General features: G+C 34.6%; 6 protein-coding genes across 6 annotated transcripts; 5 read left to right on the top strand and 1 right to left on the bottom strand.

Moving 5' to 3' along the window:
- The first annotated feature begins 16,470 nt into the window (after nt 1-16,470).
- Nucleotides 16,471-18,452, top strand: LOC132275331 (uncharacterized). Its single transcript, XM_059776796.1, has one exon. It carries the CDS (start codon nt 16,807-16,809, stop codon nt 18,004-18,006), a length of 1,200 nt encoding a protein of 399 aa, XP_059632779.1. The 5' UTR covers nt 16,471-16,806; the 3' UTR covers nt 18,007-18,452.
- Nucleotides 18,453-18,955: 503 nt separating this feature from the next.
- Nucleotides 18,956-21,704, top strand: LOC132273173 (uncharacterized). The gene is made up of 2 exons (XM_059774193.1): nt 18,956-19,187; nt 20,602-21,704. The coding sequence occupies exons 1-2, from the start codon at nt 18,956-18,958 to the stop codon at nt 21,702-21,704; spliced, it is 1,335 nt and encodes a 444-aa protein (XP_059630176.1).
- Nucleotides 21,705-34,923: 13,219 nt separating this feature from the next.
- Nucleotides 34,924-36,544, top strand: LOC132273171 (serpin-ZXA-like). The gene is made up of 2 exons (XM_059774192.1): nt 34,924-35,062; nt 35,760-36,544. Exons 1-2 carry the CDS (start codon nt 34,924-34,926, stop codon nt 36,542-36,544), a joined length of 924 nt encoding a protein of 307 aa, XP_059630175.1.
- A 1,387-nt stretch (nt 36,545-37,931) lies between these two features.
- LOC132273170 (COBRA-like protein 7) lies at nt 37,932-39,248 on the top strand. The gene has a single exon (XM_059774191.1). It carries the CDS (start codon nt 37,932-37,934, stop codon nt 39,246-39,248), a length of 1,317 nt encoding a protein of 438 aa, XP_059630174.1.
- An 8,256-nt stretch (nt 39,249-47,504) lies between these two features.
- On the top strand, nt 47,505-52,555 carry LOC132275330 (COBRA-like protein 7). The gene is made up of 2 exons (XM_059776795.1): nt 47,505-48,332; nt 50,790-52,555. Exons 1-2 carry the CDS (start codon nt 47,801-47,803, stop codon nt 52,205-52,207), a joined length of 1,950 nt encoding a protein of 649 aa, XP_059632778.1. The 5' UTR covers nt 47,505-47,800; the 3' UTR covers nt 52,208-52,555.
- Nucleotides 52,556-53,632: 1,077 nt separating this feature from the next.
- On the bottom strand, nt 53,633-58,651 carry LOC132275329 (two-component response regulator ARR2-like). Its single transcript, XM_059776794.1, has 6 exons — nt 58,142-58,651; nt 57,375-57,527; nt 56,883-57,260; nt 55,784-55,860; nt 54,435-55,613; nt 53,633-54,309 (listed from the first exon to the last, which is right to left on the bottom strand). Exons 1-6 carry the CDS (start codon nt 58,317-58,319, stop codon nt 54,238-54,240), a joined length of 2,037 nt encoding a protein of 678 aa, XP_059632777.1. The 5' UTR covers nt 58,320-58,651; the 3' UTR covers nt 53,633-54,237.
- Nucleotides 58,652-61,779: the final 3,128 nt, after the last annotated feature.

Raw genomic sequence — 61,779 nt, 5'->3', positions numbered from 1 at the left:
TTGTCACTGCAACAAGCACAATAATTAATCGAGAGTAATTTAATTAGTAAAAATCGGTCACACTTGTGAGTGGTAGACTGGTTAGCATCATTCAATGCATTTCAAGGTAAGCTTTTTCGAACAATACGATACATGAATTTTTTTTTATATAGTTTGAAAATACATTGTCCTGATTAATCACAACATAATACGTAAGTAAAAACATAAATGAACCTAACATATTTTTTTGCATGTCAAAGTTAGAATTGATTGACACTATGTAAGCCCAGAACATATTAGCTGTCAAGACTGCTAATATACCTTCTCAACATTCAGCATCCTAATACATGAAGATGTGTCTCGCTTATTTTTTTTGACGCTGTAGGTTTTGATGTTGATATGAAAGATTAATAATGTGTTATTACGCATTAAGCAAAATCTCTCACCAGCATTGCACAAGGGGTGTAATTTGGGCTGGGCAACTCAAACCTAATTTTAGTTTAGCTTGATTTTTTACAAGTTTTGGTAACCATGTTTTTAATTAGGGTTAGGATTGAGTTAAAATATCTCAACTAGAGTTTAAAAATAGAAGGATGCATTAGGCTCGGGTTGAACGTCAGATTAGAATTAGATATTTCATATATGGGTTGGACTCAACCTTTTTATACATTCAACTCACCCGAGTTGCAGTATGACACAAGGGTCAAATTAACTCTTATATTAGTAGCTTAATACAAAACATAGTCATCGCTTGAAAGAATTTTTTTTTAAAAAAAATGATACATAGAGATATAAAATGATTTTCAAAAATTAAATATGAGAGGAGATGTGGCTTATGATATATAAAAAAAGAAGAAGAAGAGTGAATTAAAAAGTAAGGCAATATAAAAAATGTGACAATTTTTTTGTCTCCATATTTCTTTAAGAACACATAAATTCAAAATTTTATTTTTGGGAATATATAATATTCATATTATACACAATGTTTTTTTTTTTTTTTTTTACCTACAGGACTAGATAAATTCCTGTTACAAAATTATTACTCCGTATTAATATAAAAGATATTAGATTTTATTCACTAATGATTAGAAATCTCTCACTCTCTAACTCTGAATATGACCAGAACTTTTTAGAAAAAACAAACAGCGTATGTTAACGAGGAATTGATGGAAGATTAATGTTTTATAAGCCAAAGGTTTTTATAATAATATATTATTATTGATTGGTAATTGTGTATATATACTTTATATCTTGTCCTTTTTAATTAATTTCTTAATACATAAATATTTGCTATAAAAATTCAATTTTGTGATACAAAGCAGAAAACATTAATTATATTTATTTCAATTCATTATCTTTGGTCCAGTGTGGGGTGGAAATGTCATTTTATATCGGAAACAACGAAAAGTCACAAGGGTAACAATGTCATTTTACATACAAAAAGTGTTCTGACACTACCAAAAAATAATTTTTGAGGTGTGATTGAAAAACGGATCAAACATTTATAATGTGAGTGATAGTAATTTTTGAAAGGCGTTTCAATATGATATTTGGCCAAATTTAAGTAAGGTGTCAGTGAAATGATATTTGGCCAAATTTAAGTAGGGAGTCAGTGAAATTAACCCTATGATATGATCTCCGTAAATATTTACCATCAATGCCCTAAACATGTTGACTAAGCTTACCGAGGGCCAGAAATAAGATACTAGCATTTTGGGTAAGAATAAATTAGTTCACAAAACAACTTGAAGTGAAATGCATTAAGTTGACTGCAAAGAACAACTGTTTTATTAATTTTGTTTACAATAAAAGATTACTAATTTTTTTTGATAAGTACAAAAAAGTTACTAATTTTACTGCTATCTAGCTCGACTACTCTATTTACCTTAATTAGGCAGCATCCAATTTGACCAATAGATTCCTAATGTCATGTTCTTCTGGGATGATAACCCCCATCTGAAGGCTCATATTTAAATATGAATAAAATCATAGACAACACTTCCAAATTGGGAGGTGATTTAGTTAGGGTTAAGACAAGTGCATATCAAAACTAACAAGACAAAATCATATTTTAATCATTTCAATTAACGAAGGCCTGTTGACATTTGACCTTAGATAACACATTTTATTAGCTCAGGCAAATGTTTGATTCTTTTAGAGTGGGTTATATATATATAGGATGAAAATTGATAGTTAAGAGGGTTTATTGATGTTAAGGGCACATACAAATAAATAAATAAACTCTTCTTATACCAACATAGTATCCAACTACCCAGTTATATTGAGATGAAGCTTGGAAAACCATATCATCCCAGCTTTCAATTTGTTCATCAATCTATTTCATTCACGCATCTCCTGTTCTTTTACTTGCTCTCATTTCGACCATCTGCTCCCGTACCACCACCTCTTCAAATTACATCATTATGAATAATTTTATCTTTTTTTTTTTTTTTGGATTTTAATGATCTAAATTCGATATGATAGTTATTCGATTGTGAAACAAAATGCTTGAGAGATTTTGTGCAGCATTAATATGTCTATCATTAACCATGTATGCATTTAGCTGATTAATGTATCTTTCTTCTATTTTTCGGGTGCAAAACTGACTATGCCAGATTTTCTTAATCTTTAATTTGAAGCATAGATAAACTAAATTACAGTCATGTTACCTTCTTTATCAAGCCAAGCCCTGCCCAGCCCACCTCGATCCAATATATTTATTCCTTTTCAAAAACCCAATATATGAAGCACATCACCAACTCAAACCCATCCCAAGTATTCCAGCTTAACCTAATCCCTCATATTCTCTCTCCTTTCAAACAATACAAACCCTAGGAAGGACGCTTCTCTCGGCTGCAAGCAAATGACAACCCTGCATCAACCGCAAAATTTAAGAAAAAAACTAGTACTCCCTAACTATTACTATTTGTTGGAAAAAAATTATGTATCATATACTATAGTATAATTTATTTAAATATTATTTGTAAATAATATAATAATCTATATATATATTTATATAGTTTAATATCAAGAAAATAAAACTATAAAAGAACCTGATAAAGTCCTGATAAAGTCGAGGCTATAATTTAATTCTATAACCTTAAGACAGATACGCCCCGCTACGGTGCTAACGGACTCTTCGGCGTCTATTTCCCAGGATACAACGACTTTTCTTCCTTTGGTAGTAGCACTTCAAACCAATGGAATAGGCGAACCGGCTCGGTGTAGTACTCTCTGTTGAACTCAGACTCGGAGACCAGGATTGAACCTTAACTCGGAGACCAAGATTGAACCGAAACTTGGAAACCAAGATTGAACCGAAACTTGGAAACCAAGGTTCGAACCCAATCCAAACCAGTTTAGGTTGAACACAAACCAGTGGCTGAACCGAACAAAGAAGAATTAGAAGAAGAAATTCAGAAGAAGAGAAGAAGATTTCTGAACTTGGTGTGTTTTGAAATGAAGACAATGATGGGTATTTATAGGCTTGTTGGTGCCTATTCTGAATGGGTGCACCCATAATCCGAATGGGTGCAACCATTGTTGACCAATCAGAATTAAAAAACTGTTGGTGGTTTTTTAATTTTTAAAGGGTGCAACTCTTGGTTCAAATTCTGATCCAGCCCATTCCAACTTTGGGTAAAAAGTTAAACCCATTTCACAATCAAGCCTTGCCCCGGACCGGGCGGGCGGCGCGCGCGTGTGGTAGTTGGTTCGGATCCAGGCTAGCCTAGGTCCTCCCCCTCTTAAAAACTTGGGTGCCCTTGGGCCCAAACCCAAATCCCATACTAGACATATTTATACTCAAGGTTGCTTTGCTACTTTTTCGATGCGGGACAAGCATTTCTCACTTTATTCACACCCATTTAGGCTTTATAAATCACTTACTTTGGAGCCAATTTCTCATTCACCCGGAAACGGATTTGAGAAAATAAATATACCGCGTTCATCTCCTCGCAGAGAAGAACGCGCTCATCAATAGATTCGCAAAAAATTCTTAACGGAATCTTTTTAAAAATCCTTCCAAAGTTTGCGTTTTCTAATGCCGTTTCCAACACTATTGTTTTTAAGCTTTGCTCCAGCCAAAGTGAAATCATCATCATCATCACGACCCTCCTAGAGAAGGAGATTGGTTATGGTGGTTCAAGAGCACCTAAGTTAACCATCAGGGTTCAGGTGACTTCTTCGTAACACCGTCTATCGCCTTTCATTGACAATGATTTATAAAACACTAGTACTTCGTTTTAGATGCTCTTATCTTTTACATTCAACAGTCCATCATAACTTGTTTGTCCTTCAAACACATCCACTGTCTTCATCTCTCAAAACCATCTCCACTTCCACAAATCATCACTCTTTTACAGTCAATTACCTCATCAATTCTTGTGGGTTGAGTCCAGAAAATGCTATTTCAGCTTCCAAAAAAGTCAATTTTAAAACCCTAGACAAACCAGATTCAGTTCTCAACTTCTTCAAGAACCATGGATTCAGCAATACCCAGATCTCATCTCTCATCAGAAAAATCCCAAGACTTCTCACATCGGATCCCAAGAATATCCTTTTGCCCAAATTCGACTTCTTTTACTCCACTGGCATTTCTAGGACTGACCTCGCGAAGACAGTATCCACATGCCCACATATATTGAAATATAGCTTGAAGAACCAAATCATCCCATCTTTCAATTTGTTGAAGAATTTTCTTCATTCAGATGATAAGTTAATGGCCGCCTTCAAACGCTATCCTGAGATTTTAGGTCGCAATGCTATTTTATTTCACAACATTGAAATTTTGAGACAACATGGCGTCCCAGATTCCAACATTATGGTCTTTCTTACTTCTCAACCTAGGTCATTCTTGATTAATCATGATAGATTTAAGGAGATAGTGGAGGATGTTAAGAAAATGGGTTTCAACCCTTCACAAATCCATTTTGTTGATGCGGTTCAGGCATTGTTGGCAATAAGCAAATCAACATGGAAAAGGAAGATGGAGGTTTATGAGAAGTGGGGTTGGTCCAATGAAGAAACAATGTTGGCCTTTAGAAGAAGTCCGGGTTGTATGATGGCATCCGAGGAGAAGATAATGGCGATGTTTAATTTTTATGTCAACACAATGGGTTGTCAGTCTTCTGTAATTGCCCATCGTCCAAAATTAATGAATTTGAGCTTGGGTAAGAGGATAATTCCCAGGTGTTCAGTACTTCAAGTTTTGTTGGCCAAAGGTTTGATTAAGAAACCCATTAGCTTAAAGGCATTGTTGGAGTCCACAGAGAGTATGTTCCTCCACAAGTTTGTTACCTGTTATGAGGAAGCTCCTCAGTTGTTGAAACTATATTAAGAAAAATTGGTCCTTTCCAAATGATACGGTGATGATGATTATGAAGGTAAGACTGGAACAGATCAGTTGTAGAAAAATCTACTTCCTAACTGAAGTGACTTGCACATCCTTGTTCTTTTATGAACAATTTTTTTGTTTTGTATGATCTTAATTTGTAATTTTTGTAAGTATTTATTTAATTTCGATACAAAATGCTTAGAGGTTTTGTGCAGCACTAATATATCTTTCTTTGATCATGCACATAATTAGTTGAATAATTTATTATTTTTTGTGCAACTCTAACACTGCAATAACTTCTTAAACTGTAAACTAAATTACAGTCATGTTACTGGAAGATTGTTAATTTAATTCAGTTGTACTTGGACATAACATTTTATTCCAATTCCCTAAGCAGCTTCTGTATGTGGATTTTCATAATACCTACTATTCATGTTCATGTTTATTGGCCTCTAGAGATGCATGATAATACAGTTTGATTTGCTTCTTCCCGCTCTTTTGGCTGGCTGGCTGGCTGGCTGGCTGGACCAATGTAGTCCCCAATCAGCTGCCAATTCCACTCATTCTGACTGATTTAGACCCTGATAAACGAGGATCGTCTCCTCTTTATCTTAAGTAAGAAAACTACCCTCCTCTCCTCTCCCTTTCGTTATCTTTCCCCAGCATCCATCAAATTTCGGTCTCAACCATGATCTTTGGCGCTGTGCTGTTTTTTGTTGTTGGCGTAGAAATCTGCTCTCTGATGGACAACCATTTGCAAATTCTAAAGCAAATCACTCCCTCAACTTGCCTACTATGCTGGTCTGGTGTAGCATCTCCCATTGCAATGGAATCAAACTCGATATTCAACCACCGCGTCATATGTTTCCATGGTAAATGCATTGTTTTTGTTCATTAGATTACCAGAACCAACAAAATACTAGTAGTTCTGTCTCAACTCCCAAGACTAAATTATACACATATATCACATCACCATATAGTAGCTGTATTGAGTATCCAACAGCTACTGTACATTTCGGGCTGTGCTTTTCATTGGAGTTGTACTCAAAATCGTCTCTTGGAAGATTGAGGTGCTAATTTTCAAAGCGAATGTCCAAAATTATAATAGTTGTTTAGGGTTTCGCTATCTGTCTTAATTTAATCTAATGATTATTTTTCGTTGGACTGTTTTGCTACGTGTATATATATAAATCGTAAATGTCTATATATAGGGGCGGGTTTAGTTTACTTTAGTATAGTCGTGAAAATGCATTGTCATAGTATAAAATTTAGATGAAGAGAGAGGTGAGAAGCAAATAAAAGGAACAAATATATATGTGGGAACTCCGTATCAAAAGCAAGTAAGAAACCAAAGAAGATTGCAATTAAAGAGTAAATCTAAGAATAAATCTGAACAATAGAATTGTCAGATTCAAATTATACTCGCAGTGTATTTGCTTTTAATTATAGCCATTTTATTAGATTGCACAATAATAAATTAATCAATTCTTCCTTTCCCTTGATTACTCAAAGAATTTGGAAGATGAGTTAAGGTTTCATCAAAATTTTAATTTTAGCCATCTCCATTGTCATAATGTTTTTTTAATCATATTCAGAAAATTCTTTGTTAAGAATTTAAGCAATCAGAAAATTGTATAAAAAAAAATTTCACTAGAGAAAACATGACAACAGGATTTACCAGGGACAAAAAAGAAGAAAAGAACATGAAAATTTTAGAAATCAGAAACACTGAGTAGTTTTATAATTTCAATACATACAAAATGAAAATATAAAAAGAATTAAGGGGCAGTGTAAAATTTTTGGTGTTTGGGATATTATGACTCTTTACGATATTTTGTTTGGTTTGGGGTCTAGTTGGGCTTCTTTTTAGTTCCCTATAACGATAGACTTGGGATTTCCACGTTTTGTGTAAATCATGCGTTATCCCTCGTATTTTGTGACCAGCAGTGGTCCAACGTATTTTTGGCCGAAGATACATAGCAGAATGTACATTGTTCACATAACAATAACATCACAATGTTGAAGAATTGGCTGCAAAAATTATTTATAAATATACCTGAGAGTCGGAGGGTAGCGGTTATTTAATTTATTGCAGTTAAAAAATATAATATATATTTGAATTATACGTAGTAGTCCATTAAATATTAATTCATTTAATCTTATTTATTAAGCCCTGCCCAACCCAACCCAACCCAACCCAACCCAATTTAATTTAATTAATTTTTTCTTTTCAAAAACTCATTACTACCTCAAGCCCATCATATATATGCCATGATTTCCATCCAATCTAATCGGAATCAAATCGGAAGGAATGGAATGCTTTTCTTTTTATTATTGTGTTTGGTATAGGCTATTAAAAGTGGAATTATCATTCTCCACAATTCTTGGAGAATGGTTATATCACCAAAATCATTCCTTCTCTTTACCAATGGAATGGGCATTTCATTCCCACATGGAATATGATTAAAAAAACATTATGACAAAAAAAAACCTACTTATCACCCCGTTCTAAACCAAACCCATCGACATCTTCCGTCGTCTCCCTCCGTTGTCTTCAGCCGCCACTAGAGATAGATTCGTCTTCCTCTCTCACTACCGCCGCCAGAGACCACAACACAACACAACACAACACAACCCAACCCAACCCAGCCGCCTCTTTCGTCTCTAAGTGCTCGTCGGTCTTCTAAGGATGATTATATATCCTTTCTAAGGAGTAGTCAAACCTGTAAGTATACGTGCATTTCTGAATGATATATAATGATGACTTATAAAGAATCAATTTTGAATACCTGATATTTGGACTGTAGGTAAGGGGTACTCGTTGTCTTTTATTAATCAATTTCCCCCAGATCTATATAGGCTCATGAAGTGGATTCAGAAAGTTCTATTTTCTATTGGACTTTCTTTCTGTGAAGCTGCAATCTCCCAGAAAACGAGAACCAATTAATCGGCCAGTTTCACCTTTGTCGTCTCCCTTCCTGTCTTCCTCCACCGCCGGAGACAGATTCGTCTTCCTCTCTCACTACCCCTTATCTCACCACCACTGCCGGAGATGCCCTCCTCGCCCTAATCTTCAAAACCTTGCTTTTCCAAATTCTTTTGCGACGTTAATTTTTTGTTAAATTTATTTTCTTTTCTTTTTTAAGTTAAAATTTCTTATTCATGATAAAGTGTAAATTAATTCCATTTCAACTTTTAAATTGTTCAATCAAACACATAAATAAGAATCATCATTCCATATCTACAGCATTCTATGTTTGTAACCAAACACTAGAATGGACCCATTCCTCATTCCCATTCTATTCTCAGCATGATTCCATTCCCACTCTATTTCATTCTTGCACACCAAACTAGGCCTTTAGGGTGTGTTTGGTAGGGTTGATTTGGAGGGATACGGAGAGAAAAGAAAAGAGAGGATAGTGTGAGAGTATGTTTGGGTAACTTAATTGGAGAGAAAAGAGAGGATAGGGAGAGATAGGGAGGGATAGCTATCCCTCCCTATCCCTTATAAGCTTTCTCTCCCATTTTGAGAAGATAGGGAGAGATAGGGAGGGATAGTAAGTTGTAAATTCTTAATACCAAAAATACCCTCCACAAATCAATACAAATAAAAGTTATTCCATTTATGTCCTAATTTTGTTTTCATCCATTATTTTTATTTTTTATTTTTTACTTTTGTTTTTACCCATTGCATTGAATTATCACAAAGAAACATTCCAAATATCCTATGTGAGATTTTGAAAATGGATAATATGTGAAGTGGTTATGAAAGGGTAGGATAGTAATTTGGTCACTATCCTTATTTTTATTTTTTATTTATTTTTTTATTTTTTTTTTCTCCTCTATTTATCCAAACACGAATTAAAATTATTACTATCCTTTATTTTCTTTTCTTTTCTATCCTAACTCATACTATCATTTTTTTTTTTCTTTTCTCCCCTGTCTATCCAAACACACCCTTAGTCTTTCCTTACGACAAACAACCCCTAGCGCCACCGCAAAATAAAAAAAAAACATGTTACGACCCTAGGAAGGAGATTGGTTTTGGTGGTTCAAGAACGACCGATCAGGTGAGTTCTTCTTCTTTTTCTTCTTAACAATGTCTATTTATTATATGTCATTTCCAATGATTTATATATATAGTAAATCACTATTATTTCATTTTAGATGCTCTTTAACAATCCATCATAACTTATTTGTTCTTCAAACATATCCATTGTCTACATCCCTCAAATCCATAACACTTCCACAAATCAACACGCTTTTATAGTTAATTACCTTATCAATTCTTGTGCGTTCAGTCCACAAAAAGCTATTTCTACTTCCAAAACAGTCAATTTTAAAACCCCAGACAAACCAGATTCAGTTTTCAACTTCTTCAAGAATCATGGATTAAGCCAAACCCAGATCTCAGAGCTTATAAGAAAACGCCCAATTCTTCTCATATATGATCCCAATAAAACCCTTTTGCCCAAATTCGGCTTCTTTTACTCCACTGGCATTTCTAGCACTGACCTCGCCAAGACAGTATCCACAAGCCCATATATATTGACATATAGCTTGAACAACCAAATCATCCCATCCTTCAATTTGTTGAAGAATTTTCTTCATTCAGATGATAAGTTAATTGCTGTCTTCAAACGACATCCTGTGATTTTAGGTCACAATGTTATTATATTTCTTAACATTGAAATTTTGAGACAAGATGGCATCCCAGATTCCAACATTGTGGTCTTACTTACTACTCGACCTAGGACACTCATTATAAAGGCTAATAGATTGAGAGAAGTAGTTGACGATGTTAAGAAAATGGGTTTTAACCCTTCAAAATCCCATTTTGTTATGGTGGTTCGAGTATTGACCCAAAGGAGCAAATTAACATGGAAAAGGAAGATGGAGGTTTCTGCGAAGTGGGGTTGGTCTCAGGAAGAAATAATCTTGGCTTTTACAAAACATTCGGGTTGTATGATGGTATCCGACAAGAAGACAATGGCAGTGCTGAATTTTTATGTGAACACAATGGGTTGGCAGCATAGTTATCAAAATCGCGATTCTGAGTTGTAGAATCGTACGATTCTAAAATCGAGTCAAATCGCAGCAAAATCGCTCAATTGGTAGAATCGGTAGAATCGTTTGTAGAATTGTACGATTCTACCGATTATACCAAAATGGGTATTTTGGGCGGGTCTTTATAGTATTTGGCCTTTGGGCCTTTATTTTGTTAGTTGTTCAACTTGTTTGGGTCAGGCTTGGCCCGGCAGTGCAGAGGCTCAGAGAAAGCAGATCGGATTCATAGTTATTTTAATTCAATATATTATTTTATTACTTTTCCTTTTTTAGCTAAGCATCTTTCTTCACTAAAAAAATAGCAAGTAAAAAGTGTTTTTTTTCTTTTCAATATATAAAATTGCTTCTTATCGTTACCTTATTTTATTTTGTTCTACATTTTTTTTTTCTTTTTTCCTTTTCTTTTATTACTTAGGTCTCAACTCTCAAGTGCCATAGGTCACCTATTGCTTATATATATAAAAAACATATATAGATAATACACTAATATGCAAACAATTAACTGATGTTACTAATTCATTCTATTCAACTTCAAATCGGATTCCATTTGCAACACATCCACTCGAAGTTTGAGGAAAAGAATAATAGATTCACTTTGACAAATAAATCTATCTATGAATATTATGACTCATAATTAAAATTTAATTTAATTAAAGTTTGGAGTTAAAGAATGATTTATGGAATGAAATTATTGCATATGTGCTATCAATCATTTAATTGTCATTGAAAAGTAGCCAATGCAGTCCCAATTCAACCTTTTTTGAGGTTTTTTATTTTTTATTTATCTATATATTTTTTGCTCCCCTAATAATAAAATGCTTCATAATAGAAATGTGAATGAGGTTTTTTAGTTGTTATTTATCTATATAATTTTTTTAAGTGTAATTTTAATTGTGCACAATTTGGGGGAGGGTAAAAAAATTTGGGGGAAGTCGTTTTACTTATTCACAGGGCAAAAAAATATTTCTTAAATGTTAAATTTTATTCCTTGATAGGCTATGCTGAGGTCAGATATAGTGGGTTGTGTGTTTTGACCTTATTTTTGTTATATTTTACACATCTTATTGTTTAAGAAGTTAGTTTCAATTATTTTTTCACAATTTGATAAAATCTTACAATTCACGATCCGATTCTACGATTCCGATTCTACGGAGACCAAAACGATTCTGTGTAGAATTCCGATTTTAACAACCTTGGTTGGCAGTCTTCCGTAATTGCCCATCGTCCACTGTTAATGTCACTGAGCTTGGGTAAGAGGATAATTCCCAGGCGTTCAATACTTGAAGTTTTGTTGTGGAAAGGTTTAATTAAGAAACCCATTAGCTTACATGCATTTTTGGAGTCCATAGAGAGTATGTTCTTTCAGAAGTTTGTGACCTGTTATGAGGAAGCTCCTCAGTTGTTGAAACTATATCAAGAAAAATTGGACCTTTCCAAATCACACGGTAATGATGATTGTAAAGGTAAGAATGGAACATATCAGTTGTATAATATCTACTCAATTGAGGTCGCTTACACATTCCTCCTCTTTTATTTGCTCTCATTTCCACCCGATACCACCTTTTCGAATTTTGTCATTATGAACAATTTTATCTTTTTTATTTTTATTTTTATTTTATTAAGTACTTGAATCATTTATGTGTTTAGCTGAATAATGTGTGTGTGTATATATATATATTTATTTTTCTGTTTTTGGTGCAAAACTGACTATGCTAGATCATCTTAATCTTTAATTTGAAGCATAGATAAAATAAGGGGTGGTGATGTTCCTATTTTTTATTTCTTGTTTCCCAAAAAATTAAAAAAAAATAAAAAAATAAAAAATAAAATAAAAACAACCTGAAATAGCCAGAATAAACATGTTCGGCAACCTTATTTAAGCTCTTTATAAAACTATTTAAAAATGTGATACATATTCAAGCTTTAGTCCATTAAATATTAATTCATTTTACCTTTTTCATAAAATTTATTTCTTCCTTTTCAAAAACCCAAAAAATGAAGAACATCACCAACTCAAGCCCATGGTCCCATCCTATGTATCCCATCTAACCTAGTCCCTCATATTGTGTATCTCCTTTCAAACAAACCCTAGGAAGGATGCTTCGCATATATATGATAGACAACTCAAACTCAAAATAAAAAGTAATAACAGTGGTATATGCTTTGCTTCTGCCGTTTTTAAGCTTTGCTTCAGCCGAAGTGAACAAATCATCACGATAGAAAAAATGATTTTTACAGTCATGTTACTGGAAGATGGCTAATTTAGGTTAGGTCAGTTCAATAACATGTTGCAATTGCAAAGCAGCTACTGTGGGATTTCATAATAATCTGTGGAAACTATTTTTGATGTTCATGTTCATGTTAATGTTAACGTTAACGTTAATGTTAACGGGCCTCTGGATATATTTGCATGATGAACTCAGTTTGATTTCAGAGTGGTTTACATGTAGATGCGATCATAAAAGTGAGACAATTAATGACTAGAAATATTGCATTTTCTTCTAGTTGTAGCACCATTGACCATCTAATGGCAACGAGGATGCAGGGGGAGAGGGACATGGGGAAGATGAAGATCATAAGTTTGAGGAGGGTGGTGGTGGTGGCAACATTAATGCTGGTTTTTGTGGAGTGCATAGACTATAGAGCCATGATTTCTCTCATTTAAGCACTATATTACGAACAAGAAGTTTAAATTATAGTCCCAAAGTAATGAGTCCTCAGTTGGTATTTACAAGTGCAAGAGTGATTGCAACCAAAAATGCACAACACCGGTATGTAAGATCACACTCCAAGCCCACCTACTACCTAACTACTATCACACTATTTCTACTGTCTTCATGCTTTTTACTTTTTCCCTCCATCTTCTCCTTACATACCGGACTCCAAGCCCACCTTCTACCTAACAACTATTACACTATTTTTACTGCCTTTATGCTTCTGATATTAATTTGAAATCCGAGCTGATATTCATCTTAGATTCCTGATCAATAAAACTAAAATCCTAGCAAGCAAACAAATACAAAATTCCCATATACATAAAGATATAACAAACACTTGAACCAACTCCGGAGTTTATGTTCGTTACATATATATCATTTGTATATATACTGACAGTTTGCCACTACTATATTTAGTAACTAATGTAAACTTAGAGCTTAATTGAGGGATGGTCATAAAAAATTTCAGGTTGCAAAAGTCATGAATCTGTAGCATTCGTTCTCCTCACACACATTCTCATCAATATTGCAGGATAGCAACTCATAAACATTACAGTCAGTCATTGTTGGAAACAATGCATATATTAAATCACTGCTATTAAACACTGATTACCATTTTTTATAAACAATGCATCAAAGCCACCTGAAACCCTGTAGTGTCCCCCTCGTGGGCATTTTATCAAACAACTATCATGCTACCACCACCATAAACCTTTCTTCACCCAAATTTCTCTGAACGCAGAACGTACTGTACTTTCACTCACTCCAAAACAGAAAAGGGCTCTTGGAAAAGCTAAAAATTCAAACAAGCATAAACTACTGTAATAGAGCAACAATCAAAAAGAAAATTAAAATCACAGTACCAATCAATCAAAAACATAGATCACATAATAGATGATGCAATATAACTGAATGAACAAGAGCGTTAATAAGTTCCACCATTATAAACCCCTAACATAGACTTCAGTTTTTAAACCAACTAAACATACATGTTCCTTCTCTGCTACCGAAGAACATAAAACCTTAATATAGAGAGATAGATAGATAGATAGATGGAAAAACTGGAACCTACGATTCCAAGAACCACTAGCTGCTGTCTTCGGCACTGAGAATCACTCGATCGGTGGCTTCCTTTCCTAAGAAAAGGGTGTGGAGTTTGAAAGTCGCCAGACATGAGGAATGAAGTAGCATCGCGTCTGTGATATTCTTCTTCTTCATCTTCTTCAAAGCTTCTGCATCCTCAGGATTTATATGAACTTCAACAACCCCCTTTGGCATTGAATCATTCACCACCACCTTCCGGTTTAGAGTGTAGATTGCCCTCGCAAGCAGGTTCATCTTCTCGACTTCTTCCATTCTCTCTCTCTCTCTCTCTCCACTCTTCCCTTTCAGATTCAGGGTGTCCCTCTGACTCTCAGTGTGTGTCTCTCTCTATATATATATGCTGATATAAAAACCAGCCAAGAATCAATCAATACGGCATCCCCTGTTTAAGTAGAATTAGAACTGATTAATCTTTAGTAGTCAATTGTCCATTGCGAAAAGGCATCTAGTATCCTATAAATACCCCCTGGATCATTTGGAAAAATACACCATTTCAGAATTATTTTACAGATTTTTGAATTCTTCCTTTCTCTCTTTTGTCGCGCGCGCAGTGTTAGTGTGTCAATTTGAGTCTAATTCAGAGAGGAGTACTACACCGAGAGCCAGTTCGCCTATTTTTCCCATTTGCAGTGCTGTTACAAAATAAAGAAATGTCGCTGTATCCTAAGATATAGAGGCCATTGAGTCCTCAGTACCGTAGCGGAGTGAATCTGTCTTACGAAGATATTATCCAATTCTAGACTTTATCAATTAACATGTTCTTTTATATAATTTTATTTTATTACATATATAACTATATTTTATTAGAAATTTATATAATATATTATTATTGTTTTATAATAATAATTATATAAATATATATATTATATTTTACATAATATTTAAATAGTACTAGTATACTATATGGTACATTTAGACCATTTTGTACAAAAATATTCATCTCAGGAAATGTGACCGAGGTGAACAGTTTCACCTCGGAAAACGTACCAAAGTGAAAAAAATATTAAATTCCGAAGAGAATCGAGCGATCACGTTACTACCTACAAATTATGGAATTTGAACTTACGTCCATGTCTTATGCCACGAGTCAAGAATAGCACTTGAGGTTTATATATATATATATATATTTGGATTCCAGAAATCTGTCACGTCTCAACAAAAATTTGTACAAGATGGGATTGAACTCACTCCCTTTCATAATGTTTGCCAGCCATAGGGAATAGTAACCCGAGATTAAAAAAAAAAATAAAAATTATACCTTGGGAACAGTATCTGAGGTACTTTTGACCTCGGAATAGTAAACCAGGTTAAAAAATAAAATAAAAAAATAAAAAAGCACTTTGATATTTCCTAGTCCGTTGGGAATAAGGAAATAGGGGTATTTGATGAGAATAAAATAATTTGAAATTGACTAACCAAAATAATTGCAGATTCTGTTTTTCAAATCCTAAAAAGCAGGAAGTAAATATGACTATGACTCTATCATTCAGTTGGTGGATGAAGATCACGATCCATCTCATTCAAATATTCCTAATCGACATCTGTGTAACCAACCTTGTCTCGAGGACGATAATAAATACATCGTGTGACAATTAAAGAGGTATGAGAATGACTTTTCTGTTATACGATTCCAAGCATTGACTTGATAGTCGGAGGGTTCTCGGTCGGCACTCCATCAGTGTCATTCGATGTGAGATAATCTCCATTATTGTGCAGATAAACACCGTCGTCGCGCAAAAATTTTTCATCAACATTTACCATTTTCAATTAATGCCCTAAACATGTTGACTGAACTTACCCAGAGCCCAGAAATAAGATAACGTTTTGGGTAAGAATAAAATCGATATATTTTTTATGGTAAGTACTTATTCGATTCTGAAACAACATTTTTAAGCGATTTTGTGCAGCACTTATATATGTCTTTCATTAACCATGTATGCATTTAGCTGAATAATGTGTATATATATATATATATATATTTTGTGCAAACTGACTATGCAAGATCTTCTTAACCTTTAATTTGAAGCATAGATAAACTAAATTACAGTCATGTTAGTGGAAGATTGCTAATTTAGTTCAGTTCTATCTACTCAATATAACATGTTAACAAAATGATGAACTGAAAAAAGTAACGGTCATGGGTGTGTGATTAGTGGTGCTCTTAAAAATGCACCACTAATTCATTTTACCTTATTTATTAAGCCCAGCCCAGCCCAGCTCAATCCAATTCATTTATTGCTTTTCAAAAACCCAATACATGAAGCACATCACCATCTCAAGCCCATCAAGTATTCCAGTTTAACCTAATCCCTCATATTCTCTCCCCCTTTCAAACAAAACAAACCCTAGGAAGGACGCTTCTCTCGGCGGCAAGCAAATGACAACTCTGTATCAACCGCAAAATTAAAAAAAAAAAAAACTAGTACTCCGTAACTATTACTATTGTTTTTAAGCTTTGCTCCGGCCAAAGTGAACTCATCATCATCATCATCATCATCATCACGACCCTCCTAGAGAAGGAGATTGGTTATGGTGGTTCAAGAGCAGCTAAGTTAACCATCAGGATTCAGGTGAGTTCTTCGTAACACTGTCTATCGCCATTCAATGACAATGATTTATAAAACACTAGTACTTCGTTTTAGATGCTCTTCTCTTTTACATTCAACAATCCATCATAACTTGTTTGTCCTTCAAACACATCCACTGTCTTCATCTCTCAAATCCATCTCCACTTCCACAAATCATCACTCTTTTACCGTCAATTACCTCATCAATTCTTGTGGGTTGAGTCCAGAAAATGCTATGTCAGCTTCCAAAAAAGTCAATTTTAAAACCCTAGACAAACCAGATTCAGTTCTCAACTTCTTCAGGAACCATGGATTCAGCAATACCCAGATCTCGGCTCTCATCAGAAAACGCCCCAGACTTCTCACATCGGATCCCAAGAATATCCTTTTGCCCAAATTCGACTTCTTTTACTCCACTGGCATTTCTAGCACTGAGCTCGCCAAGACAGTATCCAAAAGCCCAAATATATTGGAATGTAGCTTGAAGAACCAAATCATCCCATGTTTCAATTCGTTGAAGAATTTTCTTCATTCAGATGATAAGTTAATCGCCGCCTTCAAACGATATCCTGAGATTTTAGGTCGCAATGCTATTATATTTTCCAACATTGAAATTTTGAGACAACATGGCGTCCCAGATTCCAACATTATGGTCTCACTTACTACTCAACCTAGGTCATTCGTTATAAATGGTGATAGATTGAAGGAGATAGTGGAGGATGCTAAGAAAATGGGTTTCAACCCTTCACAATTCCTTTTTGTTGATGCGGTTCGGGCATTGTCGTCAATAAGCAAATCAACATGGAAAAGGAAGATGGAGGTTTATGAGAAGTGGGGTTGGTCCAAAGAAGACACAATGTTGGCTTTTACAAAACTTCCGGGTTGTATGAGGGTATCCGAGGAGAAGATAATGGCGACGCTGAATTTTTATGTGAACACAATGGGTTGGCAGGCTTCCCTAATTGCCCATCGTCCAAAATTAATGAAACTGAGTTTGGGTAAGAGGATAATTCCCAGGTGTTCAGTACTTGAAGTTTTGTTGGCCAAAGGTTTGATTAAGAAACCCATTAGCTTACATGCATTGTTGGAGTCCAGAGAGAGTATGTTCCTTCAGAAGTTTGTAACTTGTTATGAGGAAGCTCCTCAGTTGTTGAAACTATATCAAGAAAAATTGGACCTTTCCAAATCGCACGTTAATGATGATTATGAAGAGAAGAGTGGAACAGATCAGTTGTAGAATATCCCCTGTTCTTTTGCTTAATCAAGCACACATTTAGCAGAATGATTTCACAACTACTATTATAACCTTGTTGCGAAGAGATCTTGTGTGGAAGTCAACCCGGAAGGGACTGTGGCAGCAGCTTTCACTCTTTTGGGGGTATAGGATGTGCAATGAATTATCCTCCTCCAAGACCAAGTTTTGTGGCCGACCATCCTTTCTTGTTCATGACAAGGGAAGAGACATATGGGGCTGTGCTCTTCATTGGAGCTGTATTCAATTGTCTCTTGTAATTGTAAGAAAGGGAATATTGAAAATGATACTATATCTCAAAATTATACAGTAGTTTTTTAGAATTTGCAGTATATATGATTGACACATTTGTATCATCCGCTATCTCTGTTGTTCTATTATTATTATTATTTATATAAAAAGTGTAAGATTTAGTTGTATTAACAAAGCTAGCAGACACTATACAACTTAGAAGGGGCATAAAGCAGACATAATTTACAATTGTATGTGATGCTATATCTATTATACCTGCGGATATATGGACAGTCCCAAAATAGTAGCTCAAGGAAAGGCAAAAACAAAAATCATGCTATGACTATGAGTAGAATAATCAGTTCAAAGAAAGCTGATCGAGACACTTTAGTCTGCACCACCTAAGATTGCTTGATACAAATATATATTTCAGTAACAAGGAACCCTTCTAGCGCTTCTGGTAATTAACAAGTTGAGGATGAGGACCAATATCAAGAATTTAACCTTTCTGCTATGATGGGGTGTAGTGTTGGAACTGTATCAAATGATGTAGCGAAACACCTGCTAATTAAGAAAAACTCCCTGGCCTGATTGTGAGCACTGAGATCTTAAGTCATTCCTCTCCATGTTCTTAAGCAATTGTCTCTTTTGATTGAATAGTGCAGTGCTGCAATATTCGTGTCTCACCACGTACATAGAAAAAATGACAGAGACCATCGAATCCTATATGGAAAGTAATAGTGGAATATCTTTTACAGCAAAAAGCATAGTGAATTTGGCTCCATTTTTGGAGCCATTTCAGTCAATACATAGCCAAATAAAACGATTACGTGTACGATCATTGCCTACAGACCAGACCTCAAGAAATTTTTTGAGCATGAGGCCTCTAAAATTACACTTGATAGATTTGGAAATACTTCATCTTCTTCTATATGGTATGAACTTGGGTTATATATGGAAGCCAAATGGAGGAGGATCGATGAAGCAATTCTATTAGTTCACAATAAAAAGTCAAGTTCAAAGCCCAAACTAAAACGTAAATACCATACTGATATATAGCATATAAATAGTCTCGTCCTCCCCATCAATATTGCAGTTTCACAACTCATAATTAAACATTACACAGAGAATAGCTCATACTTCTGCAGGTTTTAAACCAGTTGTAAAATGCCAGTGACCTCTTGATTGAGATACGGCTTCCAAATGGTGTCGGTATGTGAGAGATCAGACTCCAAGCCACCTGGTACCCATCTACACAATGTTTACTAGTCCCTTTATGCCTATTACAAAAATGAAACCCCAAAAAGTTCTCTATTGAATAAATTATTCATTTTTTTACGACTCAAAAATAAAAAATTATCTCAATAGAATGAATTTTCTCTTTTGACAAGACCAATATATATATATATATATTCTTTCTATTGGATAAATTATCTCTTGTGATGGATAAAAAATTTTAAAAAAAGAGTATAATTCAAGGAAAAAAAAACTGAAAAAAGGAACCCAAAAAATAAGGTACATCTGTTGAATAATCCAAAGAAAAAATAATAAAGAAAATAAATAAGGTAAAAAATAAATAAATAAAGGGAGCATAATTTATACTATAAAGGTTAATTATGGTATTTTAAAATAAAAGATGGTGCATTAATAAGTTTAGAGACTTTTTTTATCATTTTATTTATGCTCCGTTGCATGAAAATGATAGATTTAAATTTATTATAAGAGAAGGAAAGATTAAATTTTAAATTATTTTACAATTATGTCTTGTAATACATATATATAATTGTAATTCGTAAAATCATATAGGATATTATTTAGTTTAAAACTTTTATAATAGTCTATTTTTTTTTCCTACCTATATATCTCTGTCGAACAAAATTAGGAAAAAAAAAATCTATATCAGACAAAGAATTTTGTTCCTTTCTTTTTTATTTTCTTTTTGCACGGCTTTCTTTTTTTCCAAAAAAAATAAATAAAAATAAAGCATTAGAAAAAACTTTAAAGAATACAAAATATATATTTAAGCTTTAATCCATTAAATATTACTCCCTAATTCATTTGACATTATTTATTAAACCTATCCAATTAATTTCTTTCTTTTCCAAAACTCAAGCCCATCCCAATGCATCCATCTTAACCTAATCCCTCGTATTCTGTCCTTACAGCAAACTAAAACCCTACCAGTTCTCTCGGCGGCGGTTACCCTTCTGGCTGGCTCAAGAGATTAACGATCTGGTGAGTTCTTGTTAACAGTGTCTATCTATCACCTTTCTTTACCAATGATTTATATATACAGTAAATCACTATTATTAGTAGTTCGTTTTAGATGCTCTTCTCTTTTACATTCAGCAATCCATCATAACTCGTTTGTTCTTCAAACACATCCATTGTCTTCATCGCTCAAATCCATCTCAACTTCCACAAATCAACACTCTTTTACATTTAATTACCTCGTCAATTCTTGTGGGTTAAGTCCAGAGAAAGCTATTTCTGCTTCCAAAACAGTCAATTTGAAAACCCCAGACAAACCAGATTCAGTTATCAACTTCTTCAAGAACCATGGATTCAGTATCACCCAGATCTCAGAGCTCATAAGGAAACGCCCAATTGTTCTCATATTTGATCCCAATAAAACCCTTTTACCCAAATTCGACTTCTTTTACTCTACTGGCATTTCCAGCACTGACCTTGTCAAGACATTATCCACTAACCCAACGATATTGACTCATAGCTTGAACAACCAAATCATCCCCTCTTTCAATTTGCTGAAGAATTTCTTTCATTCAGATGATAAATTAATCGCCGCCTTCAAACGATATCCGGAGGTTTTATGTCACAATGCTATTATATTTCCCAACATTGAAATTTTGAGACAACTTGGGGTGCCAGATTCCATCATTATGGCCTTACTTACTACTCAACCTAGGTCACTCATTATAAAGGCTGATAGATTGAAGGAGGTAGTGGAGGATGTTAAGAAAATGGGTTTCAACCCTTCAAAATCCCAATTTGTTATGGCGGTTCGGGCATTGACCCAAATGAACAAATCAACATGGAAAAGGAAGATGGAGGTTTATGAGAAGTGGGGTTGGTCTCAGGAAGAAACAATCTTGGCTTTTTCAAAACATCCGTTTTGTATGACTGCATCCGAGGAGAAGATAATGGCGGTGCTGAATTTTTGTGTGAACACAATGGGTTGGCAGTCTTCCGTAATTGCCCATCGTCCAAAATTAATGACACTGAGCTTGAGTAAGAGGATAATTCCCAGGTGTTCAGTACTTCAAGTTTTGTTATCCAAAGGTTTGATTAAGAAACCCATTAGCTTACAGGTATTGTTGGAGTCCACAGAGAGAGTGTTCCTCCACAAGTTTGTGACCTGTTACGAGGAAGCTCCTCGGTTGTTGAAACTATATCAAGAAAAATTGGAGCTTTCCAAATTACATGAAGGTTAGAGTGGAACAGATCAGTTGTAGAATACCCCTTGTTCTTTTACTTGCATTTCCTTCTTCTGCTCTCACACCATCACCTTTTCGAATTAGCTCTTTATGAACACTTTTTTTCTTTCTTTCTGGAATTTGATGACCGTAATTCAAATATGTTTCCTATTTATTTGATTTTGTTATTTAGCAAAATGATTTCACAACTCTGACTTTGCGAGATCTTCTTAATGGACAAAAATTACATCCATGTTACTGGAAGATTGCATACTTAATTCAGTTGTACTTTAATATAGCATTTTGTTCCAATTCCCTAAGCAGCTTGTCTCTGTGGATTTTCATTATAATCTGCACATACTTATTCTTGATGTTCATGCTTATTGGCATTGAGACATGCATGATAATAGCATACGAAACAATTCATTTGAATCTGTAGTATTCGTTCTCCTCACACACGTTCTCACTAATATTGCAGGATACCAACTAATAAACATTAGAGTCCATGTTAGCTCGAGCTTGATGAATCAAGCAACAGATATATTGATAGTATACCAACAACAGCAAAATACTCCATGTTAGCTCGAGCTCGAGATTGATGTTATAAAATTAAATCACTAGTAATCTATTAAACACTAATTACCATTTTTTATAAACAATGCATCAAAGCCACCTGAAACCTGTAGTGTCCCCTAAACTGTTCTTTACCCAAATTTCTCTGAATGCAGAACGTGAAAACATAAAAGGGCTCTCGGAAAAGCTAAAAATTCAAACAAGCATAAACCCTAACATACTGTAATAGAGCAACAATCAAAAAGAAAAATAAAATCACAATACCAATCAATCCAAAGCATAGATCACATAATATGAACTTTAACAACCCCCTTTGGCATTGAATCATTCACCACCACCTTCCGGTTTAGAGTGTAGATTGCTTCGCAAACAGGTCCATTGTCTCGAATTCTTTCATTTTCTAGCACTTTCTCTCTCTCTCTCTCTCTCCACTCTTCCCTTTCAGATTCAGAGTGTCCGTCTGATTCTCAGTGTGTGTGGTGTCTCTCTCTCTCTCTCTCTCTCTCTCTCTCTCTCTCTATATATATATATATATATATATATATTATATGCTGATATAAATACCAGCCAAGAATCAATCAATTCGGCAACCCCCATTTAAGTAAAGATTAGAACTAAATAATCTTAGTAGTCAATTGTAAAGACCAATTAGAACTATTGAAAGCTGGTTTGCTTATGAGTTATGTATGTGTCTTTGGGCTTTGATTTGGACTGATTGTTATGGGCTTACTTTAATTTTGATTTAATTTTGAGCATCTCGAATTAAAATTCGAGATTTGATTTTATGCATTTGTGTTTCATATTTTATAAAGGTAGTAAAGTTTGACACGATCCGTCAATACAACTCGAATACGAGTTAAGCGAGTTTGTGTTAAACTTAAACGGGTCGCCACGATAACTTATTTAGTTAATCGTCTTGTATTTGGGTTGAGGGGTTCAACCTGTGTAACTCATTTATACTCGTTTAAATATACGTGTTATAAACAAATTTCTATTCAAGTTTCAAAATAACTAACTAAATTTGTGTCTTATAATTTATTCTTTTTTAGACTAGAGATTATTTAGTAATATGATAACTTTTGTTGGATTGAAACATATATTTTTCTAGTATTTATTGCTTGATTGAGTATTCTTAATAATTTGAATAATATAATATTTTATTTTAGTAAATAAGTCATTAAACAGATTACATGTATAACTCGTTTAATAAACAGGTCGGGGATTATGATCCGCGAACATGAGTCGTCACCCCTAATATTTTAGCAAACTAAATGAATTGCCAATACAAGGAAAGAATGAAGAATTACACTATGTTTTTCTCTACCTCTAATTTGCTTTTCTCTACTAATATTTTATTATTATTATATGTATATATATATAAGTATATAGATGTATGTATATATTTAAATTCTCTTCTGGAATCTATATATTTTTCAATTAGGGAATCTCCTTCAAATTTAACCTTAATCTAGAAAATACCAAAAATACATTTATAAAAAACTAAGCGAATTATGTAAATTAATATTCTTCATTCATGGTAAAAGATTGTAACTTATCGTTTTAATTATTTGACAATTTAATAGAAGGGAGTTCTTATTCACAAATCAAAATTCGTGAATTATAGCATTTTCCTTTAATTTTAATGTTCAGACGATAAAGAGTTTAAGATCTAATTACTATGAGTATTTTAATTTAATTTTAATATTTAGACGATAAAGAGTTTAAAATCTAATTACTTTGAGTATTTTAATAAGAAAAGAGTAGTGATTTAGGATGGAATTCATTACCGAAATCAAATTATGTGCGAAGATGGTGGGTCTCATCTCTGGATGACATTATATGATGAGGTCCATCACCTCACTCTAATAAACTGAATTTGGTCTATACTTACAACTCTAACTAACTGAATTTGGTCGATACTTACCGAATTCAGTATTTAAATCATTATTCATAAGAAGATAATTCGACCATGGCTATAACTAATACAGTAGCAAGCCTTTTTCATTTGTATTCTCTTGGTTAAATTAAATTCCATTCCAACTCTAATTAACTAGCTAATTCGCAATTAACGGCTCAACTTTTAGACTGGGTTCCAAGCAAAAAAGTTATTGTGGGAGTTGTTTGTGAAGAAGATAAGAAAATTAAAAATTGTAAAAAACTGACAATGTACTTTTGTTAAATACTATTATTGCTTAAAATCTTCCCCTCCAGTAGATAAATCATGTTTTTACTTGTAACCAAAACCGTTTTATTTATAACTTTCTCTGAACCAAATAAAAGATGAAAGCTATATAGAAAGGCAGCACCATGGCTGAGAGTGAAGCAAAGGCATGGCAGAGGGAGTGGGACATGGGGAATATCAGATCATAAGTTTGAGGGTGGTGGCGGCAACATTGCTGGTTTTTGTGGAGTGTATAGACAGACTATAGAGGCTTGATTTCTCTCATTTAAGCGCTATATTCTGAACAAAAGTTTGAATTTTAGTCCCAAAGTAATGAATATGAAATTTAGTACGGAACTAACATGTCACATCTTCAAGAACTCATCATGTAATGTAACTAAAAATTGAAATCGATGCGGTTGGTATTTACACGTGCAAGAGTGATTTCAACCACAAATGCACAACACCGGTATGTTAGATCACACTCCAAGCCCACCTACTACCTAACTATCACACTAATTCTACTGCCTTTATGCTTCTTACTTTTTCCCTCCATCTTCTCTTCTGCACTTGGAATGTTAGTATGGGTGTCAATGGCACTGCAGCCCCAGTTTATCCTAGTAAGTCACCCATGCCTGTAAAAACAATGAATTCACAAATGGCTATCATATTATATGTTGATTGTTGGCATTACATGTACACATTGCTCTAGCTAGCTAGTTGTCACGGGCCTAGAGATTTGGCGCAGCGGCACGGTCCGTGCGGCACCAAGGCGTTGCTTCAGCTCGCGCAAGCGCCCTGGTCAGCCACCATGACCTGTCCTCCCAAGGATACATGCTGACTGGTTTCGGCCTGCCATGGCCTTGTCAAGGGAACGGCTCCAGCTCCCGACCAGTTTGTGCAGGGATGGCCAACTCCCTTCTTCATAGTCAAGTTCAAAACCAGCGACAAGCACCTCGAACTGAACCGAGTCGACCTGCCTGAACTCTGAAGAGGTACCATCCTGTGGTCCTACACGCCCCTTCCCTGGAACCATTCCCAGTCAATGAATATTCTTAGCCAACCAGCATGCGTATCTTCTATGCTCATGGCGTTGTTAGGAATCGGATCGTGACATTCTCCCCCACCCAAATCCTGCGACGCCCTCGTCGCAGTGCGGCGCTGACTCCGCTGCGTCCAACATTCCAAAGTCTCTCTCCTCCAAGTGGTATGCTCGCCTGCCCACCATCGCTTCCTTGTACAACCCCTGGTTGCACTCGCCCAATGATAGGGTTTCGGGCTAAAGGGACGCCCACTTCTTCGGGACGCAACCCCACGTTATGCCGCCTCCGCGACACCCCGAGCAAACAAGCGCCCTCCGACTGACTTGATACCCGCCCTTCACAACGGTTTGCACGCCTCTTGAACTTGCAAGAACTTTGGTGCACGCGGCCCTCCGGCCATCCGATGCGCGCGGCCCTTCGGCCTAAAGGACGCGTCTTCATGGGGAGATGGAGGCTCTCCTCCAACAGTATTGATTACCCACCGACGTTTTAGTGCACCCACTTCATTCTCAAGACCCCCGGATCGACAAGGGGGCACCCCACTATGCTTTTCCCCAAGTCCTGCTCTGATACCATTTGTCACGGGCCTAGAGATTTGGCGCAGCGGCACGGCCCGTGCGGCACCAAGGCGTTGCTTCAGCTCGCGCAAGCGCCCTGATCAGCCACCACGACCTGCCCTCCCAAGGATACATGTTGACTGGTTTCGGTCTGCCATGGCCTCGTCAGGGGAACGGCTTCAGCTCCCGACCAGTTTGTGCAGGGATGGCCAACTCCCTTCTTCACAGTCAAGTCCAAGACTAGCGACAAGCACCTCGAACTGAACCGAGTCGACCTGCCTGAACTCTGAAGAGGTACCATCCTGTGGTCATGCACGCCCCTTCCCTGGAACCATTCCCGGTCAATGAATGTTCTTAGCCAACCAGCATGCGTATCTTCTATACTCATGGCGTCGTTAGGAATCAGATCGTGACATAGTACTCTATGTATTTAATCCCACCATATGCAAACCATGTTCTGCCTTACCATCAACTTCTGGGCTTCCAAATGGTGTCATTATGTAAGACCAGACTCCAAGCCACCTACTACCTAACTATCACACTGTTTACTAGTGCCTTTATACTTCTTACTTTTTCCATCCATCTTCCCCCTACACTGTCCACCAAATCCAACCATAATCCCAGAAAAAGAAATAAAGAAAATAAAGAAAAGAGGTTTCTGAAGCTGCAAAAGAATTTGAAATCCGAGCTGATATTCATCTTAGATTCCTGATCAATACAACTAAAATCTAAGCAAGTAAGCAAACAAATAGATTATTACAAGGCAGATATTAAATAAAAATAGCAACACAACCATTTATGGCAGCATCAAGACAAGGCAGGCTTATAGTTATCAGTACACAAGAACGAGCCAAGTTCAAAGATGTACAAAAACACCCCAAAAGTAAAAGGTAAATATAATTCTACCATAGTAATGCATACAAAACAATTCATTTGAATCTGTAGTATTCATTCTCCTCACACACATTCTCACCAATATTGCAGGATAGCAACTCATAAACATTACAGTCATTGTTGGAAACAATGCATATATTAAATCATTACTATTAAACACTGATTACCATTTTTATAAACAATGCATCAAAGCCACCTGAAACCCTATAGTGTCCCTCTCATGGGCATTTTATCAAACAACTATCATGCTACCACCACCATAAACCTTTCTTCGCCCAAATTTCTCTGAATGCAGAACGTACTGCACTCTCAACCACTCGAAAACATAAAAGGGCTCTCGGAAAAGCTAAGAATTCAAACAAGCATAAACCCTAACATACTGTAATAGAGCAACAATCAAAAAGAAAAATAAAATAACAATACGAATCAATCAAAAGCATAGATCGCATAATAGATGATGATATATAACTAAATGAACAAGAGAGTTAATAAATTCCACCATTATAAACCCCTAACATCGACTTAAGTGTTTAAACCAACTAAACATACATGTTCTTCCTCTGCTACCGAAGAACATAAAACCCTAATATAGAGAGATAGATAGATAGATGGTAAAACTAGAACCTACGATTCCAAGAACAACTAGCTGCTGTCTTCGGCATTGAGAATCACTCGATCGGTGGCTTCCTTTCCTAAGAAAAGGGTGTGGAGTTTGAAAGTCGCCAGACATGAGGAATGAAGTAGCATCGCCTCTGTGATATTCTTCTTCTTCATCTTCATCAAAACTTCTGCATCCTCAGGATTTATATGAACTTCAACAACCCCCTTTGGCATTGAATCATTCACCACCACCTTCCGGTTTAGGGTGTAGATTGCCCTCGCAAGCAGGTCCATCATTTCGAGACCTTTCATTTTCTCGCACTTTCTCTCTCTCTCTCTCTCCACTCTTCCCTTTCCGATTCAGAGTGTTCGTCTCTCACTCTCTCAATCAATACGGCATCCCCTATTTCAGTAAAATTATAACTAATTAATCTTTAGTAGTCAATTGCAAAGACCAATTAGAACTATTGAATGGCTCAATGATCTGTCCTATTTTAATTTAATCTAATTACTATTTTAATAAGAAAAAGATGTCAAAAGTATTTTTAATAACATTGAAAAAAAAATTAATTGTGATAGAAATATTAACTAGAAATAGAAGTTTATTGCATTAATAAAATATTAAGAGTCATTGGTCTTTGCATGTGAAAAATTCGCCTCATTATTAATTTTGCTTTCTATATTTGGGGCTTTACTTTTTCTCTCAGGCAAAATTGGGATTACTCTTTCACTGGAGGGTCAAAAGTATAAAAAAGCTGACTTGGAAGGGTTGAGTTAAATTCATATTTACTAATTTTTTAATATATATATAACATATCTGTTATTTAATTAATTAATTTTTAGTTCATGGTCCCAATTAGTTAAAATTTGTACATCCCAAAAAAAGAACACAACCCTAAAAAAGATTGAGAACCCAGAAAAATGATCCAAAACAGAAGGAGAACTACACAAAACGATGCATATATATAGAGAGAAATATATATATGTGTGTGTGTGTTTTATGACAAACACAACAAATCCAAATTGAACCAAGAATCACGACAAAAAATTAAACGCGCCGCACAAAGAATACAAAGATTTATACGTGATTCGCCGACAACCTATATCAACGGTTGGAATCTGACAAAAGTTTTCACTATGTGTAAAATAAGAGATTATAAGTTTTCAGTTATCGCTCTGTTTCTGTATAAATTTCAGAGTCCCCCTCTTACACCACTCCAAATCATAAAACACCCTTATATATTAGGCTACAAGAGACTAATTAGGGTCCATAACCCATGAGCAAAAAACGGATTAAAAATTTTCTCACACAAAGCTCATTCAACGGGTTGTCGAGTTATAAGCACCAAATTCGGGTGACAATATCACAATATATATTTGCTAATTTCGTTTGCCTTGATTTTTTTGGCACATATTTGTGTATATATAGGGAGAGATTTGGAAAAGGAAAATAATAAAATAAAAAAATGGACGAACACCGAATCGTAATAGCGAGAAGGAAAAAAAAAAACTGAACCTTAGCTTCTTTTTTTTTTGGTTCAATCATTCTCTTTAGAATTTAAGGTTAAGGTGTAAGATTTAATTTGTGGTGAAAGAATTAAAGTTATTCAGTCTGACTAAATCTTATGCAACCACGGTTCGAAATTTCAATTTTGAGAAAATTTGAGAATCGAGTGATTTGGATATATTTTTGAGGTAGGGGTGTGTAAACTAACCGTTATAACTCATAATTATATGATTTTTTTTTTCTTTGTAATTTTGTTTGAGTAGCATATTATGTTTACATATTTTAATTTTTGTTGAATTGTTTTAAAGTGATATTTTTTTGCATTTTAATTTTGTTTTAATTTCAGTCACTAGGTAATTTTATTTTAATTTCAGTCAAAAAGTAAATTTAAATTGTATAATATTATACTCTTTGTAATATATTGTATAAAATATAACGTATAGAGTGGTATTAGTTCGTATGGTAAAACAAAAGTAATTTTTTTTTTGACTTGCTAACTTGGTGATGACGAGGTTACGTTAGGGAGGTGGCGCTAATCACCATCATTAGATAGAGGTCTAGTGAGAGAGTAACCGGGGATGATGATTTCCTCCCCCTTCCTAAAATTGATAGTACCTTTTAATTATTAACTAATTTATCTAAAATTTTGAGCATGTTTAATTTGTTACTTAAAAAACAGTTTTTACGAATTCAGGAAAGAAAAAAAAAAAAAAAATTTATAAAAAAAGTTCTCTAAAACGACATTATTAAAATTGAGTTTTTAGAAAACTGAATGAATTGGCTTAGTTCGTAACTACGGAAACAGTCTCAGAAAACAGAAAACTGTACAAAAGACTTGCTTGGTTTGTAATTCTGAAAATAATTTTTTGTTCTCAGAAAACAGAAAACTGTATAAAAAAAACCCTGCTTGGTTCAATTTTCTGAAAACTATTGTATAGATAAATTTCATAAATTAGGGCACTTAGTGATATCTCCTCTTCTTTTTAAGGAATAGTAATCCCTCCAAAAAGTATTGTGGAAGTTCTTCATCGAGATAAAAATTAAAAATAAAAATCCTAACAAATTGTAAAAAAAAATTCTGAATACAACGTTTGCTATTTCGTGCACAATTCTAGTCATTCAACAAGACTAGCAACAATTACAATTAATATAAAAACTTTAGTAGTTCAATTATCTTCACCAATGTTCATGACGTGTGCCTAATAAGGGTATTTGGAGGATGCCTTTGTGTAAAAACTCCTTTGGGTAATGAAGGAATACAGAGTAGAGCAAAATCTTGAACTAAAGATCATACGAAAGTATTGTGGAAGTTCTTCATCGAGATAAAAATTAACAAAAAAAATCCGAACAAATTGTAAAAAAAAAAAAATTCTGAATGCAAAGTATGACTATTTCGTGCACAATTCTATTCATTCAACAAGACTAGCAACATTTACAATTAATATAAAAACTTTAGTAGTTCAATTATCTTCACCAATGTTCATGACGTGTGCCTAATAGGGGTATTTGGAGGATGCCTTTGTGTAAAAACACCTTTGGGTAATGAAGGAATACAGAGTAGAGCAAAATCTTAGACTAAAGATCATATGAAATTTCCATTTCTAAGCTATGCCATTGGCATTGGTTTTGTTAAAGAATGAAGAAACTCTTATAGTGAGGAACTTAGAGAAGTTCATTTTATACAACACAAGTCACAGCAGAAAATATACAATGTGCCGGGCACATCGTAACCGTTTGTGTTGTACGCGCGCCCACATGAACGGGTACGATGTACCCAGTGCACGAGACACATGGTATATTTTATCAAGTCAGAAATCTTGTAATTCGGGCATCCCAAATGAAACAATTTTTGATGCAGAATTGTCCATGGAGAGCCTTGTCACCCTAGCACTCAGATTGAAGAGGGTAGTAATATCAAGATTAAATGAAGTTTCCCAAAAAAAAATTCCAATTCTTTTAAAGATTCCATGGAGCCGAGGATGGTTGGTCATTATTTATATTTTTAGAGATTACGAGTATGTATATTAAATTTGAGGCTACATTCCAAATTTTACGATTTACTGTTTGCCAGTTGTTTACCTAGATGGGAGGTGACTGTAAATTATCATATTATATTTGTATTTACAAAGAGAGATATATGTGTATTTGTATTTACAAAGAGAAATATATGTATATTTGTATTTACCAAGAGAAATAGAGAAAGAAAGAGAAGGAACAAAGAGGTATATATATGTATATAACAGCAATGGAGGGAAGGAGTATAATTATCAATTGAACGATTTTAAGTATTCCAAAAGCCCACTGTTTTATGCGATGTCATCCCCCAGTTCGACCCTCAAACCTATCACAACTCCTTGTCAATTAGAAATGGCCTAATTGCGTTAGTAGGATTTGTCCGACCCCCTGACCTATCACAACTCTTCGCAGACTAACCACAAAAAAAATCACACATTCAAGATTGGAGAGGCTGCAACAGTAAGCTTCTCAGTGATTATGGATTAGATATAGCAGAACATTCATCCTCAGGAAATAGACATATTGAAGCAGCAAATTTTCCCCCCACCCACCACCCCACCCCTCTCTCTCCTCTACGCGAAATGGTAATTAACAAGTTTAGAATGCGGACCAATATCAAGAGTTTTAACCGTTCTGGTATGGGATGTAGTGCGGGAAGTGTATCAGAGGATGTAGCAAAACACCTGCAAAGAGTTCACAGAACTCCCTGCCCTGTTTGTGAACACTGAGATCCTAAGTGAAAATTGGCACTCACAAGAACCATCCCATGTTGCTAAGCAATTCTCTCTTTTACCGAATGGTGCTGCAATATTCATGTCTCAACAGAGATCAAGACAAGAAAACGACAAAGTATGAGCTACAAGACCGCCTGTGAACAAAGCACGAGACAATCAATCCTATGCCCTCTCTTTCAGGATGTGGATTTGGAAAACAACAGTGGAATATATATACCAAAATGTATAGTGAATGTCGCTGAGGAAACGCTCTAGGCAAATATGGATTCATTGGGACCTTTAGTCTTGCCATTTTTGGGGCAATTCACGTACACTCTGTCATCAGCCAAAGAAAAAGATTTCAGGAAGATCCATTGTCTACATACCAGACCTCAAGAAAGCTTTTGAGCATCTCTGCATTCATGCGGGAGGATGGTGAGGCCTCTAAATTGACTCTTCATAGATTTAGAAATAATTCCATCTTCTTCTATATGGTATGAAGTTAGTTATGTGGAAGCCAAATAGAGGATGAAGAGAGCTGATAGAGTTTGACAAATCGCCCTTGCGAGTGGGTTCAAGTGTAAAAGTGCAGTATGGACCGTATGGAAATGTGTTGATACTTGATAGTTATGGCCCAGAGATAGCCATTACATGGACTTCTAGGATTCACTAATACCTGTAGATTTACAGATATCGTGAAGATGGACCAAAGCAAAAGAAATGGTAGACACACAAAATATCATATCTCACTAATAACATTCCTTCACATCTATAGAATTTGAATTGCTAATGATCCAAGATAGATAAAAATCAAAACTGAAAAAGAAAAGAACAGGAGATGTCAGATCCTAAATATATGAACCATTAGGATAGGCAACAAGGACTTTTTTTTGTTCAACAGGGGATCATAAGCCATCAGATTATATTCATCTTAGAATTCTGATCAATACAACTAAAAGCCTAGCAAGCAAACAAATAGAAAATTACTGGGCAACACATGTCAACTAAAACCCTAATCAGGGTTAGGGAAACAAATATAGCATCAAGACAAGGCAGGGTTGTGGTTATCGGTACACAAGAAAAATTCAAGTTCAAAGAAGTATAAAAATACCCCAAATTAAAAGGTAAATATAATTCTACCATAGTGATGGTAAACGCCACCTGACACCTGCAGAGAGATCCCCTAATGGGCATTTTATCAAACAATTATCATGCAACTACCGCCATAAACCTTTCTTTGCCCAAACTTCATTAACACAAAAACCAACACACAAAAGGAAAATTAAAACCACAATACCAATCAATCAAAAGCAGAGATCACATAATAGATGATGCTATATATATGCCGAAATGATGAAGAGAGTTAATAAGTACCACCATCATAAACCCTAATATAGACAAAAGTATTCAAACCAACTCTACATGTTCCTTCTCTATTATTGAAGAACATAAAACCCAAATATATATATATATATATATATATATATATATAGAGAGAGAGAGAGAGAGAGAGAGAGAGAGAGATGGTAAAACTAGGAGAAGAACCTACGAATCCATCTGACAATGCTGCCTCCGGTGGTTTCCTTTCCAACCAATTGGGTGCTGATATCTTTCGCCATCAGTCTGGAGGTCCGAATCATCATAGTGCGAAACAATCGATCGGTGGCATCCTTTCCGTAGAAACGGGTGTGGAGCTCGGATAGCATCCGAGACTGGACCTTAATCATCATGGAATCTGTGATGTTGTTCATCTTCTTCAAATCTTCTTCATCCTCGGAGTGTATTCGAAGCTCAACAACCCCCTTTGGAATCGATTCATTCAACACCACATTCCAATTCAGAGTGTACATTGCCTTCACAAACAGCTCCACCTTCTCGGTTTCTTTCATTTTCTCGCTCTCTCTCTCCACTCTTTCCCTTTCAGGTTCAGATGTGTGTCCGTCTCACACAATTTCTCTCTCTTTCTATATATATTTACACATTACACACCCACTGATATAAAGACCCCCAAAATCTACGCTTACATAAAATTAGGACTAATTAATACCGGTAGTATTCAACTGTAAACACCAATTAGAACTAATAAAAGCTGCTGGTTTGTTTATGTATAAAGGTTTGGGCTTTGTTTTGGGCTACTCTTTATGGACTTGATCTTCCTTTTGCTGAGTCTATCCCATTTTAATATTTAGAACCTTTTTACCCATTGTAAATGTAAAAGCTAATAGAGTTTGACAAATCGTCCATGCGAGTGGGTTCAAGTGTAACAGACTAACAGTGTAGTATGGAAATGTGTTGTTAGTTATGGTCTACAGATACCTGTAACTACAACGGTACGATTTATTGTTGTGAATTATCTAATTTAAAGTTTTTAATTAGTTATTTTTACACTATACAAGTAAGTGGAGGTCTCATTTCCTTATTTACTATATAAATGAACTAATTAAAATAAATAAGTCTAGTAATTCACTGCAACAAATGGGCGTAAGAATAATTTTACTTCTAATAAATCTTAGTATTCAATTGTAGGCAGTAATTAGAAATTTAAAACTATTTTAATGTTTATATATTGTTTTTCTTTTTCAGAAAACAATAATAATAATAATAAATAAATGCAAAGACCATTATCATATTAATTTTTAGAATAATGTTAAATAGTTCGGATGCATTCCACTATTTTATGTGGAAAAATGCTATACTACTTTAATTTTAATTTGTGATTTTATCTTGAATTAGGTGGCTCCTCCTTATTTATCAGTTATTTTGGCTGTTTTGTGTGTTTTAAATTTAATTTTTGAATATAGGGAAGAACTTAATATAGGAAGTAGAGAAAAAAATAGCTAAACTTGTAATTATGGAATCCAAACCCCAATATAACTTAAATAACTTGAATCCAATCTTACCGGTATATATCTTTGTTTGGAAAACTCTTTTTATTAAATCTTTAAATAATTAATTAACACTGTATTATCATATGGTATACCAAAAACCCGACCTTATACCCTATATATAAATCCTAGGAGTAAACTATGTATTATCATATGGTATAACATAAGCACGGCACTATACCCTATACATAAACCCTAGGAGTAAACACTATATTATCATATGGTATAACATAAACCCCTAAACCCTATCAAACCAAAACTGAAAACCCTAGTAGACATATACAGAAGATGAACTTGTGTTCGAAGGTAGCAAAGCAGATCCTGCTCAAAGAAGCTAGTGGTACTTATGGCATGAAGAAGAATAGTGTGGTGTCTCCATTGTCACTCAATGCTCTGCTGAACCTGGCGGCGGCCGGGTCAACTGGCGGTACGTTAGACCAATTTCTGGGCTGTATGGAGGCAAAAAGCGTGGACCATCTGATTTCAAAGTCATCCACATTCATCAACGTCGTAAAATCATCTTCAGTTGACGGCGGATCTGGATCTGGACCAATTTTATCTTTTGCTAATGGGGGCTTGGTTGGATAAACGTTTTTCTCTCAAACCTACTTATCAACACATTGTTAAAGGAGTTCACTTTAATGCAGATATTAAAGTTGTTGATTTTCTACACAAGGTAAATATATATATTCATGCAACTATGCAAGCATACATTCTGTAACCATTGTGCATAGGTATATATATATATTGTTTGGCCATTCAGTAACTTTCAAGGTTTTGCTGTGTATATCAAATTTGTTTAGGTAAAATACATTATGCTTGATTGAACAACTTCTATGTAACATTGACGATTCTTCTATTGCACAGTGAATTTGAATTTTCTATTCAAACTCCAAAGAACAAACTTTTTTTGGGGTAAAAATAAATTAGTGAAATGCATTCATTTGAATATCATTGCTATGATTGAATAACTAATTTGCCCTATTTTATTAAAATTGTGATGCTGGTCTTTACAAATTAGCAATATGATAATAATTAGTTATTACCTTTCTTCTTTGTTTTTTTGGTTAATACAAGCATACTTACTGAAGTAAAATATTTATTTGAACTTCAAAATATTATAGCAACAGAGGAAGTGAACTCATGGGTTGAGAAGACAACAAAAGGCCTCATCAAGAACATAATCCCAGAACACTCTCTTGATCAAGATACAATGATTGTCCTTGCGAACGCGCTCTACTTCAAAGGAGCTTGGAATTCTAAGTTTGATGCATCCATGACAGAAGACGGAGATTTTCATCTCCTCAGTGGAGAGACAGTTTCAGTCCCTTTAATGACCACAAGTTATTCCGAGTACCATTTCTATGGATCCTTCGATGGTGTCAAACTTGTGAAGATGCCATATCAAAAGGGCGAAGGCTCAAGCCAATTCTCAATGTACATCTTTCTCCCCAGTGAGAGAAATGGATTGCAAAATTTAATAGAAACAGTTGAGGTCGCAGATGGAATAATGTTACATCAACTGTCCTCTCATCTAAAGGAAGTTAAACTTGATGAATTTTGGATTCCCAAATTTAAATTCTCATATGGGTTAGAAGCTTCAAACTACTTTAAAGAATTGGGTTTGACTAAGCCTTTTCAGCGTCTTGGAGAGTTCAAAGGGATGTCAGATTCTGTCTATAGCGAAGAACTATTTGTCTCGGGTGTTCTTCACAAGTCATCTGTAGAAGCGAACGAGGAAGGGACAGTCGCAGCAGCTGCCACTACATTTGGGTTTGTTGGATGTGCAAGGTTTCCTCCTTCAAAACCAAGTTTTGTGGCTGACCATCCTTTCATGTTCGTTATAAGAGAAGAGATATCTGGGACTCTGCTTTTCATTGGAGCTGTACTCAATCCTAGTCTTCACTAAGACACAGCATATTTTGGTTAACTGCTTGATTATAGTTCTATTAATTGAATTTTGGGCCATCAATTTCGAATTCCATTTCAGTCATTACCAACTATTGTCGTTATTATATATCTTAATTTATATAGGTAAAATTTTACACTCTCTCTCACATTAATTTGACTCTTTTTCACCGCACCATTAAGATTAGTTTGACAAAGTGACCAATCCAAATGAATGATTTTGTCTATTAATTATGTGACATTAAAATTAAGCAATGCATGGTAAAATCTTACATATTGGTAATGGTTGAGTTTCAAGGATGCTTACTGTGCCTAATGTGACAATATCAGCCACCTAAACTGCAAATTCATCTTTTTCTCCCTTGACCCTATATGTATACTCTCACCAGCATGGATACTTCAATCTCAGAATTCTATAAAAATTTGTTTACATTAAAAAGGGCTACTAATTTTCTTTAGTCCTCTATCTACATTAATTAACCAGCATCCAAGTTTGAACAGTCTTTTTCTGCCAGCTTTGATGTCAACCTGAACGTGGTGGTTCAAGTTAGGTGAATTGTGTGTTAGGTTTACAATTTATTTTTCCAATTGATCAATGTTTGGGTGCCATAGGGTTGGACATATGTGCACGGGATCGATTTCTAAGAGATCAATTCTTCTCAATGGTCATGGGTGCGTGATTGTCCCGCGGACTAATTTTTTTGATCAAAATTACTGCTGCTTACATCCAAAAAAATTGGAGTATTTTCATTTTCTTGGTTTATTAATGTTCTAAAGTTATAGGTGGAATCATGTCATTTAATAAATCAACAAAAGAAGAAGGTTAATTTTCTTGAATTTTACATGTAAGATTAACAAACTAATGTCAATTGTTTGGTTATTATGTTGCTGTTGGTAACTGAACTTTACATTGCTTTTGAATTACTCAATCTAGACATAAATCCGAAAACATTTAATAGACGTGCCACATACCTTAATTTTAACATTGACATGTTCGTGATGATTCATCACAGCTTATATGTTTGAGTCTACTTATATTTCTTGTGGCCTACTTAAAATAAAATAGCACCATTCATATTAGTTGCAGAGCTTCTTATCTTTGGACATGGCTGACAATCGTTCCTTGCATAACGACTTAATCAGGCTCCTACTTGTATTTTTTGTGGGTTGGTTTGTCATCGTTTTCTTGACATCCCACAATGCCTTCCAAATGACTCTAACTGGTCACGAGAGTGCTAAAATTGGCACTTTTGAAGACCAAAATGGACTAAAAGGTGGTGTATCTCTCACATTCATGTAAACTAAAAATGCAATTTCAACTTGTTTCTTACTAGTGTTGCTCATAGAAATCTTCTTCTTCTTTAGTTTGCTTATGTCATCGGCCGTGAATGGTTGCTTCAGGTCAAGGTGCAGATGTGACAATAATATACAATGTTCTCAAAGCATTTGAGACCTACTATGTGGCACAGGTAACAATCACCAATCACAACCCTACTCATCGTATCGATAATTGGAGGTTGAAGTGGGACTGGACAAGGCAGGAGTTCATCCACTCAATCCGAGGAGCCTATCCCACCTTAATGGAACAGAGAGGTTGCATTTTTGGGCCTCAGGGGAGCTTCTACAAGGACTTCGATTTCTCCGATGTTGTCAATTGCCAAAGAACACCAGAAATTGCTGACCTCCCACCGGACTTGGCCAACAACCCCATCAAGGGCTCTAACCCTTTTTGCTGCAGGAATGGAACCATATTGCCACCTTCAATAGAATTGGGCTTATCAATTGCAGCCTTCCAGTTACGAGTATACAAAATGCCACCGGACTTGAACCGTTCACGCATTGTCCCACCAATGAATTGGCAACTCAATGGAGCAACTTACCAGCACTATCAATGTGGACAACCAGTACTAACTGAGCCAGACACACTCCATGAATCGAGCATTGGCACGCAAATGGCTGTTGTGAGTTGGACTATTTCGTGTTGGAAGAAAAGGCTCGAGGGATTAGCTAGAAGATGCTGCCTGTCCTACTCGAGCTTCAGCAGCAACATGGCCATCCCATGCCCAACATGTGCCTGTGGTTGCCCTTCAGCTCATGTCCAACGATGCAATTCAAGTGCTTCTGCGGTCCCAGTGCCATGGAACGCGCTAGCATTACCATTTGAAGACCGGACAAAGCTGAAGCAAAGTACTCCTTGTGGTGACAACTGTGGAGTGAGTATTCACTGGCACATATGTTCAGAGTATGACAATGGATGGTTTGGGAGGATCACCATTTTCAATTGGGACAGCGCAGACATTGCAGACTGGTTTGTGACAATGCAGATGGACCAGGCTGCTTCAGGGATTGAAAATGTGTATTCATTTAATACTACATTTCTTGAAGGTGTCAACAATACTATATTCATGCATGGCCTATCAGGATTGAATTACATAATTGGAAAGAAAAATGGAGGGAAAAATTCGCATATACCGGGGAAACAACAAACAGTGATTGAATTCAGCAGGAGAAGAACCCCTGGGATTAATGTGCTTGGTGGGGATGGGTTTCCAACTAAGGTAACCTTTAATGGGGAAGAATGTTCTCTGCCTCAAACTTTGCCAAGGTTTGATGATCATGGAAGGATTGAAGGTCTCTTGATAGCTCTCTGCTGTCTTTTTCTGGTCATTGTAACGGGTATTATCAGTGTTAGAGTTCTAACTTAGGAATTAATGAAAAAAGCCAAAGTGGGTTGTTTCAGTTTGATTGTATTTGGTTGTTTTAGCTTCGTTGTGGTTCGTCTTTTACACTCTCTCTCAATATATCAATATTTTTTTTTTTTTTTTTAAATAAATTGGTAAGAAATTCAAACATTCTATCTCACACGTGAATTCTCACCATCCATACCTGATTTAATTAGAGTAGCCTAGAATTAAAATATAATAACTTGTATCTTATGTAACCTATTTCCTCCCTTTTTGAATGTAAGTGAATTCTCAGCATCTATACCTGATTTAATTAGAGTAGCCTAGAATTAAAATATAATAACTTGTATCTTATTTAACCTATTTCCTCCCTTTTTGAATGTAAGGTTTGTGTATGACCTCTTATCAATTTATTATCATAGATATGTCATTGCTAAATGAATTGGGTTATGTAAGCATATTTATACTATAACAAAGATATCCATTTGGCTTTTTTTTTTTTTTTTTTCGAATGGTATCCATTTGGGTATTGGAGTACCTACCCGATTAATGAATTCTTTAATAATAAAAATAACTATTCATTATTAATTGGAGTACTACGCACGTTCCAGCTACCTAATATTTTTCTCTGGGACAGAGTTGGAATTAGTTAATTGAGTTTTATTTTTTTGATTTTAAGAAACTTATATTTTCTTTCCATACCATTAAATATTGGTAAAGAAAAATGACGAATTAGACAATTTATTAAAGAAAACAAAAATAAAATAATTTGATTACTTTTTTGTCTGAGTTTTCTGTCCAATAAAAAAAACACTTCCCCATCACTACCATTGTTTATTCAACAAATTTGCAAACAGCAACAGAAACAAAATAAAATTAATCAAAGGAGATAAATAAAATGGTCATTAAATAGATATTACTTGAGAAGTATTGATTATAATCAAAACTTAAATTTCAAGATTGACCCATGTTTTATACTCAGCTTAATAAAATATTTTAAATTTGTGCAGCAACTAATTTAGAATTAGGAGACTACTATTGGCTTCATAAATTTTTTAGAAAGATCTTGCAAAACAACTATTAATATATTATTATATATCCGTCTAAATGTTCTCAGTGTATTTTTATTTTTTATTTTTTTGGCAAATTAAATTTTCAAAGTGTTGATAGGTAAAAGCATGCCAAAATATGTATAATATCATTGCAAATTCTAAGCTTTTTCATAATTTATCAACAGAATTGATAAAGTGTGAAAAAATAATAATAAAAAAAATAAAAATAAAAAACTATAAATGATGGCTTTTAATTTTAGATTAATTTTACTTTGTCTCAGTGATTGTTTGCGAATTTGGCAAAAAGTAGCCAAATTATTTTATTATTGTTTCCTTTAATAAATTGTCTAATTCTGTCATTTTTTGTTATAAAATGTAAGTTTCTTAAAATAAAAAAAATAAAAGTCAATTAACTAAGTGTCAAGGATTAGATCATAAGGTTACAATTAAAAATGAGTATATAATTTCTTGCTCAATTGAAAACTAAAAAAAAAATAGGCATTATATGAGATTGATTCTAACATAATCAGAATAAGAATCAGTGTTAGTGCTAAGGCTTACTTGACAAGGAACCTTCAATTATTTCTCTATGCCTTTCGAACCAAATACTTATGGGATTTGAAATTAGAGTTGGGAAAGGAATTGGGTGGGATATGGCTTAAATGCAATGGATTTTTCTATGGGATATTTCAAAGAGATTCAGTCTATAATAAAGAGTTGTTTTTCCATCTATATTGAATACAAAGACGGTCTTCCTAGTACATAAATCTCCAAGAGAAATCCAACTGTAACGTAACCTTCTAAGATATTTTTGAAATAAAATTAATATCCAAATATAAAATATAAGGATTAAGGAAATAATTTAGGATAAAAAAATAAGAAATATATTTAGAATTCTACTAGGAAGGAGAAAATTTAGAGGGACACTTTTCATATTTTCATACTGGACAAATATATTTATTTAAATTTTAGTATGTGCACATGCAAAAAAGACTACATGCTGTTGAACACTAAGATATATAGTAAGCATGACAATAAGATGTTTGTTAGGAAAACAAATTAAAAGATACCGTAATAAATAGGTATTATTTTTCTTTTAAAGAAACATGTAAAGAAAAATAAATTTTAGTAATAAATACAAGGGTATTATCTTTCTTTCAAAGATTTCTATTTCTATTTTTGTAATTACCTTTTATTACTACACAAGTGGAAACTAAAAATAAGATAAGGGTGATTTTGTGTTAAAATTAAAGATATTGGTGGATTTAAAAAATGACCGTTAAATTTAATTTAAGTGATCATATAAAAAATGTGAATTAATTTTTCTGCTCTCCGCAGGAGCAATAAATTAGGACTCCCTTGTCCTTAACTCCCTCCACCCCATTTATGCATTCAAAAATTTAATGGAACATGACAAAAAAAAATATGTAGGCAGACCTTGCCTGTTTTTCACCTTGTGAATTGTCTATTCTAAAATTGCTTTGCCTACCAACTAATGGAAAATTTATTTTTTTTTTTGGTCATTGAAAGGCTCAAAGGCCTAAAGTCAAGATGGCACTTATAACGACCCAAATCCACGGGATCCGAATCATTAAACGGTCTTTATCCGATTCAAAATTATCCAAGGGTAATATGGTCCTTTCACGTTAAATTTGTATATTAAAACCCAATAAGGACAAAATTGTCATTTGTCACAAATCTAATAGTATGAGATTCAAAGGGCATAATGGTCATTTACTTATGTCACTTAATAAATAAGATAGAGTTCGGGGCAATATAGTCTTTTCTGTGATAAAAAAATAATTATTAAATTTTATTGGGTCCTAAAATAAATACTCGTAACTTTAAATAAAATGATAATTAGGAAAACTAAACAAAAAAAATGCGTGGAATAGGAACTGGTCGACGTGTATGCATTACACGTCAACTAGTTTGGGTTACGCACAGTGACATTGCCCACTGCCAAGATACCGGTCGACGTGTGGGAGGCTACACGTCGACTGGTTCACATCATGTATAGTGAAATAGCTACTGCCAATATACCGGTCAACGTGCGAAAATTTCACGTCGACTGGTTCAGGTCATCTGGTCAACGTGCGGGAATTTCACGTCGACCGGTTCATGTCATCTGGTCGACGTGTGGGAATTTTACATCGACCGGTTCTGGGTTATTCAAACTCGAAATTTTTCACTGTCCGAGATACACCAACATTGATAACCAATCACCCACGCCACTACGCTCACGTACACATTTAAATACATTCTAACATCTAATACATTAACAATAACAATGTTAACATAATTTACAACACGTTACATAAAATACACTAAATGGTTTAGTGTAAATAAGTATAATTACATTTCCTCAATGGCCATGTACAAAATGAAACTAAATACTTCACATGTTGCAAAATAACATATTTTGAATCAACTTTATACAAAATATAGCCCAAATACAAAAGATAGCAGTAAGAGACATTTTCCTACTCCAAGCTAAGGCCGGGGTGGATTGTCGTCTGCTACTTCTTTTCCGTGTCCTGAAAAATGTTAAATAATATAGGGGTGAGCATAAGCTCAGTAGGAAGTGTTTATGACACACTTCTTATGACCCCATGAGTCCACGTATAGAATAGGAAATAAGAGAACGGGATCATATTACACCGGGAATGTATACCATAACCACAACATCCGATATAAACACATATACCACCCAACTCACAATCATGCCATGTATGCCAATGAAGTGCAATGTCATGCTCATGTCACTCCCCATTTTCCGAAATATTCCCGTTTCAACTTCCAAACCGTTAGTGTAATCCGACCCAAGGCACCTCCAAGGCGTCACGAATGGAGGGTTGACTAACTATCCAAGACCACAAGGCACCTCCAAGGCGTTACATCCAGCCTAGTTAGCTCAACCTTAATTCCTTCTAGACTACACTAACAACACTGACCACTAAGCGCCTCCTAAGCGTCCGGTTTTCTCAACACTTTTCAAAAACAATTTTCCTAAAATCCTTTCACTTGTTTTTAAAGCATTTTTCCTTTTTTCATTTCCCAATGGATGCATGAATACCTCATGCTTCTAATTGTTAATCCCACTGTAGAACATCGCACATGCTTGCAAGTTAAATTTCTAAAACAAGTACCTCATGCTTTCATTCAACATTAATCTAGCATATTAATTTTATAAAGAGAAATTTTCATTTCACAAGTGGATGCTATTACACAAATTGACAACTATCACATAATCTCATATTTCCTATGTACAACACATAAGTAACTTGCAAGAATTCAAGCTAGATAAGTATACAAGATACAATTTTCATTACACATAGGCATGCTCATTCACATTATATCAACTTTCACATACACACACACCTTCCAAACATAATTTGCAAGAATTTAAATTAATTAAGCATGCAATCAAAGAATTAACTCACAAAAAGCATAGGAAATCATGTATTAGAACACCCCTACCTCAAATTAGGCAAAAACCCCTAATTGTGCCCTAGATCTCGAATTCCCTAAAGTGCACCAAACATGAAATTGCTCCGATTAACTTGTAGACCTTGTCGTGGGCTTCAATTTGCCGTAAACGGCACTTAAAAATACTAAGTAATGAGAGAATGATCAAACTTTGAAGTTTTTGAAACAAAAGAAAAAGAAAAATAGAATTTTGAGAGTGAGAGAGAGAGACTTACGGGAAAAGAGAAATATGAGAGCCCAAGGGGTGGTCTCTAACCCCTTTAAGGTGGGGGGTGGGTCCCATTCCATTTTTCTTTTATTTTCCTTTTTTTTTTTCTCCTTAATTCCCTCCACAAATTTATATATTCATCTACTATTAAAAATAGTCACACACAACACATTAATTAAAATGAACATGATGCAATTGGACCCAACCAAAACCCCCGTACTCAACAATTTCGCTAGCGGGTCCCACCTGGGACTGTCCGGCCCGAAAAAAGAAAAAAATGCCGAAATGACCACCTTTGCATTTCAAAGAGCCTTAAACTCAATGAAACCTCTCAACCAACTCTCGGACACAACCGACACACTCTACAGTGTCTGGCACGCAAATCGAGGAAGGACGAAAATACCCTCAAAAAAATCAAAAAATTCCAAAAATGAAAAATGGTGAAAATTGGAATCACTACAGCACTAAAGATACAGCCAAACCAAAAAAAAGCATATAAATCTTGAAGTAAACCAAATAAATAAAGAATAGGCTCCAGATTTGTGGAGGAAATAGAGCCCAACACTCTGCAAACAGAACGACCATGGGAGAAAGCAACAAACTGGAGAAACTGAAAGGTCTATACATCAGCACGACAACCGTTCCAAAACTATAACCACAAGGCGCTCCGACACACAAAACCCCGCACAAGATCCAATCAAGGAGAAAATGATCAAATCTAAGCGGGAAAAAACCCAAAACCGGCCTAGATCAGAGATTTAACGTGAGAGAAGCAACATATCTGCCCATGTGAGCCGAAAACAAAACAAACAAGAGCAGATCTAGCCGAACAAAAGCAAAAACAGCGTAAAAAAACATCCACAGAGCCCACTTATTCAAATACGTCGAGTTTATTATAATCGTGGACGGCAACTAACAACTCCCTACTCCCATGAAAGGGAACAGGGAGCACAGAAGGAAGATGATGAGGACTACTGGTTGAGAGAGAGGTAAAGAGAGGTGGGAGCGTTTCTGTCCTTTAATTTATCATTTACCAACTAATGGATTCATTTAATTAGATTTGCAAAAGAATCAACTTCATTAAATGCATTTATTGCACCTTTTTAGTATTTTGACAATTATTTTTTTTTTATTATTATTTTTTTGTTCATTGTTAAAAATCCTACAAAGGAAAAGGATTAATCCCTTTCTGATATTAATTTAAAACATTTTTGAGTAAAAGATTAATGTATTATATTGTCTGCTGTGAATTTTATTTTAATAACTTAAACATTAGCAAGAGACTCGGCAGCCCAACGTGGGTGCAATTAGGTCCATCACTATCACTTTAACATTCAACGTGGGTGTGGTACCACCCTTTTTCTCCAAATGAGAAGTTAAGGGTTCGAATCTCAATAAAAGCTCCATATGTGCGTCAATTACTTTAACTTTCAAAAAAAGTTTAATATTTAAAAGGTAAATTACACTAACTTCCCGTAGGGTTTGGACAAATTACATATAGGTAGAGTGCTTGGTCTTTATTATTTTAACCCTCCGTGAGGTTTGGCGCTTGTGCTCAACAATGCGTGAAAGTTTACAATACTCGGGGTACCGTACCCCGAGGTTCCCATCCATTGGATTTGGTGGTGGGATCCACCTGATGAATGATCCAACGGTGGAGGTACGATACTCCCGAAATATTATAAATTTTCTAGACACGTGAAAGTCCTTGTCATTAATGAAAATTCAAAAAATGACTAAATAGTCATTTCCTTATGTTAAAAGACCTCAATAACCTTATATTGATATGAAATGACAAAAATGCCATGAAATGCCATTGAAATGCAAACAATCAATTTTCATACCAATTTCATATTATTATATTTTGAAAAAATACTTTTTTTTTTTTGTTTTGTTTTGTTAATGATATTTGATTAGGTTTATTTTTCATTTTTAATTTTTTTTTTAAAAAAAGGTATTGTAATACAGTGTTTACAAAAAGGGTAAAAAAAAGGTTATTAGAATTTTTTTTTTTTTTGACAAGTTTTTTTATTAAGTCATTATTAAATTAAATAAAGATATAAAAAATATTTTATACGGCATAATCTCAATTGATGTTTCCTACGTGTACACAAGTGCGTGACAGTGAGGCCACGAGTTTTGTGTTCCCATTGCTGTTGTTGCGTAACACATTTTCTTACCTATAGCAAGTATGAAATCCATGTAATTTTCCGAAAAAAAGTACGAAATCCATGTACCTAGCTAAGGTTGTCTGGTTTTGAGTCTTTTGACTTGGTTCCATATATTATTTTGGACTAATATATATTAAAATTTTCTTTTGAATTTCAATGTGTATATTTTATATAGAATGGTTCGCGTAGAATTTTTCAAAAAACATATATGAGTGATGTGTTATTTAAGTCAACTTGGAGGTGGCTGATGTAATTAATTTAAAGTCAACTTAAAAAAAAAAAAAAAGGATTTGCATCAAATTGAAACTTTAAGGGTATTTTTTGTATGTGAAGGGCATGGTATGCACGGTAAGCATACAACATTCTTTAGTAATATTTTTTGTACTTGACCCTAATAAAAATTTAGAAAATAAATGGAAAGATAAGGAGGAAAGGCAGGAAAATTCTAGCTGCTTTTACATAGAATGGTTTATGTAGAAAATTTTGAAAAACATACATGAGTGAAGAGTTATTTAGGTTAACTTGGAGGTGGCTGCTGTAATTCATTGTAAAAAAATTACCAAAGTATACTTTATTCTTGAAGAAAGAAAAAAGAAGAAGAAGAAGAAGATTGATTCACATTAGAGAATAAAAAGATATGATAAAAGCTCACGAAAGATCCATTATTGGATAAGTCTCAATTAGAAATTATGTAATATAATTCAATTAATTCTCACAACTTCGTAACAGATTCGGACAAAATCAGTATTCACTAGTTGATACGAATCGTATATCGAACTTGAAAAAATGTTACGTGTCGAACAAAACGACGAACTATAATATATATAATGTAAAAGCAAACTATTAACAAATTATATAGAAGCCCAGTTCAAAGTCTTGTAGAATTAAAACTTTGTTTGCATTAAAAGCACGAAAATGATACATTTGACTAATATGAATCTCACTTTAATGCACTACGCAAATAAAATGACCGAAAATGGAGCCAATTTTATCTGTGATGGCTCAAGTAATGTTGGAGCATCCCATCACTTTTCTTGTGATTTCTCTCAATTTATTGATAGCTTATCAGATTATATAAAGTAGTGGAATTGTTTTGAAATTTATGTTAAGAGCATGAAAATGATACATTTGACTCTTATGAATCTCACTTGAATGCATTAGGTAGATAAAATGAATTAAATGAAGCTAAATATTACTAGTGTAATGTTAGGAATTAATATTTGATTTTGTAATATGATTTATTGAGACCTTGACAAATTGTACATTCCCCCACACTCTTTATTCAAATTTCCAGATGGTGTGAAAACAACAATCTTCTCACCCACCAACGGCCATTTCGCATATATATATATATTATAATGCACTCCTACTGTATAGTTGTACGCACAATCAATTATTTAAATTTAAAATTAAAAAAAAAAAAAAAACGAAAAAAAAAAACAGAACGAGTAAGCCACTCAAAGCGCCAACATAAGCATACAGCTTCAACCAAGCTGTCGATTATTTCCTCACCGCGTTTCCGCTAACCTTTTTCAACTTCTCTCTCTCACTAGAACTAGTCTAATATAGTACTCAAAATATACTCTCCCTCTCTCTCTATATCTATATATTCACAAACAAATCTTTCTCTCTCCAGTTTGAAATCCAAATAACATGGCTCCCTGTCTCTTCATCTTGACCCTCATCATCGCCGCCATCTGCTCCACCATCTCTGCCCAAACCCCTCCTGCCCCAGCACCGGCCTCCGATGCCTGTAACGAAATATTCTTATCCTACGCCTACACTACCGGAATAAAGATCCCTCCGACTCTCAAGTCCGATGCGACCCACCAGCCCTACCGGTTCGAATCCACAGTTACCATACTCAACAACGGCCTCGAAGAGCTCAAGTCTTGGACGGTTTTTGTTGGTTTCCAGCACAACGAGTACTTGGTGTCCGCTTCCAATGCTGTGCTCGCCGACGGGACTAGCCTTCCGGCTAATGTTGGGAACGGCACCGTTTTTGCTGGCTACCCGGCCACTGATCTCAAGACTGCCGTCGAGACCGCCGGTGATGTGACCCAGATGTCGGTCCAGATCGATTTGGTGGGTACCCAGTTTGGAATCGGGTCCCCAAATGTCCCAATGCCCACCAATATATCGCTTGCCAATGATGGCTTTATTTGCCCTAAACCCTCTATGCAAGGTATTTCCCAAATTAATTTTGCTGATTTTATTCATGTCTATATATTTACATGTATGTGTGTGTATATATGTGCTGTAGATGGTTTCTGTTGATAAGTTGATGGGTTTGGATTGATTTCTCTGTGCAAAGCCATTTTCTTTTTTCTAATTATTTTAGATAAGGTTTAGCTTATTTTCTTTTTGGTTATTGAGAAATTGTAACAAAGCAAATGAAAAATTGGGTTTTGTGACATAAAAATGAAGCTTTGAGAAACTGCTTTTCTGGGTTTTGTTTTATTTAATTTCATCTCTCTCTTTTTCCCCATTTTTTATTTTTTCTTTAATTATCATGTGTGCGCTATAGATCTTGGAATGGCTTTAAATTGATGTTATTATATTATGCTCTCTGTATCTGGACGGTTCTGTGTGATGATGACATTATTATTTAATGGGTTTAATAGTTTGAAAAAGTTGGGAACTTTAGGAAATTTAGTTATAGTATTGATGGCATGTGCTTGTTGTGTTTTGAAGACAAAATTACTAATTATGATATTCCAATCTAACATCCCTGTAATATACAATTGAATTGAAATGGAGAGAAACAAACTATAAGGTTATATAAAGATTGAAAGCATATAGCAGAAATATATAGATATTTTCACCATAGAGTTTTAATACACTCAAAATGTGTGAAATTTAGAACAATTTTTTTGAGAAATAGCAATTAGCAGATTTTTTATAAGCATAATTTTATGTACATGTGTAACATGCCACCATTTCTGCAAAACATACATTTTCTTTTTCCGAAAAAACCGTCAAAACTCTTTTGCATATTGTCATTCTTATCTAGTAGAGAAGCATGTTAACCTGTTCACTTTTGTTAGTATTCTCATTGCTACAACCTTTGCGGTGTTAGATATTTCTGTACAAAAAAAAGAAAAAAAAAAAAAGAGAATAATATGATATTGATACTTAGTTCAGGGACCTTGAACTAGAAAATCACTACCTTCAACGTGTGAACTACAAGTTTTGCCTGATCTAGCTTATATTAATTATTGTAGCACTTCTAAGCACTCGTCTGACTCAGCATAGATTTCACCTTGTTGGATGTTCTTCTGCTTATCTTTTCCTCCCTTCTGAGTTCTGACAATTGACTGCAAGCATGTCTTAATGGGTTTTGTTCTTATTGAAGCTAAAACATCAACCTTTTGACTATTTTCTTGTACAAAAGTTTATCAGTCAACTTCAATATAATATAATTTGGTAATTGCTATTATGTGTGGCAAAATATTGCAAACAAAATGAAAAGGAAGTCAGATAATTATTGTTCGTTAAAGGAATTGTCGTGCTGACAAGTTAAATATGTGGTCTATAACTACCTAAAATGTTATGGAAGTTTCTAAGTAATTGCAACATAATTATTCTTTTGGTTATTTCATCTTCTTCTTTTTTTCTTTTCTTTTTTTTTTCTTTTATATATATATATATACTGCTTGTACATTTAGAGTTCAAATCTCCTAGTCTTAGAGTTCTTGAAACTCAATGGTTCCTTTGTGCCTTAGAAATATTTTTACCTTGAAAGATGTGATAGGCACCTGTTAAACCCAAACGGATAGGTAAGTTGGCTGAGACAATGGATTGGGAACCAGCCATGTTAGTTTTGACTTCTTTTGAGTTACCTAAATTAGATGCTTTTCAAGTGATGTATATACTGGTTGATTCAAAATAGAATAGGGACATTCTAGCATCATCAAGGGGAAATAAAGTTTGTACCTTTTAGCACCATGGTTTTTTTTTTTACCTCAGGAAAGTAGCAGAATTTGGAGACTTGAACCCTTAAGAGATATGGTTTGCCTGGTAGACCATTGGTCAGACATGGTAACTCTTTGATTGTATGCACTAGGTTGATGCTTTCCAATTAAACACATAACCATATAATTTTATGTAGCTTAATGAAGAAATATAGTGTTCATCTATAAAATATATACATGGACACAAAGGTACCAGAAAAGCATGACATAAATATATCTATGTGTTTGGGAATATATGAAATGTTAGCATAATGATGCACCAAGACCTGATTACTCTCAATTCAGCTCAGGCATGAAGCTGCCATTCCAAATTCAATGATACAATTTTCAGGAGTATTACGAGGCTTATATTTGGATGCTGTTGGTCTTTGAATTCATTTGTTTGTAATTAATATTGTGTCCCAAAAACACTTTTTTTTTCCCCCAACTATTTTGGAAATGAGGTGGAATCAGAATGTGGAGGTATACTTTTTATTTTATTTGACATCTCTCTCTTGTTCCTTTCTGATTTACCACAAAATAAATAAATAAATCTGGTTGGAGCAATTTTTCTCAGCAGGCTTCTTGTTTAGGAGAATATAATATATAATTTTTTTTTTTTTTTTTGGGATTTGAATTTGATGTCTTGTGGTCACACTGATGTTGTGTGGTTGCTTATTGATTCATAGGGAAAAGTGAAATGCATGTTTGCTGTACCAGAGATTCGAACTTTAAATCAAACATCACCACGGATGACGAATTTTTGCCCCGTCAAGATGGTGATCTTACAATAATGTATGATGTTATCAGAACGTATGACACGAATTATTGGGCACAGGTTACAATCTCAAATCACAATCCTCTTGGCCGTCTTGATAATTGGAGATTAAGCTGGGACTGGATGAGGGATGAGTTTATATTTGCCATGAAAGGGGCCTATCCGACAGTTGTTGATTCATCTGATTGTGTATTTGGCCGGCAAGGTCAGTACTACAAGGACATGGACTTTACCAATGTATTGAGTTGTGAAAAAAGGCCAACCATAATTGACCTGCCGCTGACAAAGGCCAATGACACAAATCTTGGAATGATACCTTTTTGTTGCCGAAATGGTACAATCTTGCCCCCATTGATGGATCCAAGTAAGTCGACTTCTGTTTTCCAACTTAATGTCTTCAAAATGGAACCAGATCTCAACCGTTCCCAGCTCAGCCCACCACAGAACTGGAACATCAGTGGCCGGCTAAATCCAGATTATAAATGCGGACCTCCAGTGCGGGTGAGCCCTAGCCAATTCCCGGACCCAAGTGGGTTACCATCAGATTCAACTGCAATCGCAAGCTGGCAAGTGGTGTGCAACATCACACAGCCTAAGGGAGCAAGCCCCAGATGCTGTGTCTCCTTTTCTGCATTTTATAATGAGTCTGTCATTCCATGCAAGACCTGTGCTTGTGGGTGCCCTAGTAACACCGGTCGTACTTGTAGCACTACTGCCCCAGCTCTTCTTCTTCCATCTCAGGCTATTCTTCTTCCTTTTGAGAATCGAACTAACTTGGCTGTAGCTTGGGCAGATCTTAAACATTTCACAAAGCCAGATCCATTGCCCTGCGGAGATAACTGTGGTGTCAGCCTCAATTGGCATTTGTATACAGATCACAGTGGCGGGTGGACTGCAAGGATCACGATTTTCAATTGGGATGACACCGCATTTGTTGACTGGTTTGCTGCAGTACAATTGGATAAAGCGGCTCCTGGATTTGAAAAGGTGTACTCATTCAATGGAAGCGCCTTGAATGACGTCAACAATACAATATTCATGCAGGGCCTTGAAGGTTTGAACTATCTCGTGGCAGAATCAGGTGGTGCTAACCCACAGAAGGATCCTAGGGTGCCTGGAAAACAACAGTCAGTGATCTCTTTTACAAAGAAAAATATCCCTGCAATTGATGTGGCTGGTGGGGATGGGTTTCCTACTAAAGTATATTTCAATGGGGAGGAATGCTCACTTCCAACAGTACGTCCAACTAGCAATACTCATAGGAAGGGCTCAACCATAATAATTTCATTACTCCTAGCTGTGTTAGTATTCATGTTATTGCAGCAATAGCTAGCCATGGGATGAGGTATGACTGCTTGTTTGTAGCATATTCCGCGTTTTTTCATTCTTTCGGTGATTTGTTGGACAAATGCTCTCTCTGTTGGGTGCTTAGGCGGTTCGACTACCAGATTATAGTGCAGAAAGTTCTTATACTTGAGTGGTGGATCACATTGCTCTGAGATTCCTGAGTAATATCAGACTTATATTTTTTTTTTTGGTTAAAGGGTAAGCTTGATATCAGACTTACATTGTTACAGCTAATATGTGGAAATGGTACATACTTTGTTATTGTGTACACAGCATTAAAACAGGTTTTTCTATGATTGATTCTTTGTAGTAGTATTTTTCATTTGTTTCCCTTGGGTGTATGATGTGATGATGATGATATGCATTAATGTTTTAGCTTCTCTGTTTTTCCAAACACAGCCGGGTACTTTTATAATTATTTTCTTAAAAAGAATGAGATTTAATGCATGTTAAAAATATATAATGAGTTAATTAGAAGAAAAAAAAACTGTAAAATTTTAGAAAACAAAAATTACAAACATGTAACTCTAAGCTCCATGTTTTTTACTTCATTTATGATTACAGGGATAAAATAACACATATAGGGAGGCTATATTTGCACTCCATTTTTTTTTTCAATGGAAATCTCTTTACCTTTTTCTTTTAAAAGAAATGACAAGAAATTTAATAATGCATCATTTCTTAATTTATAATATCATAATTACCTTTTATACAACTTTAACTTTTTTTTACCTTCTTTCTTTTTGTTTGAGGTCCCTTCAAAGAAATAATTTATTCCATACTAATAATTTTATCTTTGGCAGTTAGAAGAGATAGTTTATTCCATAATGACTTTTTTTTATATATATAATCGAAAGAAATATTTATTCAACAAAGTTAACTTTTTTTCAGTCTTGTCAAAAGAGGTAATTTTTTTTTTTGGTAATTTTTTTATGGGTCCTTAAAAAAGAAATAATTTATTCCATAAAAATAACTTTTGTTTTAAAAAATATATATATTTTTAATCCTCTTCTTTTCCTACCGTTTTTTTGGATCTTGACAAAAGAGAGCTAAAATATTAAAGATTAGAGATGAGGAAAGAAGATCTAAAAAGACAATTGTGTTATTTAAAAAGTAATAATTATTTATTTGTAAAATTAGGATTAAAATTACATTTCATTTAAAATTGTAATGCAAATATGTCTCCCTATACGGGAGTAGGATAAGAATATATCAAATATATTCCGGTGATATTTTTTTTTAGGGTTGTCGTATTGTAGCCATGTCCATATTCGTGCTTCCAAGCTACTCGTATAACATGCTGCCTGACATTTGAATTAAGAGAGTAGTAGTCAAGCTTATTAAACATTACAAACTACTATGGTCAATATACATGAAGCATATAAAGCAGGATTGAGAACATTACAGTGATTGTCAGCAAAATTTAAAGCATGAATAAGAACTTTAATCTTTTAAATACAGAAGCTAAAAAGAATACCAAGACTTTGTGTCCTGAGCAATCAAATAATCTGTACATTACTTTCAGTTCCTAGAAAAACAACCCCCGTTATTCAGAGTTAGAAAAACTCCTACAAGTTCAAAGATAAGTCAGAAGCTTTTCTTTGGAACTCTTAGTCTTAAGCCCAATACCTACACACAGCCTCACAAGTACACCTAAATTATGTTTCTTGCTAGATTCACCTACGAAAAGCAGACCAAAACTTCGCATGTACGCCTTTGCATATCATGCTGCTGTTTCTTACACGTTTCTGCCCCAACTTCCACCATAATTGATCTGTCCGAATTGAACGATCTGTTCCATCTTTAAACTCCAAATTGAACAAGCACAACAAGCTATCACAACCGGAAAATGCAGCAAAGTGAAATTGAGATCCTGTGTCAAGTAGACATGAATAATGAAACTGAATCTTCACCCTTCGATTGCAGAAGAAATAAGTTAAACTCATCTCTGATACCAGCTATGTACAATAGAAACTGCCAGACGTAAAAAGAGCTGGAGCGTGAAGCATGTGCTACACAGGAAGATTATCCAAGGGATACCCATCAAACCCAAAGTCATTTTCAACCGGTCCAATGCCTTCTTGCTGCAAGATAACAGTATGAATTTGAGATGATAAAATTAATGCACACATTTATCTACTAAATTCAGAATCTATATGCAGATTTCAATAAGCAAAATACAGAAAGGATAGAAAGCCAGGAAATCGACCTGCTTGAGAAGTGCACTCATTAGGTCATCCTGACCAAACTGTTCATGATATAAGGTATTCTGACAGCCAGCATCAGGAAGTCGTTCAGCCTTAACCCTTACTGAATGATCATTGAGAAATGTGTTAAGTTGCTGCGCAATATGCGAGGCATTCCCGTGGCCAGTGGCTTCCCCAGCTGAGAACATTGCTTTGCCAAGAGATGCATTCCTATTCTGTTCACTGTTTTGACCAGATGAAAAGTTTTGGTGAACCAAAATTGATGGTGGTACATCGAGACTCCCTTGTATATTTGCATGTTGGGATGGGTCAAAGATCAAGCCAACATTCTCTGACTCCCAATCTTGGGATTTATGTTGATTCAGCTCACTAAATATATCATAGCTTGGAACAAATCCTCTTGATCCTTTCATTTCTGAGTCAACCTCTTCTTGGAGCACCCCTTTAGATGTGAGACTGGAAATCATCCCTGAATCATTCCCAAGAGGAAAAGTATTGCCTGGCAATTCTGTGTTTTGGTCCACTGAGAAATCTACCATTGATGTGGTGTGGGGAACTGAATTGTATAGTGCCCCTCTGACATTGTTAACTATTCCATTTCTTGCCAAAACCCCAGTGGCTATCCCATTTGACATAATAGGTTGCGCTATGGATGATGGAATCCTCGAAACCTGACTTCCGTTAGTTTCATTCATTACTTGCACCCTTGACTGTGATGGAGCGATATGCACCAGTAAAGAACTACTCTGGCTTCCATGGGCATTGACTTGCATGTTCATGCCCCTGAAGGACTGTGCCGATTGGTGCAAATTGGCAAGCTGCTTTGGCTCCATGGTTGTTGGGATTCCATGAAGCAAGTTAATTTGCTTGGTGTTATTGCTCAATTGTTGATGCTGTCCCTCTCCAAATCTTAACTTTGGAGTTTCAAAGCTAAAAAGGTTCCTTTGATCAACAAGAGGCATGGAAATGCCAGATTTGTTGGACCTACCGAGTGCTGCTGCTTGGAGTGTGGCAAGACTTTGGGCTGGAAGTTGGCCAGTGGCTGCAAGAGCTTGAAGATCAAGCCCATTGAGTGAAGATATTGACCCAAAGGATGCTTCTGGGCCTCCCATGAAGGAGTTATTAAGTCCAGTCTGGTGTTGTGATACTCCACTTAGCCTTCTAAGATATAGGCGATATTTCTGCACCAGATAGCTGCAGTTATGAGTACTCCTAGGTACTAACATGTACCGCTATGTAGCAAATACAAGTCACAATGGACTTAAATGTGTCACAAATGATTTTTTTTTTCTTTCTATCAATCAAGGTTTTCTTCATGAAATGTCCTTCAACAAGAAAAGTAACACCATACCTGAAGGTGGCTAGCAACATTTTCTCTAGTGAGCCCAGGAACATTCATTAACTCCAGAATTCTCTTAGGAACAGCCTCTGTATTCATAGATCAGACTTGAAAATATGAGGAAATGTAGAACAAAGTATAGGAAATATACATTAATGGCACCACATGGCACATGTGAGGGGACCAAGACTTGCAAATGACCTATATTACTTTCATTTTATATTCAGATCTACCCATAAATAATTAAATTTATGGTTTAGCTTGGAAAAACAAAAACAAAAAAATCAATTATGAACCAGTAGTTAGTGCATAATTTTACAGCCAAACAGAGGATGTGATTCATGAAAGAATTCTGCTATAAATCCAAGCTAATCTACAAGTTATTTGCAGTTGACAGGTTTGAGACCTACATTCTACCGTGTTGACATGGAGTGGTTGTCCTTGACAATAACCATAGGCATGAACCTTTACCATGGTACAGAACTAGATGACAAATTGTGATTGTGATAGTAGTAATTTTGGGTTAACATTCCCATGTTCCCACATTAAAAATGTGTTTGACCAAGGAATCAATTGCTATTCAATACATTTGAGAGAAGCTACAAGAGCAAGATTCCACAACATAGATGTTGAAGAAGATAGTTCAATAACTATAGAATAGATAACAGATGATAGTTGACATCCATGGATTTCATCAGATCTTTCGATACTTAATATTCAATGAAGTTCCATTCAGGTTATAGCCAAGGTCATAACATTGTGATACAAATTCTCTAGCTAAACAAAGTGCTCTGGCTCTAAAGAAGTTTCCAGGGAACTCTTTATCCCTTTTGAGTATACCACTCTCTATCTTGCAATTATGTCTTTTCTTCAATTATTTTGTTTCCCAATAAAAAATGAGAAAAGGCATATAGATACAGCAGAGGATTCAAGGCATTAGAAAAATTACATAAATGAGTATCCACAACCTACAGTAACATCGTTAGTTCTTATCAATCGAACAGCACCAGTAATGCATGTTTATATTGCGGAAACAGCACAAAGTGGCAAAATAAAGTACAAATAAGAAACAGATGAAAAAAATAGAAAGAAATAGGCAAAAGATTCATACTATCGATGCCAAGTTGATTGACAGCTCCCACAAACTGTTGATGCAGCTCAACTGACCAAACCACTCGCGGCTTCTTTAATGTAGATGTGTCATCCCTCTCCTCCACATCATCTTCCTCATCCTTCCTCCTCTTCGAGTTTCTCCAACTCCCTTCATTTGCCGAGGACGAGTAATCAGCATCTTCAGACGGCTTTGGTTGCCGTTCTCCTTCTTCAACACTTGATTGCTCAAAATCCTTCCACTCATGCTTCCTCTTCCGAACCACATGCTGCCATATGTTCTTCAAAGCTTCAATGCGAACCGGTTTGATCAGATAATCACATGCGCCATGAGTAACACCCTTCATCACAACACTTTTACTGTCGTCCGCCGACATCACTGTAAAATTACGAAAATCAGATCTCAAAATCTCATTCTAATTAAAATAAATGAAAACTAATTTTCTTTTCTAATGAAGGTCAACATCTAAAATGATTGAAACATTATACTTACTAATAACAGGCAGGTCCATCTCCAACCCAATGCGCTCAAGGAGTTTAAATCCATCCATGTCAGGCATGTGGACATCGCTTATAACAATATCAAACCCATTTTTGTTCTCCCGTAGTAGCGATAATGCAATCTCTGCTCGATTGCATTTGGTAACTGAAAACTCCAATTTTTTTACACAATTACTAAATAAATCAGAGACACAATTACTAAATAAATCAGAGATTATAACACCTTTACTCTCATGACTACACATATCCACCAGAAAAAGGAAAAATGAACTGTCTATTCTTGGATACACAAATGCTACAAAATAATTTTTTCTTAATGAAAAAACTTTAAAACCTCAAATTGACCCTAAACCAAGTTGAACAAATTTGGAATTATTAAATATTATTCCAAACTCCAAACATAAGATGCTATGTCACATCTACTGTAATTTTCAACTTAACCCATTTCTAAATCTGAACAATATCAAATCTCAAAGCATATATGATGTGATATTGTACCCAAATCTAGATGGGTTTTCTACAATTTTCTTTATCTAACACAAATTCCTAATCCTACAAAGGAACAAAAGAATTGGTCTCCCATATTTTCGCATATCATGAATCAGTATAATTAAAGAGGAAAACAGAAAAAATTAAACATTTCAATCCCAAAAATCAAAACAAGAACACAGCTTGAGACCACTTGAATAGTCAACTCTTCACAAAAGTTCAATATTCAAGGGCTGAATATAATCATATATATGTATATATATTATATACCTTCATAGAGGCAGTTCCGAAGCATCTTCTCCAAGATCATGAGACAAGTGGGGTCATCGTCGACAACCAGCACTCGGAGACCAGCCGGAAACTGGTCGGAAACCCCATCTCCAGATTTCCACGAAACACTCGAACTCGGCATCGAAATCGATTTCGCTGAGTGACCACCCAGATTCATTATTCAAAACTTCAACCCGAAAACAGTATACACATATATATATCTCTATATATGCACATAACTATGTGACTGAGCTTTGCATTCACATAACCCAAGACCCAATCCAATCAATTCAGAGAAAAAACCAGATTTGCTAGAGCGTATTAGGAGAGAGAGAAAGTGGAAGGGAAAATTATAGAAAATAATCTTGTTGTAGTGTGTGTATATGAGATTGAATGAAGACGTGGTTGTGTGCTAATGCTTGAAGATGTTCAGAAGTTGATTTGTGTTCTCTGGATGCACTTGTTGTGGGTTTATTTTAATTTCTTAATATTTTTATAATTTAAAAGTGGGTCTCCCCGTTGAGTGTGGATCCAGCTCATGTATGAGTTTAACTAACCCCACGCCAGCCAAAAACATAATATATGTAGTAATAATATTATATATATATGCACACACATATACAGACACATGGAATTTAATGTAGTATTACTTACACATATATTCAAGTGTATATAAATATATATAACTGGTCTTTTCACAAAAATTTTGTTGTTTCTTGCAAAGTTAATTACATATATTGATATATATATATATGTATGTATATTCAAGTGTATATAATATATTATATATATACACACAGATATATGTACAAATGCTCTTTTCACAAAAATTTTGTTGTTTCTTTCAGAATTGAAAGTAATCTATATTTAGAAGTTTATAACTACAAATATCTCAATCCCAATCATTAATTTATTGTTCTACTATATCAAACAGATTACTATTTACATCAATAGCAGTTTCAGAAATTAAGCTTTTTTCCTCTCCCTCGTTTTTTTTGGGCCACGGGCACCTCCACTAAATTATAATATATGTGATAATTTTTAACTTTTTTTTATATATATGAAAATTTTTATATGGTGACTCCCTAACGTTTTTTCTTTTCTAAAAATATCTCTTTTAACTTTCTTTTTTTTTATTTTGTCTTTTTACTCTTCAAATTCCTTCCTCGATGAACTTTAATTTTTCCTTTTAAAATTCTTTAATTTTTCTTTCCTTTTTTTATTTTACTTCTTAAAATTCTTGTTTTTAATGTACATATTTGAATAATTTCCTTCTTCTTCTTCTTTTATATTTTATAATTATTTATTGTGTATATATATATTTTGCACTCTGCTCCTGAATTAAAATTCTGACTCCATCGGCTATTATATTCTGGGAGAATGGTCAATCTAATATAGTCTCTCTCTCTTCTAAACTTGCAAATTTCAAAAACAAATCTACTCTGTTTAACTATTTTACTCTAAATCTTAAAAAGCATATTACGTTAATATAATTAACTGTAGTTCCAAAATTAGCCCATGGTTTTTAAATTTTATGACAGTCAATCTTGATTGAATTACCAAATAATAACTCTTCTTCATTTTGAATTTAAAATGCTCTGTTAAAAGTTTTTCTTGTATTGAGTTTACTGACTCTGGATGTGCTCAGTGAGTCAAATTTTAAATCAGATATTCACTTACCTGAATTACCTCAAACATGATTATTATTAATATGATTAGTTATTTTTTCACATTTTTTTAACTTCTTGGTGGTGCATTTTAACTAATTAATATAAACAATCAACTCGTTAAAATTTTCAAATTATTCTTAAACTGTGTTGGGCTGTATAGAATTGGTACTTTAAAATTTGAAACTAAAATTATTGCTTTATAGACCTTCTAAAAATTTAAAAGAGAAATTACTCTTTTAAAAAAATAAAACACCTAAATACATTATGTGTGACATGGGTGGTCAAAATCTTTCTTTAAATTTACAACATGGCAATTTGGTTTCTCTATTAATTTAAAAAATGTCGTCAATTGACTACACAAACAAATAAACTACTAGGTTATTGAATCTTATAGACCAAGGCTTTGTTTGGGAGAGCTCTAAATTCTTCTTTAAGAAACCTTCGTGATTTCAAAGTTTAATTAGGAATATATATGATGCCAAAATAAATTCTAAGCACGGGATATAATTCCGTTATGATTTTCTTAATTTATAAAACCAATGTTTGGGTCTGGCATTACCTTACGATTCATGCAAACCACAGTCATTGAATTACATTAATACCTTACCTTAAAATTCTTAATTGACAGCATTGAAACTTTCATAAAGTACTGTATCTATCACAATCCAATTAACTCATTTGCGAATACACACACACACATATATATGTATGTGTCAATGTCAGAGTGTCCCTCTCATGGCCTTGTATATAAACTTAGCACTTATACTGTCATACATGAAGAAACAAATACAAATCCTTTTGATTGGATTCGGGTCTCAAAGCAGGAGATATATAAGCCGCATGTACGACTTGCTTCCACTTGCAAAAGTGGCCTCACAACTTAGCAAAATGAGTGGTTGCGCACGCGTTTATATATATACATATATATTTTGTGTTTGATATTACAAATTGACATATAATATATCTATGTATATATATATATATATATATATATATAGATATTATATACACTGTTTATGTTAAAAGAATCGAAAGCTCAATTTCGAAGCTGTCTTCATTGCGGAATATGGGCAAGGTCAAATAGAGAAAGTGCTATTTTTTCGAAAATGAGTCTTTATCCAAGTATCTCTTTTGAAGTTCGTAATCTTCAATAATGCAGATTAGATTCATTTATGTCCAAGCAAGAAGTTGAGGGGAACAAAAAGGTGACAAATTTTGACACAGACTTGCCAACACTAATATGATACGAATTAAACGGGTTTGAGTTGACCTTAAACGGATTCGAGTAGTAAACTGATCGACTAACTCGTTTAGTTAATCGTCGTGTTTGAGATGAGAAGTTCAACTCTTGTATATTCGTTTAATTATACATGTCATAAATAAATTTCTATTTAAGTTCCAATATTATTATTATATAAAATTGTGTCTAATAATTTAATCTTTTTGTGAATTAGTGACTATTTAGTAATTTGGTTGGATTAAAATTTATATTTTTTTAATTATTTATGGTTTTATTGAGTATTGTTAATAAAATAATATATATATATATATATATATATATATATATATATATATATATATTGTAAATAGTTCATCAAGCCGATTACAAGTGTAACTTGTTTAATAAACACGTCAGGTTACTATTGAGAGTTCCTTATACGATTATTAAACTGATACGATTATTAAACGGATCGTGTTCGAATTGAACTATTTAGTAGAATATCTTTAACTCAATACGACACGATTATAACTTGTGATTCCACGAACCCGAATTGCCACCCTTAGGAACAATTCCTCCCCCACATCATTTATGTTAATTTATAAATAATAAAGTTGAATAAGATGATGACATTATTAAATCTGAACCACATAATTGAAGACCATGAAGTTAACGGGAGAGATTACCTCCCTTGGAAGGGAAAAATATTTAATACCACTACGTAAGGTTATGTAATATATACCCACCCC

This window comes from Cornus florida, unplaced genomic scaffold (assembly GCF_030987335.1).
Source record: "Cornus florida cultivar Cherokee Brave unplaced genomic scaffold, ASM3098733v1 CherokeeBrave_3.0.0_Hap2_Chr09, whole genome shotgun sequence".
In the NCBI taxonomy this organism is placed as follows: Eukaryota; Viridiplantae; Streptophyta; class Magnoliopsida; order Cornales; family Cornaceae; genus Cornus; species Cornus florida.
The sequence above is the reverse complement of the archived record's forward strand: the minus strand, read 5'-3'. Positions and strand labels throughout refer to the sequence as shown.

What these genes read in the sequence shown, in the direction of transcription:
- LOC132275331 (XM_059776796.1), top strand. Translation starts at nt 16,807, where the DNA reads ATGACAATGATTTATAAAACACTAGTACTTCGTTTTAGATGCTCTTCT.
- LOC132273173 (XM_059774193.1), top strand. Translation starts at nt 18,956, where the DNA reads ATGACAGAGACCATCGAATCCTATATGGAAAGTAATAGTGGAATATCT. An exon ending in ACTTCATCTTCTTCTATATG is followed by an intron (nt 19,188 to 20,601) that starts GTATGAACTTGG and finishes TTTTACATTCAG; the next exon opens with CAATCCATCATAACTCGTTT.
- LOC132273171 (XM_059774192.1), top strand. Translation starts at nt 34,924, where the DNA reads ATGAACTTGTGTTCGAAGGTAGCAAAGCAGATCCTGCTCAAAGAAGCT. An exon ending in GGCGGCCGGGTCAACTGGCG is followed by an intron (nt 35,063 to 35,759) that starts GTACGTTAGACC and finishes AAAATATTATAG; the next exon opens with CAACAGAGGAAGTGAACTCA.
- LOC132273170 (XM_059774191.1), top strand. Translation starts at nt 37,932, where the DNA reads ATGGTTGCTTCAGGTCAAGGTGCAGATGTGACAATAATATACAATGTT.
- LOC132275330 (XM_059776795.1), top strand. Translation starts at nt 47,801, where the DNA reads ATGGCTCCCTGTCTCTTCATCTTGACCCTCATCATCGCCGCCATCTGC. An exon ending in CCCTAAACCCTCTATGCAAG is followed by an intron (nt 48,333 to 50,789) that starts GTATTTCCCAAA and finishes ATTGATTCATAG; the next exon opens with GGAAAAGTGAAATGCATGTT.
- LOC132275329 (XM_059776794.1), bottom strand. Translation starts at nt 58,319, where the DNA reads ATGAATCTGGGTGGTCACTCAGCGAAATCGATTTCGATGCCGAGTTCG. An exon ending in CAATCAACTTGGCATCGATA is followed by an intron (nt 55,861 to 56,882) that starts GTATGAATCTTT and finishes CTATGAATACAG; the next exon opens with AGGCTGTTCCTAAGAGAATT. An exon ending in TGAGTGCACTTCTCAAGCAG is followed by an intron (nt 54,310 to 54,434) that starts GTCGATTTCCTG and finishes GTTATCTTGCAG; the next exon opens with CAAGAAGGCATTGGACCGGT.